Consider the following 65,157-nt stretch of genomic DNA (forward strand, 5'->3'; position numbering starts at 1 on the left):
AGTGAGTAAGAGCATTTGTTGCTATTGCAAAGGATCCACATGGAACCTCATCAACCTCTGTAACTCCAGCTCCAGGGGTCTAATGCCCTCTTCTGACCGCTGCAGAAACTAAGTATACATGTTGGTACACATGCAAACCTTTATAAATAGGCAATACTGCCAAGTGGTGGTGGCGCATGCCTTTAGTGCCAGCACTTGGGAGGCAGAGGCAAATGGATCTCTGAGTTCGAGGCCAGCCTGGTCTACTGAGTGAGTTCCAGGACAGCCAGGGCTACATAGAGAAACCCTGTCTCAAAAAAAAATTAAATTAAATAAATAAATAAAGTAAAGGTAATAAATACTGCATCATGGTTGTCTATTGATGTTCTGGTTACTGAAGATCCTAAAGACAGGGAACACTGAAGAGAGGAAACTAAAGAAAATGGTGTCTTTAGAAAGACAACAGGGGAGAGACCTGGAGCTACAAATAAAGACAAGGAAGATAGGTGTGCGCTGGGTGTGATTTACATACAATCTTGACACTTGGGATGTGGAGGCAGGAAGATCAAGAGTTCAAGGATCTCATGTAGCCACAGCTAGCTTGGTGACAGCCTGGGCTACATAAGACCCAGCTACACCCACAAAAAAAGATGGTGCATAAGCTTAGGTTTGTGAATTTGAAGGTACCTGCCATAACATAATGATTTGAATGTGTCCTCTAAAAGTTCATATGTTAGAAACTTTAATCTTCAACTTCATAAAATAATGGTATTTTGAGGCGAGGTCTGTAATGATTAGTTTTAATTATTATTACCTTGACATAATCTAGAATCACTTAGGAAGGAAATCTCAGTGAAGGACTGTCTAAATTAGGTTGGCCTGTAAGCATATCCATGCAGAATTATCTTGATAACATGAATTGAGATGGGAAGGCACGCCCACTATGGGCAACACCATTCCCTAGGCTTGGGGCCATGGATAAAAAGCAGAAAGGCAGCTGAACACTAAGCATGCATACATTCACTCTTCCTCTGCTGCTGACTGTGGATGTGACCAGATGTGACCAGCTACTTCAAGTCCTCGATGCCTTGACTTCCCCAAGTGATAAGCTATAATCTGGAATTATGGGCTCAAATAAAGCTTTTCTTCCCCTCAGCTGCTTTTGTCAAGGTATTTTGTTGCTAAAACTATAACAAAACTAATAAGATAGGACCTCTGTGAGTTAATTAAGGTTAAGGATGTGAGGATGGGGTTCCCATGATGGTATTAATGCCTTTATATAAGAAGCTTGGGTGTGGATCAGTGGTACAGCAACAGCCCTGGATTCCATCCCTAACATCATTAAAAAAAAATTTTTTTTTTAAGGAAAAAGACTTAGATGGCACATTTGCCTGCCATTAGAGCCTTCTGCCCCATCGTGATATAACTAGAAAGTCCTAGATAAGCGTAGTGGTTCATGCTTTTAATCCCAGCAGTCAGAAGGCAGAGTCACGTAGATCTCTATGAGTTTGAAGCCAGCCTGGTCTACATAGTGAGTTCCAGGATAGCCAGTGCTATGTGAGAATATATATATATATATATCAGGGCTTTCCATGCAGGAGGTCTCTGCTTCTCAAATACAAGATGTGGTCAAGCTGAGGAGGGGGAGTTTTGAGAGGTGGAAGGGAAATGGAGAAGTTTGAAAAAGAAAAATAGATCAGCAGTGTGGCAGAGAGCTTCCACGATGAGCTGGAGACACTGCCGAATTGGTAACATGATCACTTGACCAGCCCAAAGCCTGGGTCCAATCCTGGCACACATAAACTGGGTATTGTGGTGTGCACCTCTAATCCAAGTAGCTGTGATGTGGACAAGAGGATCAGAAGTTCAGGGTGGGATTGGAGTGATGGCTCAGCGGTTAAGAGCACTGACTGCTCTTGCGGAGGTCCTGAGTTCGATTCCCAGCAACCACATGGTGGCTCACGACCATCTGTAATGGGATCTGATGCCCTCTTCTGGTGTATCTGAAGACAGCTACAGTGTACCCATATACATAAAGTAAATAAATAATTCTAAATAAATGAATAAGCTCCAGGTCCTCAGCTACATCATGAGTTCAAGGTCAACCTGGGATACATGAAACCTTACCTCAAAAAGGAAGGAAAGCATCAGAAGCCTAGATGCTGTCCCCAGAAGCTAGAGAGACCTAGCTTTAACTTACTTTTTTTAAAAACCATGTTACCTTAACCTCTTAAATCTCAATGCTGCCACAACTGTGTTGGGAAGAAACAAAGGAAATGATAAAATTATAGTAATCAGGCCGGGCAGTGGTGGCACAGGCCTTTAATCCCAGCACTTGGGAGGCAGAGGCAGGCGGATTTCTGAGTTCGAGGCCAGCCTGGTCTACAGAGTGAGTTCCAGGACAGCCAGGACTACACAGAGAAACCCTGTCTCGAAAAAACAAAAAAAAATAAAAAAATAAAAAAATAAAAAATAATAATAAAAATTATAGTAATCAGAAGGTGGGAGCAGGAACAAAATTCTGAAGGTAGCTCTTCCTGATGTCACACATGCCCCCAATCCCTGGAACTCATGAATGAGTTTCAGTCACCTTGTGCCTGGGCTTAAAAGGCAGAGAAATTTCTCTGACCAGTGGTCTACAGGGAAAACAGAAATGGAAGGGCCAAAGGGTTGCCATGGCTACATCTGGTCCCAGCAAGAGGAAGATGGGCAGTCTCCAGGAGTAGAGGGAAGACCCAAAAAGGAACTAAGGACTTCACATCAGCATCTGAAGAGCTACACCCTGCCAGCAACCTGGCCAAGCATGAAGGTGGGTTCTTTCCCTGAGCATCCTGGCAGGAGTCCAACCCAGCGTTGTTCTTGATTTAGACCTTATGAAACCCCAGCCTTGTAAAAACCCAGCCTATCCATCAGGACTTCTGACCTTTAGCCGGCGACAATGAATGGTGTTGTTTTATGTGTGGGTGTGTGTTATGCAGCAGTCGAAAATTAATTCGGTAGAAAAGGCATCAAAGCTCAGAAACATGGTGGAAATGCCGGGCAGCACCAAGATGTGTGATCCTGAACTTGGAGTAGCCCTAATCAGTTCATCATCTTCTATCTCTTTTATTCTTCTGAAAGAGTATTGAGGAGGCGGGCAAGACAGCTCATGGAGGGTCAGGGGCCTCCAGACATGAGCGACAGAGGAGAGGGCAGAAGAGTCAAGGAAGTTGGCAAGAAATGTATATAGCAAGACGTCAGAGACTAAACTGGGCACGGATATGAAGAAGCCTGTGGGTGGGTAGATGATGCACAAGTGAGACAGTGGGGGTCAAGGGGCCCACAGGCTGACAGGGAGGCTAGTATCAGCAAGAATGTTGGAGAAAAGTGCAGTAGGAGACAGTGACCAGGAGCTAGCTGTGGATATGACACCCAGTGTGCTGGAGGCAACAGCAGGGAGCAGAGCATCATCACCAGAAGTCAGAAGTTCACAGCCTGGAGGGAGTGGGTCTTAAGGAAGAGAGAGCAGAACCCTGTCTGGAGTGGGTTAAATTGTGTGCCCTGAAAAGATGCACCCAAGTCTCAATCCTCACTTCCTCTCAATGTGGCCATCTCTGGATATATGCTCTCAGCAACTGCAACCAAGTCAAGACAAGGTCATTTAGAGTAGGATGGCCCCTTGCTAGCCTCATCAAACCAGAGGAACCAGGACAAAGAGAAATGGAAAAACCAGCCATGGGGAAAATGGGCAGAGGACTGAACAGTAGTGTCACCTGGGGCTACCAGAAGCTGGGAAAGCTGAGGAAGGCCCCTCCTCTCAAGCTTTGGAGACAGCACACTGACAAGCTCACACTCTGATTAGGACTTTTGTACTCCAGAGAATACACATCTGTCACCTTAAGTCCCTCCCCTCAGTCATGGCTGCTTTTTAAGGTGGCCCTAACAAGATAATGCCCACCCCTTTATCAAGGATGCACGGTAAGGGTAAGAGGAAGGGCAGGTTCAGTGGCTACAAACATTTATACCACTGTGAGACCTCGCTTAGGGTCTCAGTACCCTTAGAACAACCCAGGCATGGTGTTGAGAAAGTCTGTAACCTCAGCACTGCGGGAGCAGGACAGGGAGATAGCTCGAGGCTTGATGACAGAGGGTGAGAGAGAAGGAAGAGGACATTTGACACCCCCTTCTGGTTTCACACACACTAATCTGTACACATATGTACCAGCACCCTCCCCCCTACGTGTATACACATACACACACATACACACATACACACGTACACACACACAAACACACATACACATGTACACACACACAAACACACACATACACATACATATACACACTTATATACACACACATACACACACTCACACACATACACACATATACACACATACACACACATACACTCACACACACATACACACACATATACATACTTACACATACATACACACACATATACACACTCACACACACACATACACAAACATACACACACATACACACACATACACAAACATACACACATATACACACATACACACACACTCACACACATACATACACATATACACACACACACATATACACACACATACACACATATACACACTAACACACACATACACACACATACACACTAACACACACATACATACATACATACACACATACACACATATACACATACACACACACACACACACCTGGTAGGAGAGAACCTGCTCCCTTCTGTAGGAAGCTGCCCACTGACCTCTAAATGCATGATGTGCCAATGTAACACCTTTGCCCCATACACACACACATCATATTCACACACATGAAAAAGTGTTTGCAAGGCTACAGGACTCCACATCTACATAACAAGGAAGGACACAGAACAGGGACACCCTGGAGTCATAACCTCGATGCTGTCTGCCATTCACAAGGCCTTTTCCTAGCCTGCTCCCTGTCCCCCAGCCGCCCAAACTTTCTCAGACAGTTGTCCCCAGGCCAGCAGGTGCAAAAGTGGCCACAAAACCATAGAAAATGCAAATGTTCAAAGCCATCTTATACCTCCTGAGTCAGAGAGCGGGTCCTATCCTCCTCTCTAGAAGGTTCTTGTTTAAGTTGAATAACCACTGATGTAGATAATCACTTTTTTTCTTTTTCTTCTCTGAAACTGGGGTTTGAACCCAGGACCTCAAGCAAGCAAGCACTCTACCACTGAGATGTGTCGCTAGCATTCATGATCGGTACTTCGTATTTTTAAGGTATCTCTTAGGTTACCCAGTCTGATCTTGACCTCACTCTGTACCCTTGCAAGACTCTAGCCTCAACCCCGAACAGCTAAAACTACGGGTCTGCACCACCGACCTCCGACTTCATAAGTATTTTCTTCTAGCTTTCCTTGAATCAGCAAATTCCTAGCTTTTCCTCAGCCAGCCTTACTAGCTGGCCTCACTTTCAAATTCACTAAAAGCAGAGGCCATCTCCACCTCCTGTGCCTGTCCCCAGGTTCTACGCCTCTCTCCCCTCACTTGTAGGTGAGCCATTCACTCCCCTACTCAAGGCCGGTCCTTCTACTACCAGACTCAATGCCATCCCATCACTAGTCGGGACACTGCTCTGGACACGCTATAGAGTGAGACTTTGGCTCAAAATTAATTAATTAATTAATTAATTAATTTTGAAAAGGATAAACAAAGAGTGGATGAAAGCACTTGTGGCACGAGCCTGACACCCTGAGTCCCCACCTCTGGAACCAAGTAAGAAGTGAAGGCCGCCATACCCTATAATCCCACTCTTTCAGCAGCAAGATGAGAGCCAAAAAGTGGGTCAGTTAGCCCAGAGTGTGCAGGAACAAGAGAGAGTCTGCCTCAAAACCAGGTAGAAAGGAAGAACTAATTCTCAAAAGTTGTCTTCTGGTCTCCATGGCATGGTGGGCTCACATTCTTGTTCACATCACACACACACACACACACACAGGCACACACACACACAGGCACACACACACAGGCGCGCGCACACACACCTTGAATGAGAGGGAGTATTTTCATCCCTTTCTTCCCATTCTTTCTTGAACTCATGCAAACTCAGATTTTTACCTGATCTCTATCAAACTCCATCAAATATATTCTGGTCAGAAAAAGAAAGAAAGAAAGAAAGAAAGAAAGAAAGAAAGAAAGAAAGAAAGAAAGAAAGAAAGAAAGAAAGGAAGGAAGGAAGGAAGGAAGGAGAGAAAGAGAGAAAGAGAGAAAGAAAGAAGAGGAAGGAGGAAGAAAAATGGAGGAGGAGAATGAGGAGGAGGAGGAGAAGAAAAAGGAGGAGAAGAAAGTAGGAACCTAGGATCAATGCTTCTCCAACATGAACCAGCATTTCACCAATCTTCTAAACCAATCTGAAACTCGTCTCACTTAACCTATTGGCATTTGACACATCTGTTCTCTCCCTCCTCCTAGGTAAGTTTCCCAAGCATTCAACATATTCACTGCTGTCTCCTGGGACTCTCCCAATACACTGGCCATTCTTCGGTCTCTCAGATGGTTCCAACCATCTTTGAAGCTACTTAATGTAAGAGAACCCCAGAATTCAGGCCTCTCACACCCTTCTCTGTCTATATCTGCTAATCTTTTTTCATATCGTGGTCTTAAATAACCTGAAGGCTCTCAAATTTATAACCCCTAGCCCAGATCACACCAGACTTCAACACCTGTTCTGTGGATAACTCATCAGGATTCCTGAAAGTATCTTAAATGTGTGATATACTAAACCAGGCTATGTAACATTTGTCCTTTTGAATTTAACTAATATTTGTTCCCAATAGAGGTGTGAGGCAGGAACACTGGTTTAAAAACAAGCAAACAAACACAAACAAACAAACAAAAACCTGCTAGCTCAGCAAGGTAAGTTTATTTTAACTATATACAAAGTATCTATTTACTTTGTATAAAGTAAGCCCACTCTTACAAGTAAGCTACTAGCTCTTAAGAAATCTTTCTTTCATTCCACCGAGCTAGTCTACCTTTCTCTTGAGCTCCTCCAAACTCAAGAAGGCTCCTTGGCTCTCTTCCCTAGAATCCTGTTTCACCTGTATCCTGCCAGCTGCTTCTCTGTGGATCCTACAAGCCAGAGACAGAATCTTTATCTCTTAACAGGATCTTCTTCCAGGAAGCCCTTCCAAGTCAAAAGATCAAGCCCCAAAGAGAGTCAATTGATATTTTAAAAAAAAATCTCTAGCTTCTCCCTTACACTTGAGTCATGCCATTGCATAGTGGAGGACTCCAGGCCAAGTCAGTGGGGACAGAACCAGTTTACCTTAACAGTGGGGCAGCTCAAGGCCATTCCACTGGCTTTGTCTGGGATCATAGAGCAAAGACCACAAGACCCAAGCAATTTGCCTTAACATAGGCAGGAACTTTCCATTCTTTAGCATTCTTATCTATCCTGGCGTTTTAGGGGCACACCCAAACTGCATCTCTTCAGGACGCACCTAACTGCATCTGACGAACGCAGTATCTAACTAGGCTTTCATGTTTTGCTAATAATTAGGTTATCTATGTACCATAATCATCAACTATCCTGCAACAAGGCTAATCTAGCCGATCAGTCCCACCCACTCCCCTCTCCTTAACTCTTGCCTTCCTTCTTACTACCTAACCCATCACAAAACCCTGTTCATACTGACGTCAAAGCGGGCCCTGGTTACAGCCAGCTCTCATCCATTCTCTTTCTTCCACAACCCCAGTGAGTGCTCCTGTCATTTCTCCTCGGGTGACTTGGCCAAGCTAACCTTGTTCTGTTCTGGCTCTCTTTGGATACATTCTCCATTCAGAAATCAGATCCAGGTCTCCCATCTCAGTGTATAGAGAATTGACCAACAGAAGGTGGTCCTGGGCAGCAGCAAGATCAGATGGATCTTCACAATTTGAGCCAAAAGAAGAGCATATTGATGGACTAGGACACTGGCTAGAATATCCTTGATTTACCTAAGGGTCAAACCATGGGGAGGTGCATTCCTGGCTGGAGGCAGGGTCTGACTATAAAGTCCCGTATATGCCTCTCTAACAATTTAGTTTTATCTTTGGAATGGTTTTCTCGGTGTCCTAGTTAAGATTAATATTGCTGCGACCCAAAAGTAACCTGAGGAGCAAGAGGATTATTTGGTTTACACGTCCACATGGTTGAAGGAAGTCAGACAGGAACTCAAGCAGGGCAGAAGGCTGGAGGCAGAAGCTGATGCAGAGGCCACAGAGCCATGCTGCTTACTGGCTCTCATCATGGATCGCCCAGCCTGCTTTCTTATAGAACCCTAGAAATTAGTCCAGGAGTGGCCACACCCACGGTGGACTGGGCCCTGCCCACATCAGTCACTAGTTCAGAAAATGTCTTAACACTGGAGCTCAGGGAGGCGTTTTCTCAATTGAGGTCCCCTCCTTTCAGATGACTCTCACTTGGGTCAAGTTGAGATTAGCCACCACACAGAGAAAGCGTGTAGGTCAAGTCAGCTAGACAATTCAGGAAATCACGGCGGTTATGATGAACACATCGTAAGCTGTATCAATACACTACTCCAGCCACACCCACCTAGTTTTCCTCAAAATTAACATTTGGCTTCTGCCTCAGGACCTTTGCGTTTACTGTCTGTCTGTCCCTTCTGCCTGTGTACTCATATATAATAAATGAATTCAAAAAATAGAAAAAAAAAAAAAAAAAAAGAACCAAGTGGGAACAGGCTGGAGAGATGCCTCAGTGGTTAAGGGCACTTTCCCAGAGGTCCTGAGTTCAGTTCCTAACAATCACATCTGTAATAGGATCTGATACCCTCTTTTGACATGTAGGTGTATATACAGGTAGAGGACTCCTATACATAAAAATAAACTTTTTTAATTTTTTTAAATTAAAATTTAAAAAATAATCAAGAGGGGGAAAATATATCAAGATTTGCCTTGGTCTTTTTTTTTTTAAAGAGGAAACATAACATGGTTAACATTTCATTTTTGTTCCATTTTGTCTTTTATGATTTTTGTTTGTGTGTTTGTGTGCACATGCACATTTGGAGCTCAGACCATGTGAGTTGGTGCAGAGGCAGGGGGATGTCTGTGAGTTCAAGGATAGCCTGGTCTACAGAGTGAGTTCCAGGAGTACATAGAAAAACCTTGTCTGGGGGAAAAAGAAGGGCTAAAGAGATGGGTGGCTCAATGGTTAAGAGCACTGACTGTTCTTCCTAAAGGACCTGGGTTCAATTCCCAGCAACCACATGGCAGCTCACAACTGTCTGTAACTTCACCTCTGGGGGATCTAACATCTTCACACAGACACACATGCAAGCAAAGCACCATTGCACACAATAGTTAATTAATTAAAAATAAAGTCATTTGCTTAAAATGAAAATACAAATTGCCTCTTTTTTTTTTATTCTAAACCTGATAGCTTAGATAAAATTCTGTCCTTTCTTGGAATAAGAGCCGCCCAGTAGTCACCTAAATGAACTGCATTGGCAGATGCTTGACACTTACTACCCGAACACTGTGTCTGTAGACTCCAGCTACATTGTGCAATAGATGACTATAATAGTGGTTCTTTTACAGGACCATTAAAAAGATTAAATGAGAAAACTAATATATGCAAAGTACCTACCGCGTCTAGTAACATACTTAATAAGTAGCCCATAGAATGGTAATGTAAATTGATAGTATCATGTTGAATGAACATAATCTTCTTTACCTGATTGATTGATTGATTGATTGATGGGGCTTAGATATACTTGGTTGTTCGTTTAAATAAATGCATGTTTAAATATAAATAAATAAAATTTTTAAAAGTAGTCAGAAAAAGAGTCTATGGAATAGAACATTTCCAGCCCGGTAGGAAAACCTTCCCTAAAATCTGAAAGCTGGTATGTGCCTTTTCCCCGTGATGTGACCCTCTGTCTCAGTCTTTCCAGCGACGGGACCTATCAGATTCCAGTCCACTTCTTTCCTTGCACCACCTTGCTCCAAACAGGCGTGCTTTTTCTCCACGTGGTTCTCTGTATATACCCGGTTACCTGGGAGACCCACGCCAGGCGGGGCTCTACTGACGCAACAATAGGAACAAGCCAATAGCCGTGACGTATATCAGTGACGCAAACGCGGGGTGTGGCTTGGCCGGCCCGGGCGCAATGAGGCTGCTGCCCGCTGGGTGGCGCCGATTTCCCGGGGAGGTCCTTTCTGGGCCCCCGGCGGAGGTGGGGGAGAGGCGGGCAGGCACCGAGCGAGGCCAGGGAGCCCTCTGCGTCAGCCACTGCTCGCTGCGCCGCGCCAGTACCAGCCAGGACTCATCCGCAGCTCCATGCTTGTGCCCGGTTCGACTCGTCCATCCTCCGAGAAGAGGCAGGTACGTGCCACCTGTCGCAGGTCGGGGAAAGGAAAAGCCAGGGTCAGTACCAGCTTTGAGACTCGGAAAGTAGGGTGTCAAAGACAGCCTGGGCAGTCTGGACGTGAGAAATGTAGGGCGAGGGCCAGCTGTGCGGAGGGGGGAACTCCAGCTGTGGGTGCCAGTGTGTGAGAGGGGCTGCCAGCTGACAGCTCGGGGTGCCAGGAAGAGCCATCTGTGTGCTGATCAATGTGTTCTGAGGAAACACTGTAACCGCGGGTACAGGTCTCCCCGCCCTGTGTGTTGTGTAGCCTGAGAATGACGCCTGGACCCTGACACCCCCTCTCCCCAAATGTGTGTGCAGCTACCACCCTCCCAGTTGTTAAACATCCTGGGGCTGTCTCTTGATCAGTTTTCCAAAGGTGGGGGGAGGGAAGGGGCTTAGGGGGAAGCGAGCAGTTAAGCGGAAGGGAAAATTTTTCCACCAATCCCAAATCAGAAAGAGGCAACTTTGAAATTCTCACCAATCCCAAAGCAAAAGCAGCCATGCAATGTTCTCTGACATGCAACTTGCCAAGGGGAGTCCTGGTCAACTGCTTCTAGCTTTTCTGAGAAAAGAGTACTCCTAGCTCCTAACCCCAGAGCTTTTGAGAATGAAGTTGAGTTGAAGATTCTAGTAGGGGCTGCTTATCTCCGCAAACACAGGCATATAAGCATACACACACACACACACCAAACCACAAAACACGAGACATGGAAAACTGGTGGATGGGCTGGGGTGGGGGTGTCCCCTACTCTTTGATGCTGTAGATGCATGCCACTCTGGAATGAGGATTGGAATGAGGGCGTCCTCTCAAGTGCATCACCAGGACCCAGTCTGAGTCAGTACCTTGTGCTGAGACAGGGTGGAGGCACCAGCCCGGGGGCCTTCCAGTCTCCAGGGAGAGCCATCTAGAAACAGAAGAATCATCTTGGGAGTAGACAGGTGCACCGAGGCCCTCCTCCCATGACCCTGTCCAGCCTGCCTTTGATACCCTGGAACCCTGAGCCATCCATCAGGTAGACTGGAACTACCCCTCTGGAGCCAAGCATTCTCCTGGCAGCCCCGGGAAGCCACACTTGATAATTTATTTTTCTGAGCAAAAGGCAAAGGATCTCTAGTAGGCTTGTCCAGTGGCCTTGGGAAAGTGGCAAGATCTGTCTGACATTTCCATTTGGGGGATGTGGTTCAGAAAACCATGGGACTAGTGTCTGGCATTGCAATCCCCTGATGGGGGGGGGGGGGTGGCAAGGCCTTTTTCTTCTTGGAAGGGTTATCTGCTACAACAAGCATCAGTAGAGAGTAGATGAGTGAACATGGCCACTAAGCTTGTCGTTTATTGAACTCTTGTTATGCTCGAGGAAGCATAAAACTATTGTTTTATCCTCATCGCTCATCTTTGTGAGACATAATCGTGACTGTTAGTGTTCATGGGTTTTGTTTGTTTGTTTGCGTTGGTTTGTGGTTTTTGAGAGAGAGAGTTTCTTTGTGTAATCCTAGCTATCTGCTTTGTAGACCAGGCTGTCCTTGAACTCAAGAGATCTGCTTGCTTCTACCTCCTAAGTGCTGGGGATAAAAGGCATGTGCCACAATTCATGTTTTACAAACTACATAGCTAAGATTCAGAGACTTAAGTATCCTCACAAGCTATCTTAGGTCCAAAAAAGGGAAGAGTGAGAATTGAGGCCTAGACCTAGAATCCCACTGTAAAAAGACAGTAGTGGACTGAAACCCAAGTGCTGGTCTACCACCCCTCTCTGGCCGTGTCCGTAGGGAAGAGCTAGGTCCTCCCTGTCTTAAGATTCCAGCAGCTGGGTTAGCAGTTTTGCCTCAACCTGTGACTGACAGCACTAGAGACTCCACCTTCTTCACGTCTGAGACTCAAATTCATCCCCAGCCCTCTGCTCTGGTCCCCCCTCCATCCTTCCTGTTATTTCCAAATATCCCCTCCCAGGATTCTAGCTCATTCTCAGCTTTCACCCAGTCACTGGGCATCGAGTGGAAGGTGGGCTTGTCACTGCCCCTTTAATTCTCCTGGGGCTTGGAATGCAAGTGAGTTGCCATCTCCTCGAGCTCGAGGTCAGATAAGATACTATATATATCTAGCTAGCGTAACCTGAGCTCAGGATTACCCGCCCCAGTCAGACTCCAGCTTCTGGACTTTCTGGACAGTCTTTTCCCTACGGGGAAAGAAGACCCTCAGGTCCCATCCAGTGGCCCCGGACACAGGTCAGTAGCTCTCACTTTGCTGTCTGAGCTTCAAGGACAGCTAAGTAAGCCCTCAGTGAGTTTGGGGGAGCATTTGAGAGGCCGCTCACTGGACCTGGTGAGTGTTGTAACCTAACCCTCTTCAAGATATGGGGACAGAGGACATCTGAAGCCCTAAAGGTGGGGAGTGAGGACTGTCCAGAGCAGGGAGCGCTAGGAGGGGCACTTGGGCATAGGGGGTGGGAAAGAAAATTGTGAGATACCTTCTGCTTTGAGGAAACCTGTTTCTTTGCCTTTTCTTGGACTTGTAGAGATATCTATCCTTCCCAACCCCACATCAAAATACACCCTGTAGTGAGCCCTCCTGGACCACCCACTTCTCCACAAGCCAGGATGCTTGTCCTAATCTCTTTCATCTCTGCTCTCTTCACCTTACCTCCTCATCTCCCATCCCCTCCCAAGTTTTGGGTACCTCCTCAACTCAAGAGAAATGGAAACATGAACAAAACTTTTTTACAGGACACCCCCCCCCAAAGGTAAGATTTTGTGATAAAAGTGAGTGGGTTGCTATTAACCAGCCTCTGATAGAGAGGTGTGCTAGCACCAGGTCAGAGAGCCAGGCTCGGGACTCAAGAGGCCTGAGATGAGCCAATGGTATAACACGTAAATGAATTCCTCTTGTCATTTTCTCCACATCTGCCAGGGTGGACACTTGTGACCGGAGAGTGTAGCAAGGGATCCAAGCAGCCAGGAGGCAGGGTCATAGGTGTGACAGGGTGTCCCTTCTCACCTCTCTTACTCCTCGGGTCAGCACATTCTGATACAGTTAGCAAGCAGCTTTGGGAAGCTCTGAGGTCACCATTGTGGACATTCCCAAGCACCCAGTGAGACCGACTGGGACTCTCCACTGACCTGCCCTGAACATCTGGGTAGGAGGAAAGGGACTTAAATGCTGTTTTGGGTGTGTCCATGAAGTGTCTTGTGGGGGAGAGAAGGTAAGTGTGGGGGCAGTGACAAAGCCGCAGATGTGGCTAGGCCTTTGCCTCAGAACGATGAACACATCCAGACAGAAAGGATCATGGAATCTGCTAAGATGTGGTGTATCACCGGTCCTCTGCCTCCAGGGCCAGGAGTGCCTGGGATTCTTAAGGCCTAAGTCCCTCCTCTAGCTGGGCAGGTTAGGGAACCCTTCACGTGAGCTACAGGAAATGACAGTGACTGATGACAGTGACTTGATGATGCCAGGTGGTTGGCTGCCTCAAGGGAACAGGGTTCGTCTCAACCCTGACTCACCTAGTGTGAGTACCTTGGGGAGTGGGCTGAACAGCAACGGGGGGGGGGGGGGGGGGAGGCAGCTCAGGGATATGTCCACCACTAGGTTAGGGCCCAGGAGTCTGTGCTGAGGTAGATGCCAGTACCAGGGGACACACAGAGCTTGGCAGAGCAGATGAAATAGAGGCCTCTCTCACCATCTCCCAGTTGATCAGTACCTCTGTGCTGCAGCTCAGGTTACGCCAGGCTTCACTTTCATTCACTTGCAGTGGAAAATCCAGGGGCTGCTCCTGCAAGGAGTCTTCTGTCCTAGCTGGGTAAATGGACATCTGCATCCTGAAGGGGTTCCCCCCCCCCTTGACTCCACAGGCCCATGGTCCTGCTTTGGGGACAGGGGATGGCTTCAGAGTAGCCGTAGTGGACAGAGCTCAGTCCCATCCAGCACTGGCACAACAGCAGCCTGAGCATGGGAAACGATCTACATTCATTCGCAGAAAGAATTGTCTCCTCATCTAGACACAGACTGACAGCGTGACTGCTTAAAGCTGCCGGGAGGACTGAGTTAGTGCATATAGCCCAAGTCGGTGCAGTTTTAAATGTTAAGACCTGTTAAGATCCGAAATATGAACAATAAAACTTTACTTGAAAGTTTTACTATTAGGCAAGGGCTCATATTTACAATCCCAGCACTTGGGACATGAAACAAGACGGAAACTTTGAGGTCAGCCTAAGCTATAAAGTAAGACTTGTCCAAACAAACAAACAAAAAAAATCACTATTTAAATTTCTTATACGTTTAGAAATACCTTTTCATTTTTATTTAATGCAAACAGTATAGCCTTCGCAGTTATGTTTGTAAGACTGAGAATGCATGTGTCTAAAAAAGTTCACGCTTGCATCTGCCCTGAGATTTTTTTCAGGGCTCTACATTTAAGGACACCACAGCCAGGGGGGCTAGAAAGGACCGAATGCGTGCAGGATGAGGCTGTCCGGCAGACAAAGTCAAAACCTGCATTCAAGGTCCTCACTGAGTTCCATGCCTGGTCTGTAGGTGCATGGGACCAGTTGGCTGGGAGCCACGATTGCATGGCTCCAGGGTCCCCACAGGAAGCCAAGGGCATCTGTGCAACACTATGCCACCATGCCAGTTTCTGAGGGAAACTTTGCAAAAGGATGGAGGCTCTCCATGAGAAGGGAGACATCCACATCTCTGTGAAAATGGCATAAGTAGGAATTACGGCCCGCCCGCCCCGTTGTCCAAGGTGGCAGGCACCTGGGGAGGCACTGCCAGCAGCCACATGCCTGAACTTGCCAGGTCTGGAAAAACAATGAGAGGATCCAGGCAGCAGGGGCCCCACACTGGACAGGGAGGAGTGTGGGGGATCCCAGCCAATAGGCTGGCCTCCCACTGCCCCATGAAAGAGCCATTCAGTCCCAGCCGTTCCTGTGGCAACAGAGAGACTCAAAGCCATGTGAGTGCTGCCCTTCCTGTCCCTGTCTTGCACAGCAAGGCCACAGGCAGGTTCCCCAACCGAAGCTCCCGCCCATGGTGCATTCAGTAGCCTCCAGGGACAGCAGGACCAGGTAATGAATGCCAAGAGATAACTAACGTAAACCGTCTCCTCAAACCGTCTCCTCGCCTATGAGGTGCTGGAACTTTTTACCAACAAAAAGTAGGGCTTAGTAAAGGGGAGAGATGCAAGGTTTCAGCTCCAAAAAGAAACCCTCTCCTACCCTGGGAACTGTGAGGTAGGCACCAGAGCTGCCAGTTTCCAGGGGCTGTGATAGAGCAACTGGTGGAACTGTTGGGACAGGGGAGACTTGGTGGATGGATGCCTGCCAGGTTAGAGGAGACAAGAGATCAGGGGAATGGGGAACTATCTCCAGGGATCTATGAGCTAGAAGATGGGGCTCTAAGTTCAGGCCTTAAAAGTGCCAGCGCTGTCTGTCCCTGTGGCTGTATGTTGTTTGGCCTGGGCACTTGTGCGTCATCCTCAGGGCTAAGAGAGGTCACAGGCTTGAGGCAGTGCCCACAGAATACCAATTCCCCAGGAGCCTCCGTCTGGGAGAAGGGAGGGAGAGCTGTGGGGAGGAGCCATGAGCTCATACGCGAGGGTGGGGGCCAATCTGATTGGCTGCCGGGTGTCCCAGAACCCAACTCCCAAGGCCTGGAGTCTCTTTGACTTTGCATTATTGATGGCATTTTCCAAAGTGAAACAGAACAGGACAGGCCCCCTGCCCCCACCCCTAGGCCTCTGTGACCCCTTCCACCCCCACCCCCAGTGATTTCCTCCTATCTTTAACTTCAGACCCTCACCCAGTTTTCATCTCCCAGAAAAGACTGAAGTTCCATGGGAGGAGGGAGCATAGTGGACAAAGAAGTGTCCACACAGGGTATTGGGGGTCCCCTGAGCCAGGCAAAGAAGACAGTCAGATGGACAGCCTTTCTAGTACCAGCCAGGACTGAGAACTACCAGAGGTCTCTGGCACAGTTAAGGAATTCTGTTCTGTGGCCGCCTCCTCACCTTCCACCTCTGCCTCTATCCAGAGCCTTCAGCGGCTTGAGTTCCTACAACCTTCTGCTAAGCTCTCAGCATTTGGGGCTTGGCACAAACTCATCCCTGCCCTTGTGAGCTGGGCTGCCGGCCTAGGCAAGCTGTGGACTGTTTGAACCAGTGTCTGCTAAATGGCTAGATGTCTACCCACTACCCACTTAACTCTCTGGGGGTGGCAGGGGGAAGCCTGGCGCCTGGGCTGAGGTCGAGCCGGCCAGGCCAGGGGATGGCCAGCCCTGCCATTATTATAGATTACAAAGGGAGGAGCTGGGCTGCCTTGGCTGGGCTAGCCAGGAGAGGAGATAATAGCCGGTCATTGTTAAGTGCTTTCCCGTGTTATTAACCCTCAGCCTTCATAACAACCCCTCGAGATAGGAATCCTGATGGTTATGCATTACATGGGAGGAGATCGGGGCTCAAAGAGGTTCAACCACTAGTAGAACTGCTCAACTAGTCTGGAGGGGATCCAAAGCAGCCCTGGGGCCAGGGAGATGGCTCGGCAAGCAGAAGCACTTGCCACCAATCCTGACAACCAACCCACAAACCTCCATGCACGCATGGTGGCAAGATAGAGCTGACTCCTGCCAGCTGTCCTCTGAGTTTTCGTGTGTGTGTGTGTGTGTGTGTGTGTGTGTGTGTGTGTGTGCTCGAGCACACACACAGATGCACACACGGAGGGGGAGGGAGAGGGAGGAGAGAGATTTAAAAGTCCTATGCTGCTCTAGAGACTCCTGGATAGTTCTCCCTCCCCCTACACCCCCCTGAGCCCCGCCCCCCACTTAAGGGTCCCTGAAGAAAGGATCTTCTATGTCCCTTTCTCCAGAGCACCTTCTCCCCTCTTGCCACATGGTGGAGGGGTTCTAGGAGTCTCCAGAACTGCCTGACTCTGTTGAGGAATGGTAAAAGCAAGGCTGGTGGGAAAGGGTGCAGGGCCATGACATGGTTTCCAATCCTGACTTTCCACAGCATATGAATTTGGGCAAGCAAGCATACTGCTTGTATCTGTACAATGGGTTAAAAAAAAATTTTTTTTTCATGGCCTTTAGGGCTGTCCAACCTCCACGTTCAGTGATTAATTTACAAAAACCTCCAGTCTGGGAATGTCTGCAGTACAGGATCTTGACTCTAGGGGGCGCCTCTTGCACAAGTCAAGTAACTCCAGGATCAGTTTGGCACCTGCATTGGTTCTGAAGCCTCCTGGGAGGCCTTAGGTTCCTAAGCTCCACTTAGAAGACAAGGCCAAAGTCCAAGAAGAGAATAGATAGGTTCTACCTCACCAGCATCCCCAGTGTGGTCCCCTGTGAGACCAAGCAGGTACTTGTGACTAAGGAAAAGTACCCAGGGAAGTCTGGAAACCAGGGCCCAGCCCTTCGGCTAGACATCCCCCCCCCCTTTTTTTTCCTCACAAGCTTCCAGACATTTCCAGGGGGAGGAGGTCTTTATACCTGAAGGTAGCACTGCTTGTCAAAGGTAGGGAAGCAGTTAGAACTCAAAATGCTTATTGCCCCCAGTCTATGCACTGAGGGTGGTAGGACCCCCACCCCCCAGCCGTTGCCAACTCTAAAGTTCCTGCCAAGACTTACAAGAAGACCCACACAGGATTCAGCTGGAGTCTCTGACATAGAGAGGGCAGGGGAACTGGAGACGCTGGGCCTTTTGCTGGTTTTTCTTGTGGGTACATGGGTACACCCAAGCCCATGTACGTACCTGTTTGCATGTGTGTTTCTCTGAAGCTAGCCAGCCTATTACAGACATACAGACAGGCCCCTGTCGATCCTTAAGGTCCTGTCCCTCCTGGAATAAAGAACAAGCACAGAGTGGGCCTGGTGTTTTGCAGGGCCTTTGACAACTGCTTTCCTTGTCTTTCAGCCCATGAGGCTCCCAGTACCCACTGAGTACCACCCTGAAGGATGTCCCAGCTCTCCTCCACCCTGAAGCGCTATACAGAATCGTCCCGCTACACAGATGCCCCTTATGCCAAATCGGGCTATGGCACCTACACCCCTTCTTCCTATGGGGCCAACCTGGCCGCCTCCTTCCTGGAGAAGGAAAAACTTGGTTTCAAGCCGGTCTCCCCCACCAGCTTCCTCCCGCGGCCCCGCACCTATGGCCCCTCCTCCATCCTGGACTGTGACAGGGGCCGCCCCCTACTGAGACCTGACATCATTGGGGGTAGCAAGCGGTCTGAGAGCCAGACCCGTGGCAATGAAAGGCCCTCAGGCAGTGGACTCAACGGAGGGAGCGGATTTTCTTATGGAGTGACCAGCAACTCCCTCAGCTACCTGCCCATGAATGCCAGAGACCAGGGGGTGACCCTGAGCCAGAAGAAATCGAACAGCCAATCAGATCTGGCCAGAGATTTCTCCAGCCTGCGGACCTCAGATAGCTACCGGACTTCAGATGGCTACTGGACCTCAGACAGCTTTAGGATAGACCCCGGAAACCTGGGTCGCAGCCCCATGCTGGCCCGCACACGTAAGGAGCTCTGTGCCCTGCAGGGCCTCTACCAAGCAGCCAGCCATTCTGAGTACCTAACAGACTATCTGGAGAACTATGGTCGCAAGGGCAGTGCACCACAGGTGCTCACACAAGCCCCTCCCTCCCGAGTCCCTGAAGTCCTCAGTCCCACCTACCGACCAAGTGGCCGCTACACACTGTGGGACAAGAGCAAGGGCCAGGCCTCTGGGCCCAGCCGCTCCAGTTCTCCAGGGCGAGACACCATGGTGAGTTAACTCTTGGGGATCTGGTGAGGGACTGGGGAGACAGCCATTGTTATAAAGAACCAGGCTAGGAACAGAACTCCCAACCTGACTGATGACTGGTGGCGGACACGCAGCAGAGGTCATCCTCCACAATGATCAAGCATGACTTGGTGGCCTTGTGGCTCAGAGCCACTGGGAAGGGCTGTCCCATGCTTCAAAGACCTACACACTTGGGAATGGCCCATTGATGCTCTAGAATGTTCAGACACCCCTGTCTGCTTTGTTGTTCTTCCATCCAAAATGTTGGGGTTCTCCCCTGTGGGCTCTGGTCCATCCAGGGCTAGATATCACAGTAGAAGTGATGACCATGTTACCTGTATGAAGAGAGCCATCCTCCCACCCCATCCCTGCTCTGGATGGTTCTCTTCCTGTCCAGGCATGAGATATTAGGAGTAGAAGGACTCTTCCCCAATGCCGGCAGGCTTAGATTCAGGGTTTCTGGATTCAGGGTTGTATCTTTGAGGAACATAGTGTAGAGTCGTTTGTCTAGAGATAGAGATGATCTAATACCTCAGTGCTCCAGCTTGCCTGGGCTGGAATGAGGGGAGAGGCTCTGTTGGAGATTAACCAAGGGCTGGCATGGTCTCCCTCCTATCTAATCCCTGGACACGCCTCCCCCGGGCTGTGACTACTTTCCTCCTCTCCTGTAGTTATCGGTGTGTCCAATAGGTGGCGAGCTCTCAGAGATTTAAAGTGATCGTATCTCTACCTCCCTCCCCTGTGCCTCTGGCAACTCCGAGCTCAGCTGACCTGCTGATTGCATGGATGGATGGATGGGTGAATAGACTGGGGTGGGGGTGGGGGTGGGGGTGGTGGATTGATGGGCAGAAGAACACCTAGGTAGGAAAGCGGGTGGGTAAGAGGATTGGGTGCTGTGTTCTCGGTTTCCTTACGTACCCCCCTCTTATAGAGCTTATGTCCTTTGTAAAGGAGAACTATGTCACAGCAAGAAATAGTGCTTCAGAGAGCTTGTTCAGGACTAGAGACCATAGCTGGGTCATAGGCTAAAGTGTGTCATGTCGAAGTGCCTTGGGATAACTTGGGACAGTGACAATGTATCACTTAAAGTGTTTTGGCCTTGCTGGGTCACCTGGGAAGTACCATGGAAGATACAAAAACTATGTCTCACTGGGGCATTCAGACTCTAGCTGTCAGGGTTGGCTACAGGCACAGGACGCTGTAGGGTCCATTCGGGACATGTCCAGTGTTGTTCACAGAGGTGATGGGCAATGAAAAGGCTCCTCTTGGTGAGGGAGCCTCTGCTCGCTCTTCCTTTGCTCAGAAGAAAGGAACTCTTGTTGTAAATGCAGGCTTCTCTGTGGGATCCCCAGGCCTTAGGCAGTAGAATCACCTATGGGCTTAGCAGTTCGCCAGGCCCTCTGAAGCAAATGCTCTCAGGATGGTGCCTTAAAATCTACCCTGTTACAGGCTTTTCAGGTTTTCTAGGCCTTCTGGGCCAAAGGCTACATACACTCCAGACTCCCAACAGCTGCTGTTATCTATCATCTTCCTTGCAGCCTGCTACTTAACGGCTCTTCCTGGAGTCTGCTGTCCCCTTTCCCTTCATTTCTCCTGAGGACACCTGGCCCTACCCCAGCTCAGGGCCAGAGAGAGTTGTTTTCAGAAAGTTAACAAATACCCTGAACAAACTCAGTCAACCGGAACCTGCATCCCTCCCGCCTAGAAGCAAGGCACAACGCCTGCCCCCTGCCCGCCCGTTAGGTAGTCAAGAGAACCCTAAAGCCAAGCTAGCACTGCATCCTAAGCACTGCTCAGTACAGTACCACCAGCCAGGACAGACCTCTACGGCCTCACAGCCCAAAGACTGTCACTTAACCTCAGGCCCCTTATGCTCGCTTCCAGGGGTTGATTGTATCCTAAGGAAGTGAGAGCAGCTTTTTAGGGGCCTTGAAATCTGCCCATCACAAGCTTCTCAGTAAGCTCTGTTCTCCCAGGATGGCTTCTTTCAAAAAGCAGCACCGCTTTCTTCCCCCCCCCCCCCCCATCCTCCCCCGCAGTGCGGTTCCCCAGTACTCTGCACCGCACACACACCGCTGTGCACTGAGAACTCTGCGCCAGTACCTGGCTTTCTCTGGCGTTTTCCTTAACTCCTAAATCCGTTTGCTCTTTCTATAAAATGAAAGCACTCATAGTTTCTACTTCATAAATTACTGTGAAAGAGCCTGACACATAGTAGGTGCTCGGTAAAGGTCAGTCATCTTTGCTCTTAGCTTTAGGAAACAAGAGACGTGTAAGCCTTCAGTTCACTTCAGGAAATTCATGCTCACATGATTACAACAGGAGGCAGGCCTGGGTGTTTGTGTTTTCAGCGGTAGGGAAGGGAGAGGCCATCTGAGGCTGAGACAGGCTGCCTAGCTGCCTATGACCTCTGAGAGGCACCGTCTGACCCTTCAACTTTGGATACCTATCAGCTCGGATGGATTTCCTCCCCTGTAAAAGTAAACCTGCCCTGCCCACCTCACAGGGTTGCCACGAGGCTCAAACCAAGCAATGAAGGTGGAGGTATCTCCAGCCAATAAAACAGTAACAGCCGACCTGAGCTTGAAGCTTCCCAGGCTCCACTGGGCACCAGTAATGGAGGCACCACCAACATACTAGTGGGTGAAGGTGAAGCTCAGCCCTGGAGCTCTGAGGGTCTCTCCCTGAGGCCCTGCTTTCACTGACAATGCAGGATGATGAGCCGCCACCAAAGTGTCTCACTCTCCCACTGAGGATTGCAAGCCAGCCCAGGTGGCTCAGGCCTACAGAGAGCCTGGAGCCAGAGAGAGAGCACCAACCCAGTCAGCTCCCCCTAGCCCCGCCTCTTCTGTTCCTGGGGCCTATGGAAGGACAAGCTGTTCCACTGAGCACTGCCAGGCCTGTGCTTTAACCCTGCAATCCCTCCTAATCCTCCTATGATCCACCCCCCAGCCTGCTCCCTGGTCAGCCATGGCATGCTGCCTGCTGGCCTCAGGCCTTATAACTTGCCCCTCCCAGGCCTCACCTCCTCTCCCCAAGAAAAGCCACGGGTTGGGCCCAGGGCCCTTCCAAGCATAGTCAGCAGGCTAGGAACTTGCCTCTTCCACACAGAGGCAGGGACTGAGGCCCCAGGTCTGGCCTCAGCTGTTCACTGGCACACACACAATCTTATGCGCCTTTCCTCTCTGCTCGGGGGAACTGTTTCTAGAAGTGATGATCTGAGTCTCTGGGTCCTGTCTGCCCCTGGGGCTGCTGATTCCAGCTGTTCAGTGACAGGGAGATTATATAAGCCAGGGTCACATGATCTTCCTCTCGGGTGGGACTCTGGACTTGAACAAGTGGAGGATGGCAGAGACTGCCCAAGAACTCCAGGACAAAAAGCGGACCTTCATCTCCTGTCCCTCCTCACTTTGTTGACTCAGCCACACTGGACTGCACCTCTTCTGTCTTATTTGTCCAGACTGGCAACCTGAGACCCTGGGGCCCATTCTTAACTCGCCCACCCCAGCCAGGCTCCATCACTCCAAGGAGGCCAAACTTCCTGAGGGCTCCAGTCTGTGCTAAAGGCACTCAGAAGAAACATAAAGTGACAGTCCCCAGGACCAGAACAAACCCTAGCTACCGAGGAGGAAGAGCAGAGGGTTTGGACATTATTACTAGAATCACTGCAATGCTAATGTCCCCATCACAGGAAGACTCTCTATGGGGCAGTGACCCGGCAGCCACCCTTGTTGTTACTGTCCAGCTCCATTTCTCAGTTGATGTCCAGAACCCTCCATCCACCCTGTCTTTCTTTCAGCCACCCTCACACACACACACACCCCACACACACCAGGATATCACTTTAAATTAATATGGTACTGGGGTGGGGCAAAGCAACACAAGTTAATCCAAGCCTAGCCAAATGTTCCCTGCCCCTGGGGGACCCGCTCCACTGACCATCAGCCTCAGAAACAAACATCATGTTCAGAGCTCAGAGCTGCACACGTGGTCCCTTGTCCCCTCTTACCTCAATGGAGACATAAAACTAGCACCCGAGACAGAGCTATAAGCAACAGAAGGAAGTGTGTGGGCGTCTAGAATATGGCCAGTTCAGGCCAGATTTCCTGGGGCTCGAAAAAGCACAGAACATTTGACCTGTGGGGATCTAATTCCTACAAGGAAATAGTTTCCTACGGCTGACGGGAAGGGTAAACTGACTCTCCTCCACAAAGTACACTGTGGGCTGGAAGCCCACAAAACCTTCCCAAAAACTCAGAGCCCCTGCTTTTTCAGGTCTCAGTCTTGCCAGCAGATAGACACTTGCTAGGCTCTAGGTGGTTGGCCTTGAGACATCTTCCTGAACCCAAACAGCATCACTAAACCCTGGACAAAGCTGCCCACTGGACTCTGAGAACAGCAGGATAGTTTCAGTCCCTGTCCTTGTAGAATGAACCCCGACTGAGGTAAAGAAAACGACCTGTCCTACATCAGAGAAACAGTGGCTTTGGGCTGCAAGGACTCAACCTAGCCCACGTGGTTCTGTATATTTCAGACTTAAGTCATGGAACCTCAGCCAGATTCAGACCTCAAAGGACTAACTCCTTTTTTACGGAGCCCATTTAGGAAATGGCTCTGAAGAGAAAGAGTCTCACAGGGATCTGGCTAGTTGAGGAATAAGCCATAGGTCTTCCTTGGCTGCATTTAGCAGCAGTCGGACCTGCTGGACAAGACTGGACGCTGTGCGAATCTGTTTCCCTCACCCTAGATTTCTCAAAATACACCCATGCAACAGCTTTCCCCATCTGTCCCTCCCCGGCGCTACCAGAAACACCCACACCTCCCCGGCAACCTCCTGCATCCCAGGAAAGAGGGAGAGCATGCTGGTGTCACGCCAAGAAGGGAGGGCACATGTAATTAAGTCTAAGTCATGGGGACAGAGGCCATGCTACAGTGGGTGGGCATCTCTTGGACAGCACCCCCCCACCCACAGCACACTTGCTTGGCATGTAAAACAAGACACACCCCTTCCCCTTGAGGACAACTGCAACTTGCCAGTTTCCCAGCAGAGCTTGGTCTGGCCCTCTTCACTGGTTCCTCATAAAGGAACCTCCAACCCTAAAAGAGGCTCCAGGGTGCTGGAGCAACCAAGACAAGCCACACACCATCTGAGACCGTTTGCAAGTTTGCAAGTTTTACAGCTATAAAACAAAGATAAACATATTCAGATAAATTAACAGCATGCAAACTGAGGGGATGAAGTAATGGGTGTTTAGAACTGGGTGGAATTAATTAAGGAAAGCCTTATAGAAGCCTAAGGGTTGCTGTTTTGTTTGTTGTAGCTCTGGGGTTCAAGTTCAAGGCCTAACTCTCGCACTTAACTGTGTTCCCCCCACCCCACCCCCAACCCAAGCAGAAGTTGATTTGGTGTAGCTTTTATGGTCCAAGGGATCAAGCTCGGGAGCTTCCATCTCCTCAGGGAACTGATCTATGTGTTTTTTAAGACAGGGTCTTATGTAACCCAGCCTGGCTTCCAATTTACAGACCTCCTGCCTCTCTGCCTCTCAAATGCTGGGAATATAAGTGTTCACTACCACATCTGGCAAAACTTGAGTTTTGAATAGAATTTACAAGTAGACAGAAGAAAGGAAGAGCACCCTAGAATTTCCTAGTACCTGTTTTATAAAAGTGTGAGTTTGGCTATAAGACAAGTCTGAACTCAATGCCCTACATAGTCATTCATTAGTTTTGAGGTCCTGACAGAACGCTGACCCCTCTAGCACATAAAAAGGCCTCACCTATAAATGAGAAGTAATAGTTAAAGCTTCCTGGTGTGCTTATGGAAATTAACCAGCATAATATATATAAAGCCCATAGCCCAGTGCTTGGTCTTTCAAGGGACTTAATCGTGTGTGTGTGTTCAGCCTTAACCTGGGCTAGCCCTGTATAGCTATATAGCTAAGAATGACCTTGAGCTTCCCATTTTACAGGATTACATATATGTAAGTTTATATAATGCTGGGGACTGAATCTGGGGCTCTGTGCATGCTAGACAGACACTTTACCAACCGAGCTGCATCTAGCATGCACGTCTTTATACACTCATTTACTTATCGTGTGTGGCCGCACGCTTGTCTCAGCCCATGGCCAGTAACTTCCCGAATTCATTTCTGTCCTTCCACCAATTGCAGCCGAGGGTTCCAGCTCAGATTGTTAGGCTTGGTGGCAATCACCCATACCAGATGAGCCATCTAACCAGCCCTCACGTAGTGTTTTCTTAATGCTTTCTGTTAACGTGTGTAATTATACACAATAATGGGTTTATCATGACATCCTCATACACGCATGTAACGTGTTTTGATCATCCTCCCCCAGGTACCCCTCTTTCATCTGGCTTTCATTTCTGCGGCTCCCCTTTCTTTTCCCAAGCCATCCCTCTTCTACCCCCACCCCCTTTTGGTGACCCTGAGTTTCCTTAGAGCTGCTTACAGGAACAGGGATAAGAGGCTATTCATAGTAGTATAAGTGCCGTCAGCTGCTACACTGTTGGAGGAAAGAGTTAAGACAGGGTCCTCCTGTGCAGTCCAGGCTGGCCTCAAACTAGCAATCCTCCTGCCTCAGCCTTCTGAATGCTAGGATTACAGGGCAACCTGCTCAGCTAGATCTGCTTGCTTTCTTTCTTTCTCTTGTTTTTGTTTTCGGTTGGTTAGTTGGTTTGCTGGTTGGTTGGGGTTTTTGTTGTTGTTGTTGTTGTTTTTTTTTCAAGATAGAATTTCTCTGTGTAGCTCTGGCTGTCCTGAAACTCTAACTTTAGACCAGGCTGCCCTTGTATTCAGAGATCCACCTGCCTCTGCCTCCTTAGTGCTGGATTAAAGGCTTGCGCCCATGTGCCACTACCATCACCGACAGCCTACTTCTGTTTCTTAAATCTCAGCATTCAGTGGGCACAAGGCAGGAGTATCTCCATGAGGCTAGTAGCAAGTTCCTGGCTAGTCAGGGATACATAGTTAGATTTAGTCTTAAAATAAAATTATTTTATTTATTTACTTTGTAAAGTGTAGAGGTCAGAGGACAACTCGTGTGAATAGGGTCCCTTCTTTAACCATGTGAGTCCAGGGGAACGAACTCAGGTAGTCAGTCTTGGAGGCAAGCAATGTTTGCCTACTGTGCTGTCTGTCTAGCTCTACTCCTGTTTCTTAAGCAAGGTACTTGGTGCCAGGGATCAGAGAAACACGAGGAGAATGATAATGAAAAGAGGCTATGGATAGACAGCTTTACAGCCTCCTGGACCACGTGCAAGATGCTCTCACAGCAGTGCTGTGATCAAATGCGAGCACTGATGCACCGGGTGTGGGACCTGCCACTGGAAAAGGGTGTTGCTGCAAAGACGGAAGCTTGGAGAAAAGGGCCTTTGCGTGCGTCCAGGGTCCAGGTTGGGTCAAAGTCTGAAGATCATGCCTCCAACCGTGACAGCCCTCATTGCCCAGTGGCTCCTGCTCCCTCCTCCTCCTGCCACCATTGCTAAGGACATGATGGTGAGAGATTGCCCCTACTCTCCACCTATTTGCACCAAATTCCTATTTTGTGGGCGGTCTAGGGTACAACCCACACATGCATCTCGGACGCAATCTCCATGTGGCTGTGGTCGTGTGTGCGGTACGCGTGTACATGTGGGGATGAGCATGCCAGGAAGAACAGAAGCAGCCCACAGATGAGTAACAGTGCACACGGCTGCCTCTCCGAGTATTTTTAAATGCTAAAAATACTGGCTAAAAATAGCCTGCAAGCTCCAAACAAGATACTTTCTCTCCGCAGATTCCTGTGCTTCCCTGTTAGGTGAGGGGGCGGAGCATCAAAAACAAACCCCTCTCCCTAGACCCCCTGCCTTTAATCATTGCCCACGTGTGGGGGCCAGAGACCACACACACACAAGACCACCCCCAACGTACAAGACGAGCGTCTTCCTCCCATCCTCTTATAAAAAGTTGAATTTACGATTCTAGACGAGATGGATTTGGGTAATTGGTTAGGAAGACCCAGAAATGGTTCTTTCCTGGAGCCAAAAGGGCCAGTGACCTATTGTACCTGATAAAACGAGCACCGCCTCCCTTGAAAAAGGGCTCGGCCAGGTCTAGAGGAGGAGCGGAGCTTAGCCCCGGAGGCGTCTATTCTTTTCTAGGAAATCTTTTCTAGCCAGGGCTCCTCGACCCCTGCAGACCGTGAGAATGCTGGCCGTCACGAAGACAGGGGTTCCCAGTATGCTAGACTAAAGTGTGTGTGCCTGTGCATTTTGCCCTGAAAAAAATAATTAGCTGTCCCTAGGGTCTCAAAAGGGTCCACCACCCCAAGTCTACAATTGCCTGCTGCCCGGGCGGAGGCGCTCCAGGCTGACTGGACACTTGATCTTAAGGTGAGCGTCTCCCAAGGATCCCGAAGATTGTCTGTAGAATCCAACCCCCGGGCCAGCCAGTGACAGCGCGTCCTCGATTTGCCCCAGTTAGGGTTCCCGCGACTCTGTGGCCCCAGGGTCATCGGCTTTGGGCGGGCCCTGCGACCTCGCCGGCGTCCGCGTGCCGGCTCCTGGGGCGGGGCGAAGGCGGGGCGGGGCGTGGTCCCGGTTCGGCCCCGCCCCGCCCCCGCGCTGACGTCGCCAAGCTGGAAGCTCGGCGGGTCAGCCAGTCCGCCGGAGCGCGAGCGCCGGGCCCGGTCGGTTGGCTGCGCGCGGTGGGGAGGTTGAGGCGAAGGAGCGCGCGCTGGGCCCCGCAGTAGCGGTTACTGCCCCACGTCGCCGACGGGGTCCTGTGGGATCTCCGCCGGCTTCGGTGTCCGGGTTGTAGCAAGGCACGGGGACTCCCCGTAACCCCTTGGCCAGCCGCGTTGGGTTTGGGGCATAGCCCACCGCCCGCTCCGCAGCATGCGTACCTCCTACACCGTGACCCTGCCCGAAGAGCCCCCCGCCGCCCCCTTTCCCGCTCTCGCCAAGGAGCTGCGACCGCGCTCCCCTCTGTCCCCGTCCCTGCTGCTCTCCACCTTCGTGGGGCTTCTGCTCAACAAAGCCAAGGTACGCGGGCCCTTTTCTAGGACCTCCCACGCTGAAGGTCTGGGGTCCTGCTTGCTCCCGGGATCAACCCCAGTCTACTGAATCTCTGAGTCTCTGAATCCCCGGGATGTGCCCTGCCAGCTTTTTCCTCTTTTCCAAGGGTCTCCTGGCAAGGGATGCCCCCTTTCCTAGAGATAGCAGGCTTGCGGCAGACCCCTCCCCTCTTGATATCCAAGCCCCTAAGGCCCCTCACCCCCTTCCCTGGGTGACCCGGGCACCTGGTGGCTCTTGGCCTCTTAATCCCAGTCACCTATATCAAGACAGGTGCAGGCTAGAGTAACCTTGACTAGGCTGGTGTGTGACTAGAGGGAACAGGCAACACGCTGGACTCGGGGGTGACTCTTCCAAGACCAAACTCCAGCAAGGAAAGTGGATCAAAGGGTACCTCCCTTTCTCTGTTCCCAAATGGGCTGTCTCCCAGGGGTCAGTTGCCAAGGTGCTTTGACCCCGTGAAGGGCAGAGGTTGTAGAAGGTGAGAGAATGAGTCCTCCTCTTCCTGGCCCTCTTCAGTTGTGTAGAGTGGGCAGTTGATCCCCTGATCCAAGCAGCTCCCTGAGTAATTCTGGAGCTAAGGCTGGGCACTGTCCCTTTGGGAAAGAGAAGGGGCCTGAGCTTGACAGGTCTTATGTAACAGGCACCAGCTCCCGTGTTGGCAGTGCGTGCCCTGCCCCGTGCCAGGGCTACACCAGGCTCCTTGCTTGCTGCCAGGACACATGGCTGACCCTCACCATGCAGATAAAGCAAGAATGCCCCTCAGCTGGGGTCTCCAGTGTGAAGTCACAATCTCAGTCCACCTTTCTTACAGGCTCATGCCCAGATGCCATCCCGCATTATCCAGTGACAGGCTGTTTGAGCCCCCGCTCCTGCCCTGGCAGAGGAGTGCTGTTTACTATGGAGGTGGCATCTGCTCTCTCGAACAGTGCTTGCTACTGAGTCAAAGCTAGGTTTGCTGATGGCTGGGTGTAAGGCAGCGCCAGGGCTAAACTTTCTCACCTCTCCACATGAGTCCCAGCTGGGATCCTTGCCTTGCGCTGGCATTGCGAGTGGCTGGCTGTGCAGGGTTTTCTGTCCCACCTTTTCAGCCCTAGCCTCTCTTTCCCTGCCAGCCCAGAGGTAGGATTGTTTGCCCTGTGAGAAAGGTCACTCCTGGGACATTTTGTTCTTCTCTGGAATGGGAAGTGCTGACTTTCCCCAGAGCTCCTGATTTCCTATTCATGGCTGAAGAATATCTGGCCTGGCCTAGAGCAACCTGCCTCCCTCCCCGACCCATCCACTCCCACCCCCAAGCCCCACAACCCCCCACCTCCTACATAGAGCACTAAGAAGTTGGCAAGGAGGGTCAGGGATGGTGGTGAAGGCCCACAATCTCATCCCTTGGGAGGCAGAGGCATCCAGACAACATAGTGACCTTCAGGCTGGACAGGGGTGTGTGGTGAGACCCCATGTCTAAGAAAGGAAAGAAGAAATTGCCAAGTGTTTTAGAGCTGAGGGAATTTTAGATAAGAGCATGACTTCACACACACACAATGAGAGGGTCCTAGTGGTGATTTAGGGGAACCTCTCCTTTCTACCCCCAAGCCAATAGAAGCATTGGAACTAGAATACTAACCATGGAAGATGAATGCACTTCCCACCTTCCAGCTGCCCGTCACTGGAAGCCGAGTGCCTCTGTGGACTGGTGACTCCCTCCCTTTCCCCACCCTCACTAGTGCTGGGATAAGTACCTGAGCTGAGAGCCCGCCTTGGTGGATGTGGACATGCTCACCGGTGGTAGGATGCTTTCTGTCTCTACAGCCTGTTTAGACCGATGTCGTCTCGGGCACAGGGGGTAAGGATTAGTAAAAGAACTGCCGAAACCAGGTGTGAGTGGGCATCATGTGTGGGCACACCTCGGTGGGTGCCTCCAAACGGGCAACAACATGAAGATTGCTGTGGTGCTTTCTTGCTGGGCTCTGGGGGAAAGGGAGAGTTTTACGGCTTCATCCAAAGCTCTGATAAGATCTTTGTCCCCAGGGACTGTCTCTGTAATAGCCCACTTAGGGGGCCCGCCACCGGTATCAGCAAGGCAGAATTCACATTTTTGCCATTGCAAGGGGTCAAACCAAGACCTTAGAAATGCTAGTCAAGCCTTCTGTTGCTGAACTACGACACCCAGTGGTGGGATTCACAGCTTCTTTGGGGGCCACATAAGGTTATTAGCACTGCAGGCCAGAGCAATGGTGGGTGTTACACCCTATATCCTGCCAGCGGGCTTTCCCTCCTGCTGGAGGTTTAAAGCTTGTCAATTCTGGGTATGTTTTCTCTACCTGCTAGAGTCAGACCTGACAACTAACCAAGGGAGGGATCCTCTTACTCGTGGGAGGGGCCTGGCACTTCTTGAGAAAAGCCCTCCCTCGGCCTGCTTCTCCCCACCTCCCTTCAAGCTGACAGTCTCCTGGGCTTTGAGCCGCTGACAGCCTCATAGGCTGTCAGCACATGGCATGAGTAATTTTAGCTGAGTTATTTCAGGCTCCTGTTCTGATCAGGGTTGAGCCGGCCCCACGCATGCCCCAGCCAGTGTTGCTCCAGAGTTGCCTGCTCTGAGGCCCCCTTTCCTAAGAAGGGGGTGGCAGACTCATCAACACACTCAACCACTGTCTCTTTAACCCTTTGAGCCTGAAGGTTTTCTGATTTCCAGGAGGTGTGCCCAGGATTAGCTAAGAGACCTTGACAGATAACACTGAGAGCCTGCAATCTCACACCTGTTCTCTCTCCAACCCCCTCACCAGCCTCCACAGTAGAGACAAGAGTGGCACCTTCAGCCAGGTGCTTCCTCAGCTGGGTGCCAGTGGCCAGTCAGGATGTTGAAACCCGAGACAAGCAGGGAGGATCCTCCCGACTTGGCTCAGCCCTTAGAAGCTGAGTTCAGCTGGAAGGAATTCCACCTGTCTCTGGCAATTCAGAATGGCAGGCGGCTGGAGTTTTCCCCAGCTGAAGATCGAAACTCAATTAGAGTCGTTTGTCATCTAAACTTCTTAAAGTGCCAATTATGATGGTTCCTTTATATATTGAACACCTAGTGTAAATATAGGTCACTTGAAATAGTACCTGGATTTGAGCTTTGTAACCTCTTTTTGTTGTTTCATATAGCTCAGGCTGGCCTTTGGGTTCACTGTGTATGTAGCTGAGGCTGGCCTTGAATTCCTAATTCTCTTGCCTCTGCTTCCCAGGTGCTGGGATTGCAGGCTTCCATCACCATGCCTGACCAGAACTTTCAATTTCTTTCAACAAGGAATTGTTGAGTATATTCCCGAAATTATGAATCCCTAGCCTCTAGTTCTAATCTTTAGTCTCCACTGTAGAAGAAAATAAAGATAGAGAAGCTGGTGTCGTAGTTCATGCCTGTCATCCTGACACTCAGGAGGCGGAGGCAGGAGAATTGCCACACGTTTGCTAGGCTACCTAGTGAGATCCTGTCTCGAAACACCAAAAAGATGGGAAAATACATAAAAAAAGCAAAGCCCCAAAGAAAAGTTTGTGTGTTGAAAATAGGCATCCGTCTGTGTGCTTTTCTCCAAGGCCCAGACGGAGGCTGAAAAGAGTCTGGTGGTGAAGTGTTGGGTGAGGGCTTACAGACCCAGGGCTGTACCTCACCTCACCCTTATGTGACATGTTCTTCGCTTACAGAATTCAAAGAGTGCCCAGGGTCTGGCTGGTCTTCGAAACCTTGGGAACACGGTAAGTTCACCTCTTTCCTGAAGCCCTACCCTCCTCTCCTGACTGGGATAATCTTAGAGTCCTCCCTGGCTTCAGCTAGTTTCCTATCCTACACTATAGGGCAGTCAGCACCTGCCCTTCCTGGCTGGTGTTTCAGTGAATTGCAGGGCTCTGTCTCACCGGCTCCCAGCAGGAAGCACTGCTAAAAGGAAGTTGTCCTTGTCACCATGAGCCTGCTGTCCTGGACCTTCCTCCTAGTTCCCATCAGTTCCCACCCACTTCGGACCAGTGTGCCCACACCCCTTTGTACACCTCAGTAGGAAGTAGCCGGTTACAGGCCTCCCCCATGCTGGGGACTTGCCTCACTCCGCCCCGCCTTCTCTCGAGAAGGAGGAACTTGGAGCTGTGAGAGTTCATTTTTGGGTAGAAGAGACAGAGAACCTTTAGTTGCAGGGAGTAGAGGCGCTGGCTAAGGGCCTGCCTCTACCCCATCACAGTGTTCTTAGTCAGCTTTCCCCTACGGTAGATGCATGAGAGAAATCAACTTGAAAAAGACGGTGAAACTCGGTTCAGTATGGTTTGTTTACCAGCTCTGTGGCTTTGGGCTTGTGACAAGACAGACAGCACTTGTATAGCAAAGCAAAACCATTCACTTTGTGGCCAGGATACAAGAGAGAGGGGGGAAGAGAGTGGGGTCCAAAGGCCTCTTCAGGGCAAGCCCCCAGTACATGAAGGCCTCCCACAGGGCCCTCTCTCCAAGTTGCTGCCGTATCCCAGTAGTGCCATGAGCTGGGAATACATGGCTGGTGAAAAACCCAGAACTGTGCACGCCCACTAACTGCCAGATGATCTTTCCTAGTGCTTCATGAACTCAATTCTTCAGTGCCTGAGCAATACCCGCGAGTTGAGAGACTACTGCCTCCAGAGGCTGTACATGCGGGACCTCGGCCACACCAGCAGTGCACACACGGCCCTCATGGAAGGTGAGGAACAAGTGGGCGTGGCCCCACTCCCCTTCTCGGCTCTTCCGTTCCTCCGGACTGGACTGATGCTGTGTTGTGGATACACCCCCGACCCTCTAGTTTTCTTTCTTTGCCTGTTCTTGGTTGGGGCTCAAGTTTCCGAATCTGTTGTTGAAACACAGCCTTCCTGTGTAAGGCTCGTTGGAGCCATGCGTGGGATTCTCCTGCTCCGGCCTCCCAGGTGTTGGGATCAATAGCATTTTGTCTGACTCCAGTTTCAGTGCTCCGTCTTATCTGTTCGTTGGTTGGTTGGTTGATTGGTTGGTTGGTTGGTTGGTTGGTGCGATGCTTGGCTTGGTTGGTTGTCTTGGTTTTTGGTTTTGTTTTGTTGTTTTGAGACAGTCTCTCAGGTAACCTAAGCTGGCCTTGAATTCCTGATCTTTCTACCTTAACTTGGGATCACAGGCATGCACTACAAAAGTGTTTAATGTGCTTACAGAGGACCAGAATTTGGTTTCCAAATCTAGCTCCCTCCTATGGCCTCCTTGGACACTCATAAGCATGCACACATACCTACACACACACACGCACACACACAGACATACACACACATACACAAAATGTAAAATAAAATAACTTTTTAAAAAGAAAATATCTCAGCTGGGTAGTTGTGACACACACCTTTAATCCCAGGACTCGGGAGGCAGACGCAGGTGGATCACTGAATGCCAGGCCAGCCTGGTCTACAGAGTTGGTTACAGGACAGCCAGGGCTACACAGAGGACCCCTATCTTGAAATGAATAAATAATCTCACCTGTTCTCCACCCTCCTTAATGGCTCCTAACAGAGTTTGCAAAACTGATCCAGACCATATGGACATCATCCCCCAATGATGTGGTGAGCCCATCTGAGTTCAAGACCCAGATCCAGCGATATGCACCACGCTTCGTTGGCTACAAGTAAGGAAGGCCCTGGCATGCATGTCCTCCCCGAGGTGGCTGGTAGCACAAGCAGGGTCAGGTGGATGCTGCTCACCCACTCACTCTGGTTGGGTTCAGTCAGCAGGATGCTCAGGAATTCCTTCGTTTCCTTCTGGACGGTCTCCACAATGAGGTGAACCGAGTGGCAGCAAGGCCTAAGGCCAGCCCTGAGAACCTTGACCATCTCCCGTAAGTAAGAGGTCCTGCCTCAAGCGAAGTCTTTGTGAACGTGACATTTGTACCTACTCCTGTAAGAGTAATGATCTGGGGAGAATCAGATTAGCTTTGTGGTTTTTCAAGCTAGGACTTTTTATTTGTGTCTGTCTACCTAGGCCCTTGTATGCGATGGGCAAGCACTCTGCCACTAAGTTACAAACTCTAAGATTGCTTTTGAAGATTAAAAGGTTGAAAGCCAGGCTTGGTAGTATATACCTGTAATCCTAGAATTCAAAAAGCTGAGGTAGGAAGGATTATGACTTTGAGACCAGCCTGGATTAATCCTGGCTCAAGAGAACTGTGGCTTGGGGGGTACAGCTCGGGAGGGGTGTGTGAACAGGAGTGAGGCCAGGGATTCCAGGCCCAGCACTACAAACAGTAATACATGTAAATACATGATATATATAGATGGTAACCTAGCTGTCCTCCTGTCTGTGGTTCCCAGTGATGAAGAAAAGGGGCGACAGATGTGGAGGAAGTATCTAGAAAGGGAAGACAGTCGGATTGGGGGTAAGTGCACAGGCAAGAAATACCTGCTTCTGTTGGTACCCACTTTTGCTCGAGAAGTCATGGGAATCCTTTTTCCCAGGGGACCCTGCTTCTGCCTGTGGCTCACAAACTAAGGCAAGAGTGGGTGGGAAAGGAAGACAAGCATTCAGTATGTTGAGCATGGCCTGGCTTTCTCTCCCCAGATCTCTTCGTTGGGCAGCTGAAGAGTTCCCTGACATGTACAGACTGTGGCTACTGCTCCACCGTCTTCGACCCCTTCTGGGACCTCTCGTTGCCCATTGCGAAGGTACGCTCAGCGGTGGGTGGCGTCGGCATCGCCGTCGGTGCTGGGTGAGGAGGGGACCACCGGCATTGCTCTCCGGGATTGGTGAGGTGGTGACCACTGACCTGGACCTTTTCTCTTTGCAGAGAGGTTATCCTGAGGTGACGTTAATGGACTGTATGAGGCTCTTCACCAAAGAGGATATATTGGATGGGGATGAGAAGCCCGTAAGTCACTCCTCGGTGCCTGGCTGGGGAAGGGCCACCAAGTCTCACTGCCTCAGGCCTTAAGCTCTTTCTAGCCCCTTTTGTCTTGTCTTTCAGACATGCTGCCGCTGCCGAGCCAGAAAACGATGTATAAAGAAGTTCTCTGTCCAGAGGTTCCCAAAGATCTTGGTGCTCCGTATCCTTAACCCCCAGGGTGGAGAACTGAGTTTTTGGGGTGACTGATGACAAGGCACCAAAAGGGGAGGGGAGCAGCCTAAAGGAAAAACCTCTGTAGGCTTATTTGTGGCCCTGCTTCCTGGGACGAGCTGCTTCTCCAAGGACTCTCTTCCTTGCTTTCCCTCCTTGACTCGGAGTAATCACAGACCTGAAGCGGTTCTCAGAATCCAGGATACGAACCAGCAAGCTCACAACATTTGTGAATTTCCCATTAAGAGACCTGGACTTGAGAGAATTTGCTTCAGAAAACACCAGTGAGTATACTCGAGCAGGAGAGAGGAAGGAAGATGGGAGGCAAAGGGCCAGGAAGCTAGAGAGTTGGGAAAAGATCACAAGATCAGGACATAAGCAGGTAAAGTGCTGATGACCACACAGAAGGAGAGAATCGACTCTGTCAGGATGCCCCTCTTACATGCACGCACGCACGCATGCATGCACGCACACACATGGGCGTGCGCACTGAGGAAATAAAACCAACTTTTTTCTTTCTTAAAAAGTAGAAGCTATGGTTTTAAGTGGGGGGGGGGGTGGGAAATAAAAGGGAGGAAGGGAGGGGACGTTGGGGCAGGAATGCTAACAGCTGTGCTGCCCCCTCAGACCATGCTGTTTACAACCTGTACGCTGTGTCCAATCACTCCGGAACCACTATGGGAGGCCACTATACAGCCTACTGCCGAAGTCCGGTCACGGGCGAATGGCACACTTTCAATGACTCCAGGTGAGAGAATGGGATTCCGGCAGGGCTCCCGGACTGACCGCAGACCGCCTCATAAGGCTTCCATCTTGAATGGACAAAGTCGGGGCCAAAAGCCCCATCATACAATGTGTGTGCTGCCCTTCCTGGGACTGTCAGAAGCGGGTATGGTGGCACACACTGTAACCAAATGCCTGAGAGGTGAAGGCAAGAGAGTCAGGATTTCAAGGTCATCCTCAGCCACTTAGCAAGTTCGAACTCAGCCTTGGTTACAGGAGACCCTGTCTGAAAAAATGGGTTGGCACTGAAGAAATGGCTCAGTGGTTAAGGGCTCCCATTGCTGTTGCAGGGAACAGGATTTCACTGCCGTTGGCACCACTGACACACACAGCACGTATGCATATTTAAAGGTAGTAAGAATCTTAACAACAGACCTCTCGAAGGACAGAGGCAGAGGTTAACTTGGCAAAGAGAAGTTAGTCATTTGCTCAAGCTCTGCCATTCTGCTGTGTGTCCCCGTGACCTTCCTCGACAGGCTCTGACTTCTGATCTTTCCACAGTGTCACACCCATGTCCTCCAGCCAAGTGCGCAGCAGCGACGCCTATCTGCTCTTCTATGAACTGGCCAGTCCGCCCTCCCGTATGTAGCATTGAGGAGCTACAACCCTTCCCTCTTCCCTGTGGTGGCCCCACGTCCTAAGTTTTTTTTTTAAAAATTCAGAAAAAAAAAACACCACAAAAAAAAAACCAACAAAATCCTGACAAGTGAGAGAAAAATAAAGTAAAATAAAGCTGCCGAGCAGAAGTTGATGGAGCCTGGTCAGGGTCTGGAGTGAGGAGCCAGGTGCCCCTGAGCCACGGCCTGTCGGAAAGACGGACTGATGCAGAGACAAGTCAGCGGTGTCCCTCAGCTCCTTGGCTTCTCTTGTTTGCATTTTTAAGCTTGTGGTTTTTTCCCTGTGTGTAATAAAAACAACAGCGGTCTGTGGGGAGAGGATCATCGGTCTACCTGCTGCCCCCAGTGCCACACCTCCTGGGAGGACAGCGCCATCTGGAGCCTGCTGGGAGCATCGCTGCTGGATGGAGCCCTGCCTGGGCCTGCTCACCAGTCCAGAAAGGAAACACCCATGAGCCAAGAGCCCTCTTAACGCTGCTAAGTCCAGGGGTACAGATGAGGGTGACATCTTTGAAAAGAGCTGGTTTGGGTTTTCAAAAACCCAAGGGTTTTTTTTGTTTTGTTTTTTTTGTTTTGTTTTTTTTAATTAACTGTAACGAATATGTTCCGACTGGAGATGTGGTCCTTCACACCTCTCTTCACAGCTGGGACATTGGGCTGGCTCCCTGTTTTTGTTTTTGTTGTTAGGGTTTTTTTGTTTGTTTTTTTCTTTCTTCAAATACAACTTTCCTAATACTAGCCCCCTGTGGTGCTAGGTGGTATTGGCCAGGCCCAAGCATAGCCACGGTAGACCTGGGATCTAAAGTTTTCTGTTTTGAAGGTTTTTTTTTCCTTTAATATTTTGGATGGAATCTAGTTGCCTCCAAGAATTGTGCCTTATAGCATTTGGGGACCAGAGGATTACTTCCCCTTTCTGAGATATCCCTCAGCTGCTTCCCCTTATCCTGTGCCATGTTGAAAGCCACTCGGGGACTTGGGGTCCTGCCCTTAGCCCCTGGCTTGTGCACTGCAGTGGTTAAGAGGAAGTGGGTAAATGGTGTTTCTTAAGCTAATGTATGAAGCTCTTCCCACCACCCTCTCACCTACCCCTGGTCTACTCGCCAGCTATTTGAAGGACAGCACAGGCCCCTTGTCCCTCAAGCCCCCCCTTTAATTTATTCTCTTCTTGAAGCCCTTATCCCCCAAGTTTCCTGCCACCAGTCCCTTTCTCAGAGTCTCTTAGACAAAGGCCCTCTGGACTGAGCTTCTCAGGGACACCCACACCACCCCTTCCCCCTTCTTGGTACAAGTCTTTGGGAGTCACCCTGGGAGTGTGAGCCTGGATGTCTTGTATGACTCTTTGCCGTGGGCTTGATTTCGCCCCACATTAGTCAAGAAACTTCATGCTGTCCCAAGAGCCAAGCTATCCAGCACTAAAGGCATTTTGCACACCCTACAGGTGGGCCTGGCTTATGCCCTCAGAACCTGGAGTGCTTGAGTGTCCCAGGACAAGGCACCCAAGAAAAGACACCCTGAGTTTACTTGGCCTGATACCCTTCTCTAGGGAAGACCTGTGAACGTGAGCCCAAGGGCTGGTGTACACTTGTTTACTATGTAAGCAAGGGTAGAATGTCTAGTGTACAGTGGAGCCTTGTACAGAATAAATACTAGCTTTGAGAAAGAAGCTGGTGTGACGGTCTTGATTTGGGAGGGGCTTGAATCCAGGAAGTGCACCCAGCATAGCGAGAGGACCACACAGCTCCACACAGCTCACCGCTTCTGCAAGTACCTCATCCTAGAAGCTTATCCACTTGTTAAACTTAATTCTTTTTTGTTCCTTAAAGATTTCAGATGCCATTTTTCCGCATGTGGGTTCGCAGGTTGAGTTTGTCCATGTGTTTATTCTTTTAGCCAAAATGTTTAGAGATGAGCCATATCACACTTTCCAAAGACCTCAGCAACATCTTCCACAGACACTAACCTGCCAAGGGCACAGTCTGAACACCTGGGGAAATGCGCACATCTGGGGGTAGCCCAGACCATCAGGGTCTTTCTGCCTAGCTGGCTATAGTGATGTAGGCATTGATACAACAAAGTCTTGTCTGGCCATCTTTGTTATGGCACAAATACCTGTTGTCACTTGAGACCTGTGTGTGCTCCTGGGTGGCCCACCTCATGAAAGAAGACAACTTTCTGACCTGGGAATTTCATGGGAATTTCAGCTTTCTTTCCTGGGAAAGAAAGATAACTTTTATTATTCTAGACAAGATCTCATACAGTCCAGGTGGCCCTTGAGCTGGCTAAGGCCTAGGATGAGCTAAGCCTGAATCTCCAGCTTCTTGTGCAGGGGCTGGGATTCTAGTTTAGGCCTGTGTGCCTCCATCCCATTTTAGTTGATACTTTTGAATGAAACCCAGGGCCCCTGGTATGCTAGGCTGGAGCTCCACCCAGCAAACCACACTTGTAGCATGAGAAGAAAGATTTAAACAAACCTTGTGACTTCTCTCTGAGGGACTTGGACTCTCCCCAACCACCCTAGGTATCGCAGGTCTGAGGATGAGATATCTCAAAGCTGGTGGCTTCTCCCAGCCAGCCACAGATAAACAGTATTCATGCCTAAATAGGAACTGGCTCACTGCCAAGTTGAAGGTGCCTCGTCTTTTCAGTGGTGGTAGAAGCCACCCTGTGTACTCTGTTCTCCGGAGAACAGAGAGTAACGAATTAGGGACTCAAGTCAAAGCCCTTGCCCTTGCTAGAGGCTTTCCTTTCTCCACTTAGCCTGTGGCTCCATCTCATCCCCATGGCAACGGTCCCTAGCACTGCACCAAACCCCAAACACAAGCAGGTCTGTTGCAGGCGTTTCTTTGTGATCTGCTTTGCCGCCTAGCAACTTGGATTATTTCGAATGTTCTTAGCTGGTGTTCCTGGAGGCCCTCACTGAAAGGAGGTGCTGCCTTTCCAGTTGACCTTCAACAAGAGCCTCCCCCTCTGTAGGGCTCCAAGGTCGCCTCAACCAAAGGGCCCTCTGTTCTCATGCCCTCCAAACACACATTTGAATTAGGACTTACACACCCATGATTCCCTGGCCCCATTTATAGTTTTTTTTGTTTGTTTGTTTCTTTGTTTGTTTTTACCTTTATTCTAGGAGGACAGCATGTGCACACCATGGCATGTATGGAACTTTTGTGAGGCAATTCTCTTCCACCATTTTCAAGAATGAAATTCAAGTCATGGGTTTTGTAGCAAGTTCCCTTACCAAAGCAGTAACAGAGAAATACAGCAGCTGGAGAGACGGCTCAGTGCTTAAGGGCATTGACTGCTCTCCCAGAGCACCCAGGTTCAATTCCCAGTGCCCACATGGCACCTTACAACTGTAACTCTAAGATCTGACACCTTCACACAGACATGCAGGCAGAACACCAATGCACATAAAAAGTAAAATTTAAAAAAAAAAAAATGCAGGGGGCTGGAGAGATGGCTCAGCAGTTAAGAGCACTGGCTGCTCTTCCAGAGGACCCAGGTTCAATTCTCAGCAACCACATGGTGGCTCACAACCATCTTTAAAGTGATCTGATGCCCTCTTCTGGCATGCAGGTGTACATACAGAGAGAGCACTCACATAAATTAAATAAAGAAATAATGCAGGGGCAGACCTTGTGATGGGGATTTGGTTTTAGAACTAGCCATCTCTCCAGTCTCAGAATTAACATTTAATTGATCAATGCTCCACCCAATTCATATTTTTTGAATGTTTAGTCTTGGGCCTTTAGAGACGGCCTGGTCCCTACTGTCGTTTTGACAGCGAGGGTTCAAGCCCTGTCAAAGGCCGTACCACCTGGCCGTGGCCAAAGCAGGATGGATCTCACCGTTAGGAAGCAAACCGAATAGCCATGTAAAATGTGCACACATGCCCGGCAACAAAGCCAGCATGAGCTAGCTGAGCCCTGCCTGCTAGGTCTGTTTGAGCCAGACACTTCCAAGGGTCCCTACCCTTCGACATTCATGGATACAACTCTCTGTGTCGGTTGCAAAGGGCAGGAGGAAGTGGCCAGCAACCATTGCTCCAAACCTCTCTGTGCCCAGTATCCTCGTCTCTAAGCTGATAATGATAATATCAACTCTAAATGAGGCCATTTAGAAAAAGTGTGGCACACAGTGACCAAATACTTGACAACAAAGAACTTATGGGCCAGGCGGTGGTGGCGCACGCCTTTAGTCCCAGCACTTGGGAGGCAGAGGCAGGCGGATTTCTGAGTTCAAGGCCAGCCTGGTCTACAGAGTGAGTTCCAGGACAGCCAGGGCTACACAGAGAAACCCTGTCTCAAAAAAAAAAAAAAAGAAAGAAAAAGAAAAAAGAAAAGAAAGAAAGAACTTATGGCCTGAGAGACAGACACACAATGGACACCTAAAAGCATGCACGGAACACATGGCCTTGAGTTCAGTCCCCACGGTGGAGAGATCTGGTTTCTGGAAGTTGACTTGTGACTTCCACCGTCACACCTGCATGTCCACTCATATACGTAGACACATCCGTCTTTTATTAGATAATATTACTGCCTAATTATGCATTATTAGAGAATAATGCAATCTTTTATTAGAACTGGGTTGGCAAGATAGCTCAGCAAGTCGAGGCCCTTGTCACCAAGCCTAGCAACTTAAACTCAATCCCTGGAACCCACATGATGGAAGGAGAGACTCTCTTCCGGTCTCCATGGGCATGGGCACACAAGGGGAACAGTCATACACACATAAACATAAATAGAAGATCATATCTCAAAAAAAAAAATTACCAAGACAGAGGAAGCAATGGCTGCTGGGACAGCATCTTCCTTGGTAGATGACATGGCTTGCCCTCAGGACCTTAGACACGATTTTCTAGTGGTCTTCACGACTCTGGTATCAATGCTGTCCTCCACCTAGGCTCCAGACAAGTACATGGATGTTTTTTGGAAGCCCCAGACTATGGCCAGGCCAACTGACCCATCTACACCAGTAGAATAAGAAACAAGTCACTGAGTCCCTGCATAGGGCCAAGTTCAAGTCCCTTGGCTGCCAGAAGACTCCTATCTTAGTGAAGTGGGACTTGACTGAGCCCAACACAGGTGAATTTAAAGACACGGTAACTTGAGATGTGGCTCATCCCTGAGGGCTTGAGGTCCCCTAGACAAGTGATGGGCCCTATACGCAGAGGGCTTCCCCTGTGCTGTCCTATACCCCACCAAGTCATGATCGTAATAAATTCTATCCAATCTTAGTTGGGGGGTGGAGAGGCTAAGGAGCCTGGGAGCCCTAATTTGAAACCACTCCTGCTAAGTCCTTTGCTACTAAGATGAGGGTGACTTAGCTCCTTCAGCCTGCTTCATCACAGAGTCAGGCTCCATACCTGCAGTCTCCAGCAAATAATCACACACCAGGGGCTCAGCACCCCAAATCAGTGCAGGGCAGGGCAGTCCACAGGTTCTAGTTCAGTCTCTCAGTCTCTCTCTCTCTCTCTCTCTCTCTCTCTCTCTCTCTCTCTCCCTCCCTCCCTCCCTCCCTCCCTCCCTCTCCCCTCTCCCCCCTCCCCTCTCCCCTCTCCCCCCTCCCCTCTCCCCTCTCCCCCTCTCCCCTCTCCTCTCTCCCCCTTCTCCCTCTCCCTCTCCTCTCCTCTCCTCTCCTCTCCTCTCCTCTCCTCTCCTCTCCTCTCCTCTCCTCTCCTCTCCTCTTCCTCTCCTCTCCTCTCCTCTCCTCTCCTCTCCTCTCTTTTGAGACAGGGCTTCTCTATGTAGCCCTGATTATCCTGGGACTCACTCTATAGACCAGGCTGGCCTCGAACTCACAGAGGTCTCCCTCCTCTACCTCTCAAGTGCTGGGTTTAAAGGTGTGCACCACAATGATTACCTATGGCAAACTCTTCCTGTGGGTTCGAATGGTCCAAGGGACCATTACTGCTCCGTGTGATCCAACCAGAATGGGTAAAGACTTATGGCCAAAGGATCCCTCTCACAGCCTCTTCAAGACACTTGCCCCTGCAACTACCAAAGCTGGCCTTCCCTAAAGACCAGAGCTGTTCCCTAAAGACCACATGTTTAGAGTCCAGGAAGAAGCAGCCAGGCTTCTGAGAGGGCAGACAGAGAACTTGTGGAAAGGCTTCTTCCCTGAGGGCAGAAACATGCTGTTTTAATACCTCTATTTTTCAGCTGCCTGACTTTGGGGGAGTTACTTGATATCTCAGAGCCTTAATACCACCTTTGGTAAAATGGCTACTTCGTTGCTTTATGTATAAAAAGAGAGAAAACAACATGTGAGGCCTCATGCCCAGGGCCTGAAGCATTATAGACATTCTGTAAGTAGTAGCTGGGAATATGAAGTTGTCTCTGGACTCTCAGCCCTGCCCAGCACTGTGATTAAACAAGACAAGACTGGCAGTCCCCTGCCTTTATCCCTGAAACATATGTTCCAGACTGGGACATGCAGTATGTCCTTTCTACCCTATGACAGCAACCAGGACCAACAGCCAGACTCCACACCAGACCTGGCCACAATGACAGGCATCCTCTTCCCACCCATCCTCCCTCCCTTCAGGCTTGGGGACCCAGACCTGGGAACCAATCCCTCAATCTCATGCCAGGCTTCCTGGGATCTCCCCTCCTCTTGTAACAAAGATGATGAATATAGCAGAGACCTTTCTCACCCACGTGAAGAGTCACTCCCAACTCCCCGGGAGGTTGATGTAAGAGGATGGCTCCAAGGTTGAGGCTAGCTAAAACAGAGTCTCCAAACAAAACAACAGCAACAACAAAAGATAGACCCTGGGCTATAGCTCTGTCAGTAGGCTAACCTAGCACACACAAAGGGTCCAGCCCTTGCTCTCTGCTGCCCCTTTAGCACCGGGGAATACAGACAGGAGGCTCAGAAGCTCCAGAACCTATGGAGGAAATGGCTTAGTGGGTAAAAACCGCTTGCTATTCAGATATCCAGCACCCACAGAAACGCTGTGATCGCCAGTCGGGCATAGCGGCCCCATCTGTGATGCCTGGAGTAGGCCGGTTGACTAGACAAGTGAAACCAAGCAAGCTCTCTCTGAGTTCAAGTGAGAGACCTTGTCTTGATATAGAATCATATAGACATGTATATCATACATATATATATATATATATGTATATATAATGACAAACAAAAAAAATGTTCAAGGTCACCCTTGCCTACATAAAAAGTCTGAAGCTAACCTGGGCAATATGAGACCATCTCACAAAAGAAAGACAGAAGGAAAGAAAGAAAGAAAGAAAGAAAGAAAGAAAGAAAGAAAGAAAGAAAGAAGAAAAGAAAAGAGAAAAAAAGAAAAATAAAAGGGAAAAAGCTAATAATTTTGCCATTCAGACGGAGAGTAGTGGGCTACTGACTTTGCAACCCTTAGAAAGTAGCCTGCAGCCGGGCGGTGGTGGCGCCTTTAATCCCAGCATTTGGGAGGCAGAGGCAGGTGGATTTCTGAGTTCAAGGCCAGCCTGGTCTACAGAGTGAGTTCCAGGACAGCCAGGGCTACACAGAGAAACCCTGTCTCACAAAAATAAAAAAAAAAAAAAAGAAAGTAGCCTGCCTCCACTCCAGCACGCTGCCTCTGTCTCCGTTCACCTGAGGCTCCAATGCCTGCACTTCAGTTATGTTCACCAAGCTTAGCTCCCCAGGAACTCCTTCCATACCTTGGGTGAGGAGGAGAGCATGGTGCCCCCCCACCACACACACACACACACACACACACACACACACACACACACACACACATCCCACAGAGCTTTCTCTGCTGGTGTTTGCAGCCACTGCCTGCGCCTTTAAGGATTGCTACTCAGTGCCAGGGTCTTGACCTCGGCACCCTCAGCTGAGTTGGATTAAGGACCATTCTGTGCCTTTTGTGAATTCCTTCTCGCATCAGTTCCCTCCCCCGCATGGAGCTGCAGTAGCCTGGGGCCCCAACCATTCTGCCAAAGGCAGCCAGAGAAGCAGTGCCTCCTGAGAGCCTTGTCCCTCAAGAGCAAAGGTCGCTTCTTTGATTGGTGGCTTGTGACCAGGGAGTGGACCCTTGGGGGTGGGGGTGGTCTTGGGCTATCACAGGAGCTCCAGAAAGCCATGCAGAGTCTTAAGCCATGAAGGACTATGCCGATGTCATCCTCTGTCCAGAGGCAACTGAGCTGAGCAAGGTAAGGCCCACATGGAAGCCCCCTCCCAAGATGTCCCTAGTGAACCTGCACTACCCAGCCCACAAGGCCCTGCCTTCCATTCCAGACAGAGTTCTGCAATCCTGCTTTTGACCCGGAAGCAGGGCCTTCTTGCCCTCCATCAGCATTACAGAAAGATGTCAGCACCAACTTCCAAGCTCCCTGGCATGGTAACTGTCAGGGGTTGCTTGGGCATAAGAGAGAACCCAGGAACTAAGGCGCTGTGAGGAACGCCCCACACGGGGGCCTCTCAAAAGCCCACTGTGTTCCCTCCCCCACCCCCACCCCCACAGCCCAGCGTCTCCGGGGACTACAACCAGACTGCCACTTCTCCTGGTTCTGTATCCTGCTGCTCAGTGGTCTGCTGCTCCTGCTGCTGGGGCTACTGGTGGCTGTCATCCTAGCTCGTAAGTCACTGAGAGGGCTTTACCTGGAGAGCCCATGCGCTATTCTGCCAGCCTCCAGGAACCTGCTCCTCTAAGGGACATTCCTCTATGCCTGCCTCCAGAGTTGCAGGCTGCATCCCTCCCCAGAACTACCAAGAACCCACTGCCCACCCGAGGCCTCACCCTCATGGGGATCATTTCTGGCACCACCCCTAACAGCACCACCACCACCACCACCACCACTACCACCCCAGCAATCACAAGGCAGCCGGAGGCAGTTATGAGCCCTACACACCAGACCAGTAAGTCCCAAAGGGCACTGTCTGGAGAAGGCCCAAGACAGTGTTGGGAAGGAAAGCCTGGAACCTTGCAGGTGGGGGAAAGCCTCTCTCCTATTGACCTCTGTATTCTGCCCCCACCCCACCCCCCCGCCCCGCACTCCACCCCCCTCCCCTGCAGCCTGCGGAGGCCTCCTTCCTGGTCCCAGTGGTTTCTTCACAAGTCCCAACTACCCAGACCTTTACCCACCCCACAGCCACTGCGTCTGGCATATCCAGGTAGCCACAGGCAAGACAATCCAGCTCAAGATTCAAGCACTCAGCATAGAAAGTATGGTTACCTGTCTTTTTGATCGCTTGGAAATTATCTCAGAGCCTACAGGTCCTCTCCTCAGGTGGGTCCCTCTGCTTCCAGGAAATCCCACATGTCTGAAGGGTACAGAAACAAAAAATCTGGACTAGAAGAAAATAAACAGAATGACCTCTGATTCCTTCCCTGCCAGCACCTTGCTGTGTGGCCTAGGGAAACTCACTTCCCTTCTCTGATCTGTTTCTTACCTGAGTTCAGAGCCTCCATCACCCCTATCTGGCTTTCTTACAGGGTGTGTGGTAAAACACCTCCTGCCACACTAAACACCAATACCAGCTACCTCCGTGTGTCCTTCGTCTCTGATAATGATGTCGAAGGGTCCGGTTTCCACGCCTGGTACCAAGCGGTGGACCCTGGACATTGTAAGTCACTTCCCTCCATGTCCCCAGCCACCTCTCCTTCAGTGATTCCCAGCAAAAGGGATGGAAACTCTGAGGGATTCTGACTCCAGATGGTTCTTGCCCTTCTCCAGGGAGCTGTACCCAGAATGAGTTCCGCTGTGACTTGCTCCTCTGTCTGAAGCATGACTCTGTATGTGATGGTATTACTGACTGTGCCGATGGCAGCGACGAGGCCAACTGCAGTGCCAAGACCTTGGGTACGGGCCCAGCGAGCAACAGGGCAGGCAGGCACATCTTTCAGGCTTCTGTCCCAGGTTCAGGCTGGGATCCCCTGCACTGACCCAGAATTTTCTTGCCTGGCTATTCATGAGCCACTTGGCTTCTCTACAGGGTGTGGAGGGAACCTGACTGGGCTCTATGGGGTGTTCTCTACCCCAAACTACCCACAGAACTACCCTCACCAACAGGTAAGTGCAGTGCCCTCGGGATGGTGTGGTACTCATAAGACACCAGAGTGGCTAGGTCAGTGTGCCTGGGAACACTCTGCCTGGAAATGTACTTGATAAAACAAGTTTATGCAGGCAAGGAGACATACTTAAGCACCAACTGTATACCCGATATTTCCAGGCTGGGTAAAACAAGTCGATTTCTGAGACCAGACAATTTGAAAGGGCATTTCTTTATGGATAGATAATGTCACACCCTATAGCCTTGTGCTCATCTTGTCACTGGTGAGAATCCTTCTGTCCCAGCCTCCTGAGTGCTTGGATTAGAAGTGTGAGCCACCATGCCAGGCCTGGGTTTTTGTATGTTTTGAGACAGGATCTCACTATGTAGCCATGGCTGGCCTGGAACTCAAAGTGCCACCTACCTCTGCCTGGAACTAAAAGGTGTGCACCCCCACCCCTGCACCTGTACCCCACATCTGCTGGATCATGTTTTTGGTTTTTTTTTTTTTTTTCATTTGTTTTTTGGTTTGTTCATTTTTCCACTTTGAGGATCAACCCCAGGGTCATACAAATTCTTTACCACTGAATTATATCCCTGGTCCTTGGCTTCTTGTGACTCTCTCCATATAGCTCAGGAGGCTGCTATGAGACTTGACACATAGCTTGGGCTGGCCTTGAACTCTGCCTCCCAAGCCCTGGGATTACAGGTGTAATCACCATGCCTGATTGGCATTTCCTATTTTAAGAGGCACCATGATAGAAATGAGGTAGGCAACAGACATTCAAATCTTGCCTAGTCTGCTCTGAGCAAAGAAGCCCCCTGCATGTCCAGGCTGGGGCAGGGGAAGGTCCCTGTGGGTTACCTCCCATCTGTCCTTCCTCAGCTTTGCACCTGGTACATCAAAGTGCCTGTGGGATACGGGATAAAACTGGAGTTCCACAACTTCAGCCTGGAAGCACAGGCTGAGTGCAAGTTTGACTATGTGGAGGTGTATGAGGCCAGCAATTCAGGAACCTTCAGCTTCCTGGGCAGGTACTAATCAGGGCATCCCATGCCCCATCTGGCCGGCCAGGCTCCATATGCTAGGCCCAAGTGAGTCCCCAGCGTCACTGCCTTCAGATGCTCTATAGAAATCACTTGTATTTGGCATCCTGAGACAGCACGTGCTTTCTCGACGCTAGCTCCTCACTTCTGCGGTTGCTTGGCTTCACTCTTCCCACCTGTAGGGAGGGCCTTTGCCTTCTCCCATCTTCCCTGACTCTCCCCATCTCAAAGTGGCTCAAGTTTAAGAAGTCATGTAACAAAATAACAAATAACATGAGTCCTCTGACCCTAAGCTCCCTGACTCAGCCTTGGCATAGCCAAGAGCCCAGCCCAGAGCCTCAAAGGGCCGGCTAGTGGCCTGTACCCAGGATAGTTTTCTGCTCTGGGCAGGTTCTGTGAAGCAGAGCCACCACCTCACCTCATCTCCTCGAAGCACCGGCTGGCTGTAATCTTCAAGACTGACCTTGGTATCAGCAGTGGGGGCTTTTTAGCCACCTACCAGGCCATCAACACTACAGAGAGTGGGTGCCCCTGGGCAGGTGGGTGTGGGCAACAGAGGCTCCTCCAAGGAACATTAAAGGGTACCCTGGAGGACAGTAGATACAGGCATGCCCCTGTGCCCACAGACCTTTGTGGGCCCAGAGAGTTCTGCCAGAGCGGAGGATATAGGGGTCTGCAGTGGATGTGTGACTTATGGAAAGACTGTGCAAATGGCGGCAATGACAACTGCAGCAGCCTCTTGTCCCCACAACCAGGTAAGCAGCCTTACCCTGAGCAAGTCCTGCCAGTCAGAACAGGCAGGGTTCCCTACCACACTTTCTTCAACTCCCCTTCCTTCTTGATAGTTCATGGCTGGGCCTCTCTCTCCTCATCCTGTGACCACTTGAAGGAGTCCTGATGGGACTCTCAGCTGGTGGTGGCACTGTACACTAGTGTCATCTGAGAGGGACACAGGAATGTAGGTGTCAATGGTAGAGGCTTTGAGACCTATCTGCTTTGCCACTCAGAGTCCCTCTCCACAGCCTGCTTCACAGACCCCTCCACAGAATGTGGAGTTGGGTGCTCCACGCTCCCTATGATCAGAGGGGCCTACATGATGCACAGGCTGGCACACAGCCTCTGGGAAAACAGCAGGGCTCCTTGGAATGTGAGAAACTGTTCTGTGGTTGACGCTTGAGAGACTCAGAAGTGCATGTGATCCATGTGGAAATAAGACCCAGGCAGTGGCTTCTCCCCCACAGTGACTCAACCCTCCCTTCTACAGACCTGACCTGCGAACCCGTCCAGGTGGAGATGTGCCTCGGACTAAGCTATAATACCACAGCCTTCCCCAACATCTGGGTGGGCCTGGCCACGCAGACGGAGGTGACAGACATCCTCAGGGGCTACAAGGTGCTGAGACAGAGGGGAGGTGAATCCATAGGAAGGGTGAGCATGTGGAGACTGGACACCTGATAGCCATCTTTCCTCCCACAGAGTCTGACAAGTCTACCCTGCTACCAGGCTTTCCAGAGGTTCCTGTGTGGGCTGCTTGTACCCCGATGCACCTCACTGGGCACTATCCTACCCCCTTGTCGTTCTGTCTGCCAGGAGGCAGAACAGCAGTGCCAGTCCAGCCTGGCATTACTGGGCACCCCCTGGCCTTTCAACTGCAACAGGCTGCCTGTGGCAGCTAGCCTGGAAGCTTGCTCCCAGCCCTGACCTGAAGCCAGCCCCCACCCTCTGCCCATCCTCCTCTACCTGTATGGGTGGGCAGGGCGGGCAGAAGAGAAGGGCGAGGGTGGCCTGGACATGGGACTCTGCCCATCCTCTCTGGTGCTTTCAGAGAGGAAAAGGACCAGTTCCAACTCTGATCCTGCCCAGGACTAACGGGACCATCCCATCTTTCCTCTACCTTCCTAGCTCTTATTCGCCAAGACAGCCCCAGGCAGCGGCCACGCCCCACACTGTGCCATTGGACAGCCTAGCAGGCTTCCTTATCCAAGTCTCTGACCCTGATTCCCTGTCTTCTGCCTCCCCCTTTCCATTTACCTTCAAGCTTTTTCATTTAGTCAACAAAACTGTGTGTGCTGGGACCCTAATCTAAGCCTGGAGCTCCAACCGGCTCTGTTTTTCAAATTCTTCACCCTGGGCCCCCTACTAATCCAATTCTCCACCCTCACACACGAGAGTTTTGACCTCGGACTCCATCACTATCCCACTCCTCTCCCTCCCTCCAGCTCCTGGGAACTGGAGCCTCAAGTGTCTGTCTCACAGTTCAGCCTCTCGGTGATGCAGGCTCAACTCTCTCCTCCTCCTCCTTTCTCCACACCCCCTAAAGCCCCACAACTTTGGCCGGACGCCGGGCGACACCACGAGTTATTTCCCAGCCCCGGAGTCTTGGCCTCTGAACAACTGGTTTCCTCTAGGAGTCTGGGAGGAGCGCTGTGGAGCCGGCAAGGAGCAGCCAGAAGCTAGGAGTCAGTCAGCAAGGGCAGGGGCTGCCTGGTTGGGGTAGGAGTGGGAGCAGGGCCAGCAGGAGGGTCTGAGGAAGCCATTCAAAGCGAGCAGCTGGGAGAGCTGGGAAGCCGGGAGGGGTGAGTTTGGCAGAGGAGGAGGGTAAGTGGGGGAGGGGACTGTGGGAAAGTCTGGGCACCAGCTTGGGGACGGAGGAGGGCTTGTCTTTCCTTTCCTTTTCCAGTTCTTGGTTGGGGGCACCCTCATCTTCACCCCATCACACTGTGCTCAACCCCAAAGGCATGTTTGTAGGGCGGAGACCTACTGGGTTCCACCTGGGTGGGGCGCGAGGTTGGTCCCAAGATTCTGGGTTCCAACTCTGGTCCTGCCCAGCCTACAGACTACAAGAGAGGATCCCGGCTGTCTGGGCCTCCGGGGTCACCACCATGAGGCCACTTCTTGCCCTGCTGTTTCTGGGTCTGGCGTCAGGCTCTCCTCCCCTAGAGGACAACAAGATACCCAGCCTGTGTCCCGGGCAGCCCGGCCTTCCAGGCACACCAGGCCATCATGGCAGCCAGGGCCTGCCTGGCCGCGACGGCCGTGATGGCCGCGACGGTGCACCCGGAGCTCCGGGAGAGAAAGGCGAGGGCGGGAGACCGGGTAAGAAGTCATTTTCGTTGCAGTGCATGGGTAGATCCTGGTGAACACAGCAACTGCTCGGTGGATCTTTTGGGGGGTCAAGGGTCCCGCCAGGGGGCGCTACTCTCCCTCCATTCCAGGGGGTGAGGTGGGCTGCGGATACAGAGGGTGAGTCAACCCCAGGGAATCAGAAACTCAGCACTTCAGATCTGCTCCCAGCAGGAGGCTGGGAGACTTAGGGATGGTTAATAGTCACCCTTCTGCACTCTGCTGCAGATCCTAATTTCTCCCCTTCCCCTCTCCATCCCCTGCAGGACTACCTGGACCACGTGGGGAGCCCGGGCCACGTGGAGAGGCAGGTCCCATGGGGGCTATCGGGCCTGCGGGGGAGTGCTCGGTGCCCCCACGATCAGCCTTCAGTGCCAAGCGATCAGAGAGCCGGGTACCTCCGCCAGCCGACACGCCCCTACCCTTCGACCGTGTGCTGCTGAATGAGCAGGGACATTACGATGCCACTACTGGCAAGTTCACCTGCCAAGTGCCTGGTGTCTACTACTTTGCAGTTCATGCCACTGTCTACCGGGCCAGCTTGCAGTTTGATCTTGTCAAAAATGGCCAGTCCATCGCCTCTTTCTTCCAGTTTTTCGGGGGGTGGCCCAAGCCAGCCTCGCTCTCAGGGGGTGCGATGGTAAGGCTAGAACCTGAGGACCAGGTATGGGTGCAGGTGGGCGTGGGTGATTACATTGGCATCTATGCCAGCATCAAGACCGACAGTACCTTCTCTGGATTTCTCGTCTATTCTGACTGGCACAGCTCCCCAGTCTTCGCTTAAATACAGTGAATCCGGAGCTGGCACTTGCTCCCTAGTGGAGGGTGTGACACTGACCGGCGCAGCGCATACCAGGAGGGCTGGCCCCCTGGAATATTGTGAATGACTAGGAAGAGAGGGAGCCACCTCTGGTCCCACTGCTGGCAATGAATGGAGACAGAGGCTGTCTGAGGTCAAGACAGACAACGTGGAGCAGTGGCTGGGTTTCTGCCCAGGACTTTAGAATGCAGTAGGCTGGCAGCCTTGGGTTCCGGACCCAGGACTCCAAGGTGGGATGCTCCCTTCCTAGTTCTGTGCTCCTTCTAGGTCCTTGACTCCCAGGGCAGGTCTTTTTCTCAGAGGTCACTTAAATAAACTTAAATCCTCCCACTGGTTTCTTCCTTTCTTCTGGGGCTGCACAGCAAAAGAGTTCCTGAGGGGGGTGGGGGGATGGGGCCATGATACAGAGATACATGCAAGCAGACCTAGAATAATTGGCTCCACAGAGCTGCCACCTAGATGTGTAGATGGTGAACACCCGCCTGAGCAGGGGTTAACTTCTGATTTAGGGCTATGGCCACTCAGAAAAAGGGACATGTTTTGTTTTTGTTTTTTTTTAATTCAGAGATGCCAAACCAAGTGGGAACAGCCACTGTCTGGTCTAACAAAGAACCAGGAACTTTCAATCATGAAAGTTTCAATCATGAAAGCCCTGACTGCAGGCCAGATAGTGATAGAGATACCTGCTTTCTTAGATAACTAGAAAGCTCTCCCAGGCACCCCACCCAGAGATAAATCAGTAATTCCTGAGATGACCACAAGGGGACGCCCAAGCTCCAGACTACAACGATTTAAGGTCTGGGCTTCTAAGGTACCGGTGAGGGGAAGGATAGTAAGGTCTGCAGAAAGAATTCCAGACGGAGTAAAAGAAAAATAGGTCCTTGGCCCCGGCGCAGGAAGTTTATCTTCCCTAATAAAGTTTATCGTCCACATTAAACAGAGACTGGAAGGAGCCAGGCTTCATCTGGCTCAACTTCCTGGGGGGAGGCAAGCCCTGCCACAGGCCCCCTGAGGGCTCACCTCTTGTGACACTCAGCTTAACAGGCTCAGACTAATGAGAGCAAACACACCCAGGTTTGCCAATCCCAGTTGCTCAACTTCTCAATACAAAGAGGAAGGAATTCCTTCAGGACCAGCATCTTCTCCCTCATTCAGAAAACAGTCTCAGACACGGGGTTTCTAGATGTAACATTAGATTATTATGGGGGTGATCCCCTAATCCTGCTGGCAGTGGGAGGGCAATGCTATCAGAGGGTTCCTGTGTCGTCCAGATAGGCCCATAGGCTCACACCTGCAGCAAAAGGTCCTACACTACTCCAGCCCATCACAGTACCAGGCCCTGTGCCAAGACACACAAATGACAAGCGGGGCATGGTGGCACCCAGCTTTACTCCCAGAACTTAGGAGTTCAAGGCTTGATGAGTTCCAGGACAGCCAGGGCTACACAGAGAAACCCTGTCTCAAAAAAAAAAAAAAAAAAAAAAAAAAAAAAAAAAAAAAAAAAACAAAAAAAAAAACCCTAAAACCAGATAAGGACTAGTCCCTCCAGGAATCAAAGGACAGACTGGCAGCAAACTCCACTATGTCCTCCTGGAAAGATTAACACAGTGGGGACACGGGAAGAACCGGGACAAGTTCACATTCTGCTCTTAAGGGCTTATAGTGCCGTACAGAGAAGGACTCAGAACCACGGAGTGCAAGGCAGGTCAGGAAGGCAAGCATTAAGCAGCCACGCTTGCTATGGGTTTTCCTCCTGCCACAGCCAGCCACGCTATCTCCTCATCCCCACCCCAAGAGCTCAAAATCCAGATGCTCACTTTTTACTCTAGCCCGTCTCAAAAGACCTGGAGGAACACCAGCTGACGGCCTGCTGGCACTTGCAAGAACCACACTTAGAGCTGTCAACAGAACTTTATTCATAGAAACTGGGCAGTCCGACTTGATGGAGCCATGACCGGTGAGGCGGAGCCCCTTGTTTGGACACTAGTGAAAAGTGCAGAATGCCCTCTCCACTGCCGGAGAGAGCCCAGGAGGAATGCTATGTTCTATGCCATGTAGGGAATGAGTAGACATCTGGTTGTTCCTTCTGAGGCTCCCCCATGGAGCTGGGGTGCCTGAGGGTAAATGGTCCCAAAGCCAGGTGTAGCTGCACCCCTGTACCCAGGGATAAACTCCTGACCCCAGGTTCTGGTCAAGTTGGGAATCTTTAAAAGACAATGACAAGCAGAAGTGGCCCTAAGGGCACCTGCCGGTCTCTACTCCCAGACCCACCAGGGCAGAGGCTCTGGCTGAACATTAAAGGTTCAAGATCATTCCAAACCAAGAAAAAATTAAAAAGAGAGAAAGAAAGAGAGAAAAAAAATCAAGATCACTCCAAGACCCATGAGTTGCCAAAATCCTCAAATGACACTGATGTGGCGTGGCCTAGGGGGAGAGGACCAAAAAGTCCAACAAAAAAGCCAGAAGCAGAGAAGGACAGCCCTAGAGGCAGGCATCTGGGTGGACCCCGACAGGCGCAGCAGAGCCCACCACAGAGTCTCAGGGCCCTTGCATAGTGACATACTCACCACCCTCAGCATCTCAGGGCCCCACACAGGGTTTAGAGAAAGTGTTACTCTGTCCCACCCAGACTGGAGTCTTCCAGGGTATTCCAGCTACATGTCCTGGATATATGGCTTGAGGTTTGGCAGAGTCACCTTCGGGGGGGGGGGGAAAAGAAGACTCAGGCCAGAACCCAGAGGCAAAATGTTGATGCTGTCCTGGTGTGTGGAGCGCAAAGGATGGGCAGGCAGGGAGGGAGGGAGTCTTCAGAGGTAGACATTGAGGGTCTGCAGGATGCCGCGGCGGCAGAGTGGGCAATTGCGGTGGTAAACAGGGTGACGCATGAGGATCTCGGTGCAAGCCTGGCACAGGCACAGGTGCCGGCAGGGCAGAAGCAGCACCGTCTTGCTCTGGTCCTGGCAAATCACGCACTTCTTCCGTTCTTCTTGCTCCTTCAGCAACTTCCATGGGTCTTGCCCAGATGCAGGCTCCTCCTCATTGAGCCTCTCCCGGCCTCTCGCAGACGCTGCTCTGATGATCTCCTCTTCTGCTTCATCAAGAGTGTCCTGTGGCTCGATCCTGGCTGAGAACACCCTCCTGGGGCCACCTTGGGGGGCTCCTGGTGCTCCTCCCCGATTTGGCCAGCTGGCCAGTTGTAGGCTCCAGCTCCAGACTCTGCGCCAAGCCTCTAGACCAAGTGGAAGGCGAGACAGCCGTACAATATCCTCTCGAAGCCGGTGGTAGGATGGGCGGGCGTGAAGCTGACTGAGAGCTTGGGTGGCCAGCCTCAAGGTTTGTTCTGGGTGCAAGACGATCAAAACCACTGCCAGCACACAAGCCAGCAACACCAAACCAGTGAGGTGGAAAAGCACACAGCTGGCCAGGAGGCGGACAGAGGAGGCCAATAACTCCAGGACTAGTTGACAGGGGGTCCACAGGAGAATGACCATGGCCAGAGCACTGCTGGAAATGTGGGCAAGGAAAGCAGCCACCACATCTGTCATCCTCCAAAGAGGCCCTGTCACAGCATCCCACAGGGCCAGCACCAGGGAGAAGAAGTTCTGAGTGCCAATGAGGCAGATGTTGACCAGACTGTTGATCACATAGGCCACCAGGCTCATGGCAATAGCACAGATGTCACAGGCCTGGCGCAGCAAAGCATGACCATTGGAGACCATGTTCAAGATGCCCCTGTTCAGTAGTTCCCGGCTCCTCAGAGCTCCATGAGAGGCCAGGTGCCCCAGTAGCTTTAAGCTCTCCAAACCAGAGCAGCAGCTATGGAAAAGACTACACAAGGCCTGCAAACCCCCGAAGGTAAATCGGACCACGGCTTCAACGAAGGCCACCAAAGAAAGCAGGAATCCTCGACCCAAGTGCAGAAGACTAGTCAGTACCGTGTGTGGCAGATTGTAGATGAAGGCCAAAAGCCAGGCCAAGGTAGCCAGGAGGGAGGACACGAGCAGGAAGTTGAGATCCAACACCAAGGTCAGCAAGTCCAGCAGCAGGCCCACCCCATTCACCACCAGGTAGACAGCCTCCATGATAGGGGCTCTGGAGTTCAGGACCAAAGGAGGGCTGGCTCCTCAGACAAGGCGGTGTCAAGGTTGCCAATACTGTGGAGAGTTGAGTTGATTTGGGAGGGATGTGAACATCTAACCAAGGGAGAGCCAAGGTCTACAGAAGCGGGTTGGAGGGAAGACTTTTACAAGAAGGAAAGGCGTCCCGGTTTGGAAGGCGGAATGTACGGGTGCGACGAGGTGAGACATCTCTAAAGTGACAGGGAGCCCGGACGGGAGGAAGTACCTCTGCTTTTGTAGCCTGGAGCAGTACACAAGGCCGGGCAACGGGTCAGAGCGGGAGGAGACCGTGAAGGATGGGACAGAATCAGGAAGGGCCGGGCCGGGGCCGGGTGGGGGTGGCTCAGGCTGGGCGCGGGCTCGCGGTCCAGCCACGCAAGTGCCCCTGTCCCCGCCCGGCCCCTGTCCTCCCGCTCGCGGCGAGTGGCACCCAAAGGGAAAGCGGGACAGAAAGTCAGCCTCGGCAAACCCCAAGCGCAGGCTCGACTCCACTGGGCGCCGCCATCTTGTTTGCGAAGGGACGGGGCAAACAGGGGGCGGGACTATAGCCTGTGCCCAATCAGTGAGGGGCAATGGCAGAAATGTCGACAAACCATTGGTGGTTTTGAATGGCGCCCAGAGAGATAGTTTCCAATGAGAGGCGTGGAAATAGATTTATAAAGCCCCTCCTCTTTGAGGTGGTGATAGGTCCGTTGGCTTGTCGGCATAATTTCCCCACCCCGCCCCGCTCCGCCCCTTAAAGAGCCAGAGCCACTCTTTAATGAGGCTGCCTTTAAGTGTCGTCGCCTAAACCCCCCAACTCCTCCTGCTCCCGGTCCTGGAGTGTGGGTTCTTTGAGCTCTGGGCTGGATTCTGAGATAGTACCTCCTCCGTGTCCCGCTAGAACCAGCTGCCTCATCTCATTCATCATTTACTTATTTTGGAAATACAACCCTTTTTAAGATTATCGTCTTGTCTCAAGCTACTCACAAAGAGAAAAAGATTGTGAGGGGAGGGGAGGGGAGGGGAGGGGGAGGGGAGGGGAGGGGAGGGGAGGGGAGGGGAGGGGAGGGGAGGGGAGGGGAGGGGAGGGGAGGGGAGGGGGAGGGGAGGGGGAGGGGAGGGGAGGGGAGGGGGAGGGGAGGGGAGGGGAGGGGAGGGGAGGGGAGGGGAGGGGAGGGGAGGGGAGGAAAAGAAAGGAAAGGAAAAGAACCAGAGAGACCAGCACTACATAGAGACTAGAACCAGAGAGACCAGCACTACATAGAGACTAGAACCAGAGAGACCAGCACTACATAGAGACTGTCTAAAAAAAGAAAGAAAGAAAGAAAAGAAAGGAAAGGAAAAAAACCAGAGAGATAGTTGAGCAGGTTGTCAGGTCCAAAATAGCAGAGCTATTGACACTGTCTTAGGCAGATTCTGGCTAGGTGAGCAGGGGTTTTTTGGGGTTTTGGTTTTTTTTTTTTTTTTTTTTTTGAGACAGGGTTTCTCTGTGTAGCCCTGGCTGTCCTGGAACTCACTCTGTAGACCAGGCTGGCCTCGAACTCAGAAATCCACCTGCCTCTGCCTCCCAAGTGCTGGGATTAAAGGCGTGTGCCACCACTGCCCGGCTGAAAAGCAGATCTCTTAAAGCAGTTTCTGTTAACCAGGAGGTTCTCTTAACTTTCCCCCAAAGGTCAACTACCTCTGCCAAGGGCACCTAGTTCCAGTTCAGTCTTGCCAGCCTGTATCAGCTCAGACCCCCATATCCACCTCACTGTCATATAGAATCTGCTTGCTTTTCAGCCATTTTACCCCTCTCCCTTCTCATCCCCCATCCCTCAAACACACCGAGCGGTGGTCTTCACAGTCTGATTCCAAGTAGAACTTTCTGCGCACGGGGCAATCTAATTCAGTAGTTCCTCTGTGCCAATGCTTATACAGGTAAAAGCACTTGCTGAGTGAAAGCCTGGTGACCTGCACCCAATTTCCAGCAGCAGAGAGACTGCCTTCCACAGATACATGCAAATACACACGAATGTGCTAAGTTGAGTGTGCACACATTAGAGACCCGGGAGGGTGTTGGGTGTCTTCTATCACTTCCCTCCTTATCTTGACTGAGCTCCTGGCGCTGGAGATTCAAACTCCAGTCTTCTTACTGCGCACACAGGAAGTGCCTGAACCATCTCTGAAGGCCTTGCAGGTGGGTTTTTGTTTTGGTTTGGTTTGGTTTTTGAACCTGTGTCTTCAGCCTACCGTTAGTCAGGTGTGGATCCTGGAGCCATTTAAACTTCCTCCACCAAGTTTGCTGAGCTAGGATTGCCCGAATTACCCACAGCTGGGACTCAGTCCCCTATACCCACAATCACACCCGCCACACCCGCTACACCTGTGTTGATTGCAATTAAACATCCAGCCAGGATCTACAACATGGCTCACCTGTATAAGGGGCCTGCTGCTAACCTAATGACTGCAATCCCTGGGACCCATATAGCTTTCTGTGGGAATACGGGGAAAGCCAGGAATGAACTGGCTCTCCCAAAAGTTGTGGTCTGTCTTCTGTAACTGCACACACACACAGCACACACACACACACCACCCCAAATAGATAAATAAATGTAATTTAGAAAACAGTGACAAAACAAAGCAGCCAGTTTTCCACAGTCAGAAGAGGGGCTGAAAAGATGGCTCAGCGGTTAAGAGCACTGACTGCTCTTCCATAGGTCCTGAGTTCAATGCCCAGAAGCCACATGGTGGCTCACAATACATGTATAATGTGATTTGATGCCCTCTTCTGGCGTACAAGTGTATATGCCGATAGAGCACTCATACACATTAAATAGATATCTAGGAAGATATTTAAAATAAAAATCTTAAAAAGAAGAAGCTGAAAGAGACCTTGGGTGCCCAAAGGCAGTCCCCATCTATGTGGGACAGACCCTTTTTCCTGATATATGAGGTTTACTAAAGCAAAGGCACTTTAATGAACTGTAGTCCTTGACCCGAGTCCCAGCTGTGGGTAATGCGGTCAATCCTAGCTCAGCAAACTTGGTGGAAGAAGTTTAAATTACTTGCCAGTATGCTCTCTGGGGGCTGGTTAACCAGCTCAGCTCGGAAGAAAACCCGGTACCTAGAGGTGCTGTTCTTCCTTGCAGGACTGAGAAGGAAAAGCGCTGGGAGGCAGAAGCCCTCCAGGCCTGCCCTAGCAGCCAGGGGCATCTGCACTGCAGGGATGCAGGGTTTTTCTTCTGCTTGGTAGGAGAAAGGCCAGCTGGACAAGCACAGGGCTTTCTTAGAGGTTCCAGGGTGTGTGGGGGCTAAGGGACTGAGACCAGGATTAGGAGGCTGTTCTGTGAGCTCCTTCATTTCCTAGGCAAGCATTCAGTAAGATACTTTTTAGTTGAAGGTTTTCTTTTCTAATTTATTTAATTTTATTTTTTTAATTATGCAAATTAAAGCTAGGGTATAACCCAGTGGTAGAGCATTTGCCTGGCATGGCAAAGCCTTAGGTTTCATCCCTAGCTCTGTGTGTGTGTGTGTGTGTGTGTGTGTGTGTGTGTGTGTGTGTGTGTGAGAGAGAGAGAGAGAGAGAGAGAGAGAGAGAGTATGTGAGTGTGTTTGTGAATGTGTCTGTGAAAGTCTCTGTGTGAGAGTGTATATGATTGTGTATACAAGGAAATTATTTCCAGGGTCAAAGTCAAACTTATTTTAGAATGGGCCTGGGGTAGCTCAGCAATCAAGCACTTACCTGCCATGGAAAAGGCTCTGAATTCACTCTCCAGCACTCGGTGGGAAATGCAAGGGTAGAGTCTAAGCCAGCATGTTGGCTCATACGTACAGTCCCAGTTCAGGAAGCTGAGGCAGAAAGATTAACATGGATTTGAGGCTAACCTGGTGTCTCAAATATAGAGAAAGATAAAGGAAGAGGTGTATCGACTGAGGGCTTGATCTTCATTCCTGTCCTCTCCCACAGGAGTCCCTTCCGGTAGCATGCATGCTTTAGCGGTCACACACATACTAAGATATCTCTGTAAAAGAATCCATGGAGGGGAGAGCGAGTGAGTGAGCAAGGCCACCTGCTTCCTCACAGCTGCTCAGCCCATTGAGGAGCCGTGAGCAGGAGCCACCCTCCAAAGCTGAAGAAACGTATGCACAAGAAGTTACAGGCGACGTGTGTCCATGGAGAAGTGCGGGCTTCTGTCCCTGGGTGGTTTTTGCAGTGGATGACCGACCTTGTAGAGATGCAAAGCATTGGGCGGTAGAAGAACACTGAGGAAACAAAAGGCTTGGAACAAAGTTAATAGTGCCTATTCAAAGAGAAGCTCACAAAGGACCTGTTTCACTAAGTCATAAAATTGGGTCATGTAGGGCTGGCAGGATGGCTCAGTGGTTAAGAACACAAGCTGCTCTTCCAGAAGGCCTGCTTCTATTCTTCCCAGCAACCACTTGGCAGCTCACTAGGGTCGCTCTACTACGTAAGAGGGTTTGAGATTCTCTTCTGGGCTCTAAGGACAAAGCAAACGGGTGGTGCCCAGATATACACACAGGCAAAACACTCATAAAAGAATCAGCTAAAAGTCGTTTTAAAATCAGGTCGTGTACATTTTCATATACAATTTTTTAAAGATGTATTTACCTTTATTTATGTCTATGGGCCCTTTGCCTGAAGGGATGGATGGGCATTGTGTGCATACCTGCATGCAGGGAAGCCAGAAGAGGCAGGTTAGAGGCCCTGGAACAGGAGTTACACAGTTAGTAAGCCACAGCTGTCACGTGTGCGCTGAGAACCCAGGTCTTTTGTCAGAGCAGCAAGTGCTCTTAACCACTGAGCCATCTCTCCAGACCTCTGAAGTTTTTTTGATAAATAAACTTCTGAAATACTAAAACAAAAATTAGCCTGGCAGTGGTGGTGCACAGCTTTAAACCTAGCACTTGGGAGGCAGAGGCAGGTTGATCTCCGAGTTCAAGGTCAGCTTGGTCAACAGAGTGAGTTCCAGGACAGCCAGGACCACTCAGAGAAACCCTGTCTCAAAAAAAAAAAAAAAAAAAAAAAAAAGAATGGGCTGGAGAGATGGCTCAGCGGTTAAGAGCACTGACTGCTCTTCCAGAGGGCCTGAGTTCAATTCCCAGAAATTACATGGTGGCTTACCACCATCTGCAATGGGATTCGATGCCCTCTCCTAGTGTGTCTGAAGACAGCTACAGTGTAATCATATAAATAAAATAAATAATTCCTTTTAAAAAATTGAATACCTGTTAATTCCGCTGTTAATTGGGCAGAGCTATCATTAACTCTAACATTGATTTTGGAAATAGCGGTTCTGTCTCAGAGAAGTATCTTTCTTACTGGAACCTTGAGGTCTTACTACCTCTTTTTAAATGTTTTTCATCTTATTTTATGTGTATGGGTTTTCCCTGCATGAAGGTTCATGTACCATATGCAGGCAATTCCAAAGGCGGCCAGAAGAGGGCATCAGATTCCCACAGGGCTGGAGTTACAGATAGCGGTGACCTGCTCTACCGGTGCAGGGAATTGAACTTGGATCCTCGGGAAGAGCAGTCAATGCACTTAACTGCTGAGCCATCTTGTCAGCTCCTCTACTACCTCTTTATCTTCTGGAAAACAGAGGAAGCTGGGAGTAGTGGGGCACGTCTCATCTGGGCACATGGGAAGTAGAGGCAGGAGAAGGAGAACCATTAAGGAGAATCAGGGACAAAAAAACAAACAAAGAAAGAAACAAAAACAGAGCAAAGGCAAAACAAAAATTTTAAAACAGGGATTACCGTTGAATTTAAGGCAATCCTCCTGCCTCAGCTTCCCAACTTATGCATGTTCATTTAAGAAGATGGTCTTTATCCCAATCTGGGTCTAGCGGAAAATGTAAACTCTCCATCTCAAGATCCTCATTCTCAAAAGGACAAGAAGGAGCATTGGGAGTTTTTACAATATGCTGGGGGAAAAACCCTGCTCAATTGACTTGTCCCTGGGGAACAAGTGTGCCCTTTTTAAAAGCTAGGCCTAATTTTACGAATGTAAGATACCCCTTGCTGGAGTGGGGTCATCTATGGGTGAAAGGCATGGCTTGTGACAGATGAGAAGAAGGGAGGCTAGGAGGTGACAGCTGTCTACAGTGCATCGTGTCATGAGGAAGCTGAACCTTCTGGCCAAGCTCTTGTGACTGGCTTTGTATCCCCCTGGCCGGCTGAGTGTTCGTGGAGCACCACCACAAGCTCTTGTTTTACCACTTGACAGGACATCAGAACCCATGTCCTTGAAACATGAAGCCACAAAGTCTGTGGTCCTGCAGGGAAGAAGCACTTGGATACTCTTGCTGTTCCCTGCCTGTGGTTCCAGAAATACAGCAAGTCATTGCCTGCTACAGACGCCAATAAGCCCAGACTGGAAATGACCCTAAGCTATGTTTTTTCAGAGAGCCAGAAATCTGAGAAGAAAGGATGAAGATCCTAGTGAGCAGGCCAGATGTATCAGTACTTGCTTTTTAACCCAGCACTTGGGAGACAGAGGCAGGCAGTTCTCAGTGAGTTTGAGGTCAGGCTTTTCTACGTAGCAAATCCCAGGCCAGCTAAAGCCCAATAGTGAGAATCTGTCTCAAAAAGGTGGAAAAAAAAATCATAGAGATTTGCCTCCAGGTCAGGTGCCAGCCTTGTCTCTGAGGGGGGAAGTGTTGGCAATCTTTTTCATCCTCCCCCCACCTCTGTGCAGCTGGGTTTGCATACACCCAAGGGGCTGGGGTATGTTCCCCCTCTGCTCCTTCTTCACCTGGTCTCCTCGGGGTTAACAGGTGAATCATTGGTGGCATCCCTGCTGAGCTGTGTTTGCAAAGTGCACCTGCAGATGCCAGTCTATAGCAGGAAGTATAAATGTGTCCTCAAAGAATATGAGAGTCCCTATCTGTCCTTCTTGTCTCCTGTCAGAGACATTCACACCGGAGCCTGCGTCAGGAATTTTGATGGCTGCCCGGGTTCTACACACGCACAAAAATATGAAGTGGAAACTTAAGGGTTCTTTGGAAAGTCTGTAGGATGATGTTTTGCTGGGCTAAACACGTGAAGGAGTGTTTTCCTGAAGTGGACACATGTGAAAGGCTAAGGCAGAGGTAGGATGTCCTACTAAAATAAGCACGGGAAAGGACACTTAATGAAGGGTTCTTTGCTAAAAACACACATGCATTGGTCTGCCTTACACTGTGCAACTGACCTCCATTTGTCAGGACTCCATAGAGAGAAATGTGCCTGGCGGTGGTGGCGCATGACTTTAATCCTAACACTTGGGAGGCAGAGGCAGGCGGATTTCTGAGTTCGAGGCCAGCCTGGTCTACAGAGTGAGTTCCAGGACAGCCAAGGCTATAAAGAGAAACCCTGTCTTGAAAAACAAAAAAAAAAAAAACAAAAAAAAAAAAAAAACAAAAAAAAAAAGAGAGAGAGAGAGAGAGAGAGAGAGAGAGAGAAATGCACCAAAAAACGTGTGGTGATGTGTTGATTGATAGAGTGATGTCCACTTAGACAAATGCCTTTGCTGAGGCAAGACCCAGAGGAGGACACGTGAGGTTTGGAGGGAATACAAAAGGACTCTACAGACAGGGAGTGTGCCCTCCCCCCAGCCTTGAGCAGGCCTGAAAGACCTTGTTTACCACAATAGACCAAATAATAGGACCTAGGTGGAGTTACCCACCTTGGCTGCACAACCTGCTACAGGAACTTAGAAGAATAAACTGCCCACTGAGCTTGCCTTGAGACATCTCCGGCTGTGACTAAGGATGGGTTCCCTCACCCATTTCCAGTTGAAACAAGAAGGGGTTTGGTGGGGCTTTCCCTTTAAATTAGAAGAGCTGAATATTAAACTTCAAGCCTTGATCAGAAAACTTTGTCTTGGCTTCATGTTTCTCTCGCCCTTCTGTCCCTTTCTTCATTTCCAGCCCCCCCTTTCAGGTGAACCCAGTTGGTCCGTGGCCGCAGGCAGCTACAAGGGAGGCTGAGCTAGGCTTGCTTATAGAGAGAATTGTGCAATGCCTGTTGGTCCTCCTGTCTTTGAGAGAGGCACAGCTGAGAACGTCTGGCATTCCTGCAGGTCCCTCCTGCTGCTGACTTGTGCAGAGGCTGAGGCCTGGCTGTCTCTGCTAGGAAGTGACTCCACTGCTGATTCCTGTTTATTATCCTGACTCTGTTGAACTGGACTGATCCATGAAGTATTTGCCAGTGGATGGAGCTGCTGCTGACCTACTGAACTGCTGATTTCTAACAGATGGGAGACGCTCCAAAGAGCCTTTCTAAGCAGGTCCACTTTCCTCCCCTCCCCCATATCCTTTGGTTTCTACTGCCTCTGGTGGGTGGTGGGCTACAAGGGAGGTCAAAGCATTTAAGAACCATCATTTAAAATAAAGTTTGAAAAAAATAAAATTACAAAAATATGTGTGTGCTTTTTCCTCTTTCTTAAAATATACATTCAAAAAAAATTTTTTTTTTGGTTTTTCGAGACAGGGTTTCTCTGTGTAGCCCTGGCTGTCCTGGAACTCACTCTGTAGACCAAGCTGGCCTCGAACTCAGAAATCCACCTGCCTCTGCCTCCCAAGTGCTGGGATTAAAGGCATGCACCACCACCGCCCGGATCATTCAAATTTTTAATTGTATTTTCTTCTTGAGAGCAGATCTCACGATGTAGCCCTGGCTGGCCTTGCACTGTTGGTCTTCCTGTGCTGGCCCCCTGAGTGTTGAGATTACTGGATTTCTCACCCTGCCTAGCAATACATCCACATTTGAAGAGTAGTATGGATTGATGTTTCGAAGTGAGAGCAGAATGTTCCTCAGGTGTTATTGAAAGCACCATTGATTTTTTTAGTACTTATATTTTGCTTTATTTTGTCATGTGACAGGGTTTCACTATGTGAAACTGGTTTCAAATTCGAGGCAATCTTTCTGCACTAGCCTCCCATGTAAGTATGCTTTGATAATCTGTTGGAGCCTCTGCCCTGTAAGCTATCTTGCTGGTCCTAAAACAAAAACAAACAAAAAACTTGTTCAAGTCCATCCTGGCCTACAGAGGGAGTTCCAGGGCAGCCATGGCTACACAGAGAAACCCTGTCTTAAAACAACCCCACCACCACCACCAAACAAATCTTAAAGGTGGCTTGGTAGCATTTGCTTATGATCATAGCACTCAGGAGACAGAAGCTGGGGAGATTCAAGTGTTTAAGGTTATCCTTGGTTACATAAGAAGTTTGAGACCTTGTCTCAAAAAAAAAAATAAATAAAAATAAAGGGGGCCGGGCGGTGGTGGCGCACGCCTTTAATCCCAGCACTTGGGAGGCAGAGACAGGAGGATTTCTGAGTTCGAGGCCAGCCTGGTCCACAGAGTGAGTTCCAGGACAGCCAAGGCTACACAGAGAACCCCTGTCTCAAAAAAACCATAAATAAATAAATAAATTAAATAAATAAATAAATAAATA

At 50.3% G+C, this 65,157-nt stretch overlaps 4 protein-coding genes across 12 annotated transcripts; 3 read left to right on the forward strand and 1 right to left on the reverse strand.

The window, feature by feature from the left end:
- The first annotated feature begins 10,098 nt into the window (after window positions 1–10,098).
- Usp2 (ubiquitin specific peptidase 2) lies at window positions 10,099–38,297 on the forward strand. Of its 4 annotated transcripts, none has more exons than XM_076924820.1 (13): window positions 10,099–10,320; window positions 18,244–19,097; window positions 31,861–31,911; window positions 32,750–32,873; window positions 33,701–33,812; window positions 33,912–34,022; window positions 34,495–34,559; window positions 34,742–34,845; window positions 34,968–35,048; window positions 35,145–35,223; window positions 35,411–35,518; window positions 35,862–35,982; window positions 36,519–38,297. In XM_076924820.1, the coding sequence occupies exons 2-13, from the start codon at window positions 18,285–18,287 to the stop codon at window positions 36,604–36,606; spliced, it is 1,857 nt and encodes a 618-aa protein (XP_076780935.1). In that variant the 5' UTR covers window positions 10,099–10,320; window positions 18,244–18,284; the 3' UTR covers window positions 36,607–38,297. The 4 variants fall into 4 exon arrangements, with proteins under 4 accessions (XP_076780935.1, XP_076780936.1, XP_076780937.1 ...); XM_076924821.1 differs by lacking the exon at window positions 10,099–10,320 and adding an exon at window positions 15,274–15,403; XM_076924823.1 differs by lacking the exons at window positions 10,099–10,320; window positions 18,244–19,097 and adding exons at window positions 28,016–28,155; window positions 29,904–30,022.
- Window positions 38,298–44,520: 6,223 nt separating this feature from the next.
- Window positions 44,521–49,376, forward strand: Mfrp (membrane frizzled-related protein). 4 transcript variants are annotated; one of them, XM_076924824.1, is made up of 13 exons: window positions 44,521–44,787; window positions 44,873–44,975; window positions 45,099–45,212; window positions 45,314–45,493; window positions 45,651–45,864; window positions 46,071–46,201; window positions 46,312–46,464; window positions 46,571–46,647; window positions 47,514–47,662; window positions 48,065–48,213; window positions 48,301–48,429; window positions 48,939–49,066; window positions 49,151–49,376. In XM_076924824.1, the coding sequence occupies exons 1-13, from the start codon at window positions 44,734–44,736 to the stop codon at window positions 49,373–49,375; spliced, it is 1,806 nt and encodes a 601-aa protein (XP_076780939.1). In that variant the 5' UTR covers window positions 44,521–44,733; the 3' UTR covers window position 49,376. The 4 variants fall into 4 exon arrangements, with proteins under 4 accessions (XP_076780939.1, XP_076780940.1, XP_076780941.1 ...); XM_076924825.1 differs by having other exon boundaries at window positions 48,065–48,195; XM_076924826.1 differs by having other exon boundaries at window positions 46,312–46,437.
- A 726-nt stretch (window positions 49,377–50,102) lies between these two features.
- Window positions 50,103–51,947, forward strand: C1qtnf5 (C1q and TNF related 5). 3 transcript variants are annotated; one of them, XM_076924829.1, is made up of 3 exons: window positions 50,103–50,250; window positions 50,504–50,770; window positions 51,064–51,947. In XM_076924829.1, exons 2-3 carry the CDS (start codon window positions 50,557–50,559, stop codon window positions 51,579–51,581), a joined length of 732 nt encoding a protein of 243 aa, XP_076780944.1. In that variant the 5' UTR covers window positions 50,103–50,250; window positions 50,504–50,556; the 3' UTR covers window positions 51,582–51,947. The 3 variants fall into 3 exon arrangements, with proteins under 3 accessions (XP_076780944.1, XP_076780945.1, XP_076780943.1); XM_076924830.1 differs by having other exon boundaries at window positions 50,133–50,272; XM_076924828.1 differs by lacking the exon at window positions 50,103–50,250 and having other exon boundaries at window positions 50,279–50,770.
- A 1,569-nt stretch (window positions 51,948–53,516) lies between these two features.
- Window positions 53,517–56,263, reverse strand: Rnf26 (ring finger protein 26). The gene has a single exon (XM_076924831.1). It carries the CDS (start codon window positions 55,697–55,699, stop codon window positions 54,425–54,427), a length of 1,275 nt encoding a protein of 424 aa, XP_076780946.1. The 5' UTR covers window positions 55,700–56,263; the 3' UTR covers window positions 53,517–54,424.
- Between the last annotated feature and the right edge of the window lie 8,894 nt (window positions 56,264–65,157).

The sequence above is a fragment of the Arvicanthis niloticus genome, chromosome 26 (assembly GCF_011762505.2).
Source record: "Arvicanthis niloticus isolate mArvNil1 chromosome 26, mArvNil1.pat.X, whole genome shotgun sequence".
Taxonomy (NCBI): Eukaryota; Metazoa; Chordata; class Mammalia; order Rodentia; family Muridae; genus Arvicanthis; species Arvicanthis niloticus.

Bases quoted from the DNA above. Each gene is read 5' to 3' on its own strand.
- Usp2 (XM_076924820.1), top strand. From the start codon at position 18,285: ATGTCCCAGCTCTCCTCCACCCTGAAGCGCTATACAGAATCGTCCCGC. The intron at 33,813-33,911 runs GTAAGGAAGGCC...GGTTGGGTTCAG, and splicing joins CCACGCTTCGTTGGCTACAA to TCAGCAGGATGCTCAGGAAT. The intron at 35,519-35,861 runs GTGAGTATACTC...CTGCCCCCTCAG, and splicing joins ATTTGCTTCAGAAAACACCA to ACCATGCTGTTTACAACCTG.
- Mfrp (XM_076924824.1), top strand. From the start codon at position 44,734: ATGAAGGACTATGCCGATGTCATCCTCTGTCCAGAGGCAACTGAGCTG. The intron at 45,213-45,313 runs GTAAGTCACTGA...GCCTGCCTCCAG, and splicing joins GGTGGCTGTCATCCTAGCTC to AGTTGCAGGCTGCATCCCTC. The intron at 45,865-46,070 runs GTGGGTCCCTCT...GCTTTCTTACAG, and splicing joins CCTACAGGTCCTCTCCTCAG to GGTGTGTGGTAAAACACCTC.
- C1qtnf5 (XM_076924828.1), top strand. From the start codon at position 50,413: ATGTTTGTAGGGCGGAGACCTACTGGGTTCCACCTGGGTGGGGCGCGA. The intron at 50,771-51,063 runs GTAAGAAGTCAT...CATCCCCTGCAG, and splicing joins AGGCGAGGGCGGGAGACCGG to GACTACCTGGACCACGTGGG.
- Rnf26 (XM_076924831.1), bottom strand. From the start codon at position 55,699: ATGGAGGCTGTCTACCTGGTGGTGAATGGGGTGGGCCTGCTGCTGGAC.